Source organism: Motacilla alba, chromosome 1A (genome assembly GCF_015832195.1).
Source record: "Motacilla alba alba isolate MOTALB_02 chromosome 1A, Motacilla_alba_V1.0_pri, whole genome shotgun sequence".
In the NCBI taxonomy this organism is placed as follows: domain Eukaryota; kingdom Metazoa; phylum Chordata; class Aves; order Passeriformes; family Motacillidae; genus Motacilla; species Motacilla alba.
The window spans coordinates 27562855-27625801 of NC_052031.1; the positions used below are offsets into that span (position 1 = coordinate 27562855).

Genomic DNA, 62947 nt, shown 5'->3' on the forward strand with positions numbered 1-62947 from the left:
AAAGCAAACCAGAGATGTCATATTTTGATTTTCTTTTTCCTACTACAACATGATTTTCAGCAAATTCGGCTACCTGATATACCTAGAGCGAGTGAATTCTGCTGACAGTTCAGCATATTCAGGAGGAGCAGAGTGTCACTCAAAACTGCCTACACAAACCTTAGAGGAGGATCCTGATTACAAACAGTATTAACAAAGTTTTGCTGGCTGGTTGGTTTTGTTGCTGCTTGGTGTTTTACATCAGAAAAGACAAGCTTGGGCCATCCAACCTATCCTCTATACTCTAAACTTCTCCCTGCATCATTCTCACCAACACCTTGTTCCCCAGACTGCTCAGCAGCGCTGCAGGCCCCAGCTATCTATCCCCTGACTTCATCTGTCGGGAGGTTTTGCCTGGGATGACTCCCAAGGCATTAGAAATCATTTTCTCCCAGCCCCCAGAGCAAAGAAGAAGCTGAGACTCTTCTGTTCTGGTTCTCAAGGTTGTTTATTTTCTGTTATTTAATACATTCTTTCTCTGACCTGCTGAGGTCTGTCTGGCAGGTCAGTTTGTGGCGCACTGACCGCCCTTGGGGCAGTGTTAGTTTTTTATGCTAAGAACGGCATACACTTTATTTACAATAATTTTCCAATACCTATCACCTATGTTAGACAGTCTGTCTCTACTCTAAACCAATCCAAGAGTCACCATCACAGCAGAAGATGGAGGACCAGAAGGACAAGGAGGACAGGACACACACAGATTTCTCCATCTTGCCTCTTGAACCCCCATTCTAAATAACCCCAAAATTCTACTTTTTCACCTTATGACAAATTAACTATCATTCTACTCAAACTCTTGTGGCTTGTAAATCCTCACACAAAGCTGGTAACTTTTCCCATGAGTTAAAATCAAAGACACAGGCGTCTTTGACTCTGTGTCAAGGTCTCCGAGTCCCCTGCCAGGGTCTCGAGCCATCCAGGGCAGTCAGAGGAATGTCCTGGGTTCTGACATTCATCCTCAAGCCCAGCTTCTGTGGTGCTCTCCACGCCACAGCACAGTGGCTGCAGTGTGTCCCTCGCCATACCCGTGAGCCCATAAGCCCCAAGCAGTGCCATAGTCAAAATTAAATAAGACAGATCTCTGGCACTGGACTCATGCCCTAGGAGGCAAAGCACAGTCCCTTGTGTCTTTCACCCTCCACCCACACGTGCTTGCTCCATATTCTCACCAGCTGAGCAGGGCATCTGCCAATTCCCAGCCAATCTAAGCATTTCTCCATTGGCTAGCTTTAGATCTCAGAGGAGTAAACATGCCACCCCAGCAGCGAGGTTCAGTGGTCACATGGCAATACTGGAACATAACACTACCAAAAACACAGTTTCCCCCACTCTCAATACAACTTGCAGCACTTGTTTTCAAGTGATTTATATAAATACAGGGAAATCATTAAAACATTTTTAGAGATATTTTAAATATCTCTCATGTGTTATTTTGCTCTTGTTCATTTTCTAAAGGTAATATCATTGTGTTAGTAAAAGCTAGGGAAGAAAAGATGCAGAGAAGAATGCTTCACATTTTTTAAAACAAAATGAATGCTTACCTTGCTTATAAATAAACTTTATTGGTCCTCCCGTACAATGAAATTTCAATTTGGTAGTAGTTAACAATTTATCTCTAATACAAAGCAGACGCGAAAGATACCCCCAGGGGATGTCTAGTGCATGTCAAGGCAAGGTAACCACACTCAGAGTTCCTAACTCATGTTTGCAGAGAAAGTTTGCAGTACCCAATATCCTCTTAGTTCAGATGACCACTGATTAACAAGGCTAATTAGAGGTATTTTACCCTGATGTGCATCCAGAAACACCCTTCTTAACTTTTAAAAACCACATTTCTTCTTCATACTTACATGCATGGCGACCATTCATTCCTGTTTCATTTGCACATTTGGGAAGTGTTATCATGTTGCCATCTCTTCTCTGCCTTCTCTGCTCTTCCCTCACAGGCCACATTTTGTGCTGTTATAGCCCTCTCCTAGTCTTGTTACATTTATCCACATCAAGTCATAAATTAGGTATTTTTCAATGTATCCTCTTGCCAGTTATTCTCAATTCTAAACACTGACCACCCTATTTCTTCTAACTGCTTCCATTTTACCATCCCCAGATGAAATAAATAAGCTCTTTCATAACATCTTTGATGCAAGGAGTGATGACTGACGCTGAAAAATGTATTTAGAACATAATTTGAAATACTTTCTCACTTTGACCAGGAACTTTTGGATGCATTTTATGAGAACAGCTCCCCAGTCCCTTTTTTCATGACACAGTAATTCCATCAAGGTAGTTTTGCCTAGGGTTTTTTAGGAAAACAAAATATGACAGAGAGCAAACCAGCTTACTAAAGTCAGTTGGGTTTTTTCTCTATCTGAAAAGCCTGCTATTATTCATAAAAAGAAATTCAGTTGATATGATTTTTTTTTTCCAAATATATTCTGGCTATTATTTGTCATTTAGCTATTTTCCAAGCTTTTTGATTATTTCTTCTGGGAACATTATAGACTCAGAGCTGACTGGTCTGTAATTTCCTCTCCTTTTTTTTTAGTATGCCTAAAGACAGGTAATACATTTGCCCTTTCTGGAATGCCATCGTTTCTGAACAAGTTTACAGTTAATGGCACTGACATTTTTTCTGTTTGTTCTGGAAAAACTTCTGAAGAAGTTTCAAGGCCATTCAGTGTATAGACACTAAACTATCCAAATAATCAAACATATTCTTTCACCAGTCTATTGTTCTGGACTTTCTGTCACTGGTGCCAATGGCATGAACCATCTGATCAATGAACACTCAGTGTGATGGCCAGTACAGGGCTGAATATCAATTTTCTTCCACCTTTTTAGTATTATCTGCAATTAGCTGTTTGGGGCAGGCAGTTAATCATTGCTTGGTCTGCTCCTTACTATCAGTGTACCTATAAAATGTATTCCTGTTTCAGTTCAGACCCCTTTCCTTGTGTCTCAGTTCTTGCACTCCTGGTGCTGTGCACACAAGTTTTCTCATCTCCCATACCAGACTGTCAGTTCAACATTTTGCTCAGGCCTGGCAAGTATTCATGCTTAGTGAAGTTTTTTCTTATCCTCGCTTTGCACAGATATTGCACACATTTCTTTCTTTTCTATGGCTGCTAACCCTCCTAAAATCTTTTCTCTCAACCTTCCTTCTGCAGAAAGATTATGACCTGGCTTTTTAAAGTATGTCTATTGTCTTTATTTTTTAATCCTTTCTCCTTTCTTTTCAACTAATCATGCCTTTCACCTTTAAATTTCCATTTCATTTTTTGTCTGTTATTCATAATCAAGAATAACTAGTTTTCATTACTTTCTTTCAAGTTCAGTGCACTGTCAAGAAATTGCTTTCAGCATGCTGCGGGAGATTTTCAAATGGTTTGGTTCAGGTCTGCAGACTGATGGTTGCTGATGCTCCCGCACCATTTGATCTCGGGGGTCAGCCAGGAATGCCTTTTCAGCTGCTGTTTGGCAGTGCTCCTTGTACCCGGGATAGCTCTCTGCTCATATACACCACCTGATAGCATTGCAAGAACATGCACGGGGCAAGTTCCTGTGTCTGAAAAGAAGGAAAAAAGATACTCCAAGTTTACCAATGTAGAAGCATGTGGTGCACCATCTCAAAGCTCTGCAATTCAAAATAAAGTTGGGCTCTCACCCTTTCTGGAAGGCTTTCCTGCCTAGCAGAGCAGAAACAACTTGCATATCAAGCCTTCTTCATCAAGAGATGTGCAACCTTTACTTTTTGGAGAAAATAAGGTTTTAGAAAAGACCGAACCAGCTGCTTTACCTCTTTAAAATTATCATCACAGATGACCCTTGCAAAGGCTGTTGTTCAATTCTCTGCTCATTCCATTGTTAGCAGACTTTCACTGGTGTTTGTCTATGTCTCTGTCTCCTCTGTCTATAAGTTCTTAATTATAAAGCAATATATATTCCTCCTTTTATCAACCCAGACTTCTTGAGCCAGCTCAACCCTGGTATATCAATATTGCAGTCATGTGAGTTATTCCCTAAAATCTCTGCTATACCCATCAGGTAATAATTTTAATTATGTGCTGAGATTTCTATGCCTGCTCTTCCTAGAGATGTAGTATTCAGCACGTGCATCAATAAAGCCTTCTGTTTAGTTTTTCAATATTTTATCTTCTCCATTTTTATTAAATTTTTGCACTGCCCTTGCCTGGATATCATTGTACTCTATGTAGCCATTGGTCTCTTTTAGTCCTCTAAATGTCCCCGAATGAGAAAACTTCACTGTAAATTCACAAAAAAAAATTACATTTAAAATTGAAGGTGGCAGTTATTATACATTTTAAACATGTCAACCTGATAGGCTTTTTATTACTTATTATAAAGAAAAGAGACCCAGAAAATACAGAGAATTTTGCCTATGCAAAATGAGTGAGTGATGTCCACCTTAACACAACAATCCCACAGACCGTTAAATTCAGTTTCCCGAACAGAAAGCCACACTGTTGAAACACTTGGGGGGAGAGGGAGGGGATGATGTTCATGGTGTTTATTCTCAGGTTGTCGTGGTTTGAGAGGAAGTGAGTTTTTGGGAGGTGGTAGTGGTCAAACCAATAGGTGCCCAGATGTGGATATTGGCACCTGGTTTGACCATTGAGGATATGGATCCGCCTCTGAGAACACAGGGGTTAAAAGCGAGGAGCTCCCAGGGGAACTCTCTCTTGGTTCCGGTCGGTGGAGAGGTCAGACCTCCCCTGCCCGGCTGCGGGCTGGGCGGGGGAGGAGAGGCCACGAGGCCGAGGGAGGTGGGCCGGAGCCTTGGGCAGAGGACGGGAGGCGATGGTTTGGATAAAAGTGAGTTCCCCACAGAGACGGAAGGGTGGAAGAACTCAGAGAGGCAGCGAGCAGCCCCCCTTCCTCAGGAGAGAGAGAGAGAGAGAGAGAGGTGCCAGTGCTATCTTGAACTTGATAAGCACCGGCCTGGCCGAGGAAGAGAAAGGGGGGGCCGACAAGGGAAGAGTGCGGAGCCAGTGTGGGAGTTCGAGATGAGCAGAGACTGTGATTTTAACCCTTCTGTGGGACGGTGGAAACCTGGCAAATGCTGATCCTCCGGGAGTCGAAGGAGGAGAGAGAGGGATAAGAGGAAATATGGAAGTGTGATGAAAGCTGTGCAAGTGAAGAACGACTGAGAGAAGTTGAGAAAAATCCTAGGTGGAGGAGATGATGGAGTGGCTTTTGGCTGGACTTTTCTTGTATAGCCATGGACAGAACCTTTCCTATAATACAGAGACTGCATTTTAGGGGGAGGCGGATGGCTTGGTGCCAAAGGAGTGATGTGAGCGGAGACGACAGGTGATGGTGAGACCCCTCGGCCCCAGGGGGTGAAATATTGGGGGGGACTAGTGTCCCGAAAATGGTGAGAGACTGTCGTTTCCTCCTGGAACTGGGCGAAGCATCCTTGAAAGGGGAAACCCTAAAAGCAGCTCTGGTCCATGTGCAGTGGTGAGAGCACTGAACATGGAAGGAAGAAGTCACGACATGTAGTGCTGAGTGACGGGGAAACACAGCTGGATTCGGCCGTGTTTTCCAGGGGAAGCCTGTGGTAGCACAAGAGGGGCTCGTCTCTCCTTGATGAAATGAGAGGTGATTGTCGGAAGGGTGGAGATGGACTGTGTTGATTATTTGAAGAGTGATGGACTGGATAAAGAACTAAGGTTTTGTGTTATTCTGTGGGAAATTGAGTGGGGGGAGGAGAAATGTTTGAGAGGTTTCCATTCTGCTCTGTGTGTTAATTTTATAATTGTAAGATAATAAAGTTTTTTTTCTTTCTTGTTTACAAGTGGAGGCCTGCTTTGCTCTGTCTCTGATCACATCTCACAGCAGACACCAGGGAGAATAGGTTTTCATGGGGGCACTGGCATTGGGCCAGTGCCAAACCATGACACAGGTTTTTATAGTTCTAACTGAATTTCACAGTGCTAAATTAATTTATACCAGTTCACATTCTCTAAGTCACTATTGTGTTCTTTGTATTCCATGTCCAAGTAGTCAAACAAAAGCACCTTAAGACGTGTTCTTTAGCCTGCAATCTCTTTAGTGTCCACTAGTGACTGAGTAAAAGATGATGTTGCAGGATAAAACACTGACATAATTCCAATTGACTTCTTTTTGTTTAATTTTTGACAAGCAATGGTTCCTAATAAAGCATCCTCTCTGCACATTTTCTCTGTAGATTTTAGTGGCAAGATTTTCACTTTTCTCTTGATGTAAACCAGTATTACACCAAGGTAAATTCTGTAAGCAGTAGTTACAAATGAAACACAGCAACGAAATGCCTGGAGACAGATTCTGCTATCAGTCCTCTTCAGTGAGGCTGGAGCAGTAGGCAGAAAAACCCCAAGATTTACAGCCTAATGGCATGTAGCAAGAAAATAGAGTTATGTTAAATTGAAAAAGCTAATCAAAAAGCTGAATGGTTTGATATTTTTGAAATGATATCTAAATTACTATTGAAGCCATTGGACTTGCTACTAAGAGAAGTGCAAGTCAGTAGTAATTAATACAGTAGGATTACATAGGCTGCATTGCTTATTCTAATTGCACAAAAAATGCACATTCAAGCTACTTTTTCTTCCATGTCCTTCACACTGATTCCAAACATATTTAAGAAGAGATCTCCTGTGATTCAACCTAGCAGCTTTATACTGCTCTTCTAGTTATTTGTCTTAAGACACTGTGCAAATTGTAATAACCCAGATTTTCATACAGCAAAATAATCTTAGTTGATTCTCCACAGGGTTTGTTTATCTAGCCTTCTTTCCTAGGTCTTAAAATAACATAGATAGTAACCTCTTTTTCCACTTCCCTTCCACTGAAAAAGGTATTCTTTTCAAGAGACACTGAGTGCTGATCACAGAAAAATCCTTCTAAAAAATGCTTATTGTTTATTCAATTTTCAGATTCAGCATAAACACATAAGGTATTCAAATTGTGCTTTTTAATACTGATCAGTCACTTTTAGAAGATTCTCTAATCTGTACAGTTATTAAGTATAATGGGATTTATTTCAATAAAGTTTAACACTAGGAATGAAAGTACATGTGGTAAATCCTATTATATCTAAAGAGATGGGTTTCATTTCCCTGTTTACTTTCTAATCCTCCTTTGTCAGGAACAACACATTTTCATTTGAGAGTGTTTGAGGGTTCTTTTCCTTGACGATCAATTTTAACATTTGAAAGCAGAGTGAAGGCTGAACATCTCCCTTTGAAGTGAGCAAACAGGATTCCCATGAAGTTCAACAAAGGGAAGTTCAAAATCCTGTACCTGGGAGTAAAAAAAAAAAGCCCAGGCAACATTACAGACTGAAGACCAACCAGCTGAAAAGCAGCTTTACAGAAAAGGACCTGGAAATCCTGGCAGGCACAAAACTGAACATCAGCCAGGACTGCACCCTTGCAGCAGAAGAGGGCTAACAGCATCTGAGGCTGCATTAGAAGAAGCATTGCCAGCAGACTGAAGGCAGTCACCCCTCCCCTTTACTGGGAATTGCTGAGACACACCCAGAGAGATGGATCCAGTTCTGGGCTACCCACTGCCAGACAGACATGGAGCTGCTGCAGTGAGCCTAGCCAAGGGCCAAGGAGATGACAAAGGATTTACAGCAGGTGACAGATATGAGAGGCTGACAGAGCTGGGACCACCGTTCATCCTGGAGAAGGCACAGGGAGATCCTCTCCCTGTGTATAAATACCTGATGGGGGCAGCAAAGAAGATGGAACCTGGGACCTCAACCGTGGTTCCCAGTGACTGGATGAGAGACAATGGACACAAAAGGAAATAGAGGAAATTTCATATAAATATCAAAAATACTTCTACTGGGAGGGGAGAAGAAAGAAAGAAAGAAAGAAAGAAAGAAAGAAAGAAAGAAAGAAAGAAAGAAAGAAAGAAAGAAAGAAAGAAAGAAAGAAAGAAAGAAAGAAAGAAAGAAAGAAAGAAAGAAAGAAAGAAAGAAAGAAAGAAGAAAGAAAGAAAGAAAGAAAGAAAGAAAGAAAGAAAGAAAGAAAGAAAGAAAGAAAGAAAGAAAGAAAGAAAGGAAAGAAAGAAAGAAAGAAAGAAAGAAAGAAAGAAAGAAAGAAAGAAAGAAAGAAAGAAAGAAAGAAAGAAAGAAAGAAAGAAAAAGAAAGAAAGAAAGAAGCATCACTTGAAAAATAATTACAAACTTGGGCCACAAATCAATGTTTGATGTTTACAAAGAGGCATCGCAAATGTTGTTCAATAAAGTGTAAAGTAACATTAAAAAAGGAAAAAAAACTAAATCCCAAGGTGTTCCAAAGTTCTAGTTATGTTCACCAGTGGCAATTTTCCTTTTTAATGTTGGATCACTTATTCAGCCAATAGAGAGCTGATGAACAAAAATGCTGTCTCCTGGAATGTTGAGAAAATAACTTCTCCTTGGTGTCCTTTCAAAGGCAGGAAATTCAAAACCTGACTTCAATAGAAAGTGACACTTAATTAGGCAGCTTGTGTTCTTAGACACCAAAGAGAATAAAAGGTAATGTGAGATGTAAAGCTGAAAGTGAATCATGATGGAATTCATGTTTTTTTACACACCAGGAGGGATGCAGGTCTTCAGCAGTGAATGCAATTTGCAATTTGTAGTTCCACAGTCTTCTTCAAATAAAGTCTTCTGTCTCAATTCTTACTTTTAGGCAAATGTGTCTGGGAACCCCGTTACATGGTTTCAGATATGTAAAAAAGACCAAATACATCAAAATCTACAGATATGCAACCACAACCCCTGCAGTCTAGTTTTGAAAGGATACAGATGGGAGCAGTTGTCTTACTGCAGATGATGTTCAGTGTATACCATTTGTCTACTGATCTATATTTCACAGACTGACAATTCTAAGTCCAACAATACACCTAAAATCAAAATTAAATTGCCATAAGTTCAGAATAAGGACAATTGTATATTTCCTGACAGCAGCACTTCCACAGCATCAATCCCTTCTAATTACATACCATATTTTATAGATGCAATAATATCAGTAAGGTTATGTCCTCCTATTCATCAGATTTTGATCTGTGTAATTCTTGTTTCAGTGCTTGGAGCACAGGAGTTGGCTCATGTAGGATTCAATCTGTATAATTTCAAACATTGTTAACAGTGGTTTTTAAACTTGTCAAAAGTAGTCTCTATTCATGGTGTGCTATCTATCTGTCTATAATGGTAATTATCAAACAAATTAGCTTGCCTTTGGCTAAGTTTATAATACAAGATATAATATGGCTTTTATATGGGCATCTTGAAACCTTCAAAAATTTTCCCTATGTAAATATTAAATTAGTCAGGACATTGTTCCATGATTATACTCGATAACACTGGCTTCTCAAACAATTTTTTAGAAGAAATTAAAGGAAAATATCAATGCATACATGAATAATGGATACAAATTACTTGAGAAGTAACTCATTTTGCAAAGAAATCATTTGACTGTTAGAGTAGAAATTGATAATTGTACGCAATACCACAGAATCAGGAGAAAAAAAGGGGCTTTAGTTCCACTGGCCAGACAGAGACCAAATAATGCTTATTTGCTCCTTCATGTGATTTGCTTCTGTGCTGCTGTCAGCTTCTCTCAAGTCCCTGGGAGCTGAGAGGCCTCAGACAAGCTGGGCTCTTTCTTCTGTTTTTAGCAGATGCTCCTGTTGAGCTGCATCTGGGAACTTTCTCCCTGGAAGGCACAAGGCACAGTCTCTGTCTCGTAGCACAGCCCACTAAAGCTCTCCCTTTGCCTTCTGAAAACATCACCTTGTCCCAACCAGGCTCTTTTGGCAGATTTCAAATTCTGCATGGCAAATATCATGCACACTGGAGAACTGTGCTGATGGAAACTGTTTCTGTAGCCTACAGTAGGGGTGGCAATTCTTCCCTTGAGGTCTCACTTCACCTTTTCAGGATGAGATGTGCAATTGAATGACTTCAGCTGCCCCTTGAGACAGGCTTACTCTAAAGCCAACATTTCTGTGGTGCTGATTGTGTCACCTTGGCAAAAATAAAATAGACATAATTAGTATGAATAAAAGAAGTAAACTGTGCTGAACTGTGACTTCCTCTCCAGACTAGTCTTTCAATCTGCATTATTAGATCCTGCACAAAAATGATAAAAGCAAACATTCCTGCAGGATTTTCACATGGGAAACCATCCTGATATGTTCTAAGGCATCAGGTTAAGAGTATACACATTCTGCACTAAGGAATGTAACCTCCTGTTGCAAAAGGAAAGAACTGTAATTGTTTCTTCCAAGCCTGATTATTACATTCTGTGTGTCTGTGACTCATTAAAGGAATCTGAGAATAAGCAGCTACATATGCAAGACAAAATGTGTATACACACACATATATATGTGCATTGTTCAAACACATTTATAAAGACATACAGTATATATGGAACAGGAACACAATACTGCCAATAGGAAAACTAGTGTTTTGCAGATTTTTTTAATTTGCCTTTTAAATTGAAATCAGAGAGACCACAGGTACCACTTACATTGCAATCCTCAATGAGGTAGCTATTAAAATTAAAATAATGACTAAAATTAAAATTAGCAATAACATATACAATGTGGAATCTTAATTACTGCTCCATAAATGAAAGTCACTGAATTAAAGTGAGTGTTACTGCCATTATTTAGGAATTATTTTCACATGATAACATGTGGAAAACAGTGCAAAAGAGAGCAGGATGAGATAAGAAGCAGCAGCATTCCCTACATCACTATTCTGTTCTACTTCGGTTTTCTGTATGGCACATCAGGAAGTTTTCCCTGTATTTGTATGCTCTGTATGTAGCTCCCTCAGAATACCTACCTGGCTTTGGCTAATTGGAACATGAGCAGAGTGGAGTGCTTGACTTTGTGAATGGCAGCTGAAAATTGCTCAAAGGTAGTTTTTAACCAGTGACTCATTTCTGAATGGGCTTCAGGAGCTTGACCATCAAAGGAGGTCTTTATGTCTCATTTTATCCTCCCGAGACTCTTTGAATACAAAGAGTTTTGCCTGTGCAAAGGCAGAATGAGTGGTGAGATTGATGGTTTAATTTCTGTTCCTGCACCACACATACGGGTTGCTAGCACACCAGGAGTTTTTCTCCTTTGCAATGATACCGGCATAATTTTGAGTGACAAGTAGAAACCATAATACTGCTACAAATCTCTCTGGGTTATTGAAGAGCACTAATCAGAAAATAACATTCCACAGCTGTTGCATTCCTGAAGTACTCTTCCCTGCTTACCCTGAGAACAGCTGTCATTATCTCCCGTTAGCAGAAACCCTACACAAAGAGGGTCTTTAAGGCAGAAAACATGCCCAGCCTGATCTCTCCTTGTGGCAGCCACAGAGCTTCCTGTGTGTGCCAAGAACACCTTACTCCTTTTGCCTCTTCCCACAGGATTCTAAGGAACACCCATCTTCACTGGAGAGAAATACTTCTTAGTAGATCAGTATGAGCAAAATGCAAAACACTTCCCAACCCCACTGTGGATGGGGCTGCTGCCACACACCTGACACACATGCTGATGGTTTTTTGTGTTGTCTGCACAACAGCAGGAGGCAATGACAACCAGTGAAATGGAACAACATAAAGCAAGCAAACAGGATATGAGTACAAATCCGACATCACAGAAGACAGCGGCATAGTTTTAGATAAAGCAGAGAAAATCCCCTACGGGTTCAACATTTTATATATGAGTAGAGGCATATTTAACTAATGAAATATTTAATAGGTTCATAAAATCGTGGGGATTCGCTCTGAGCAAGACTGAAACACTTTACTATATTTTTCATGGTTCTTTTTATACATGCTGTTCTCTAGGTACAGTTCAAGATTTATCTTCACTTTCACTTTAAATCCTTTATTTTAAAGGGAGGCCACTGACTACCCTAGGGGAAAACAAAAGAAAATCTCACCTGTTGCTTTGAGCTATATGCTTTTGACACTGCCACTTGCTTCCTTACAAAAAAAAAAATCCAGAATTTGCTATCAACCTATTTAAGATGAACTTTTCACACAAAATTTCAAAATTATTGTATGATATTTTCTTGCAAATCTTCCAAGTCAGAGAAAAAGGAGGTTCAGGAAAAACACTTTGGCAGTTCAAGACTCTCCAATATCTAGGGCAAATTCAAAAGACAATTGCCTTGGAGGTTCTAGGTCAACCCAAAACTTGTATGTAAGTTTCAGGATTTGTTTAAAACTAGAATCAAAACTAGATTGCTGATTCAAATTGAAACAAAACCACATACTCACTCCTTTGTGTATTAAACTGGATTCTCAAGGACATTCACATACCTCCCTTACCCTTTGGGCTTTCAGATTCAGCATTGCTGGGCCATGAAGGTTCTCAAGAATCTTGTCCTGCTTTTAGCATGTCACACAGGACAACTGACATGGCAAGGTTTATGTTCTGATCATTCATCACTGCTGATGCAATTCAGTTAATAAACAAAGCCCCAGTGCAAGACAAAGCCAGAAGGCATTTATTTATTTGTATAAAATCCCTGGATGTCATCAGTGGGAACTACCCTATTGTTTGGCAGTGCTTCAAGCAGTAAGTTATTAAGTATTACTGAGTGTTCCTGGTGTTCCTGTCTCCCTTTCCATGACTGAGAGAGAACTGAGCTAGGTCCCATAGAGGATATGAACAGAAAAGGTCTTGGTATAACAGATCTGGCAGTCATATGATACAGTACTGCCTGCAAACACAGGATATTTTAGCTGTTCATAAATGTGAATGCATCCTAGGCTCTCAGAAAACCTGTGGTTACCTTTCTGTGTGAAAATGTGTTGGTTTGTTTGTCAGGTTTTTTTCCCCAGCACCAAATAGCAATGATTTTCCTATTTGCCATAGCAAGCCTCTTAATCAATCTGGCATGCTGCCTGGTTGAGATGGTCTTGAAGTTATGGGACTGGCATATCTCTTTATGGCTGTGACCCGAGTGATTAATCATGTGGAGTGGCCATTTGCTGAGAGTGGGAAACTTTTCATGATTGATGGAAACAGGCCAGGCTGCAAGAAGAAGCTGAGAAGGAACCAGGTATTGATTTGAAATCCCACTCATCCTGTATGAGTTAGAAATGCTGATAACAAATTCCTCCTTCTCCTCAAGAAGTAACTTGCATTTCTACAGCAGGAGAAAGACCAGTGAATGGCAAAATTAATATGATCTAATGGACACAGCCTCTGAAGTTTCCTTATGAGACACAAACTTCCTGAAACCTTCCTGTGGTGCTTGTACCAGTGCTAGAGAACAGAGATCTGCCAGCAAAGAATTCATTCCTGTATGTAGGTACAAGCTCTTCTGTGCATGGATTAGTTACCCACAAGTAATACTTGGCTCTGGGCAGTTGCAGAGTCAGTTGCCAGAGGGAAGGTTGAGGTTCTTGCCTGGCATGAAGGGAATCCAGCAGCAGACAACTCAGAGCACATTCAGCTCTGCCTTTGGCACTTGGGGAGTGGTGGAGCGCTTCACAGAGAGATGCTAGGACATTGTTCCCACGGTCACCTGGAAGGCTGAAGAGCAAACCCAGCATATCTGACCACACTGTGGCACCCTATGAGGTGCCCATGGAACTGCAAGTTGCTGCTTGAAGCAGAGAAAGAAAGGCTGGATTAGTCAGGTCACACACACCCATCAATCAGTCCCACAGGAAGCAGGGAGAGGGATCAGGAACATAGCAAATCTTGAACTCTCAGATCCATTCTAATGATCACGGACAATCACCCACAAGGACCTGTGTTATTTAGCAGGTCGTGTCTCGCCATCACAAGGAGCTGAGTTTTGCTGCTCTTCACTGCTTAGAGCCCTGGCTTTGGGCTCTAATTTTTCTAATTTTTCTAATTTTTACTTTTCTAATTTCTAATTTTTCTAATTTTTCACAATTTTTCTAATGTTTCTTCAGCACATCCAAGCTCATCATCACTATAAGCATGGCTCCTAGTGTTCCTGGCCTGCCTCTTTCTCTGTTTCTCATCTCTTAATCTATTCTCTTAATTCCATCCAGTCAGTACATTTTCCTGCTCCTACATCAAGCACCTAGAGCAGAGTTAGTTTTTTGACATATTTCTTTCCTTAGAGGGCTTCTCCTCTGAAATTGTTTGTTATCACTGACCAAAGTCACAGTCCATAATTTCACACTGACTGGCCATATAACAGCATATCCCCTTCTTGACCAGCTCCTACATCAGTTTTTTCCTCAAAAACAGTAAAAAGTGGACAGGAAAACTGACATTGGCTCCCTCTAGACCAAGTCTCCTTCAAGTCAGAGAGCTCCCACAACATAGAGAAGGAAAGGTGGTTCTCAAGGCTTTCTGTATTCCCCACTTTCTGCAAACAGCAGCATACCAGCTGAATAACAGATGAGATGGGTACCTATCAATAGCTGAGCACACGAATCAGTAAATAACAAGGCACATGCTTGCAAACCTCTGTCTGTCACTGCAAACATATCCTGCCTGCAGAAGGTCACCTCCCCCTCATGCCTAAACACTGTGCATTTCTCTGTAGTGATTTAGAACTCTCCTCATCATACTGATGAGGTTTCTTGTCTCAGCACCAGATATCTCCCTAGACCTCCTGGATGGTGAAGTTGGCAGAGATTTTCACTCAGGAAGAGGAAACCTAAATACCTTCAAGAATCTATTCTTGAAGAATTTACATCAGACTTGGCTGTGAGCAAAGGAATTACACTTGAAATCTTGATTTCAGAAAAAAAAGAAAATGAAGACATTTTCATGTAGACCCGCATATAATTGATCCAACAGATATTGTATTTGGGGAACAAAAGTGACAGGCATACATTAGGACCTGTCACACCCTTTTATGTTCAGCTTCCCTTTTTCATGCCCCTTCCCTCTAGAGCTTCACCCCACTAATCAGTATGCAATGCCACAGCTGTCTGGAAAAAACATCGCCTGAATATAACAAGCAGACACATGAAAAATCAGTCTCAGTGGATGTTATTTGCTTTTGTGCTGCTTTTATTTGTGAAAATTCTCAGCTTTTAAACTCTGTACAGACTCTGTGACCTGGAGGCAGAGGAGAAATGGTAATGGAATAGGTCAGCTTTTCTGCTGCTTTTAAGGAAAAGTTCTAGTGCTTATTGAACTGATGAAGTCTGGTTGCCTATGGTTATTCTTGTCTTGTGGTTGATTGCAAGTTCTGATTAAAGCTTCTCCCAGGAAAGGGGCACTCTAAACAGCTCTCTCCAGAGTGGACTCTCTACTATATGAGTTCACTCTTCAGCCTTTAGTCTAGGTACTTCAAGAGTCTCCAACCTATCTGGCTGGCTAATTTCAGAAAATTTATAAGAATTTAATTATCTTTTAATTAATTTGTCTTTAAATTATAAAAAAAAAATTCAAAAGTTATAGTTAACAACAGAGAAGCCCTGTATGATTAAATAAGAGGCTGGGCTAAAATCCACCACAGAGCTTTCCCCCTTCCCTCTCTCATGCACATGAACTTCTTGCACATACATACATACACAAAGTAGGAATAAAATGTGTGTTAATGCCTTCACATACTTGATGAGAGAAACTAACCCTGATAGGGCAGGCTGTCCCCCATCTCTGCTATCACCCCTGAACTGTAGTGATCTCTGAAAATTTTCCTACCAACCTTCCAGATGGTGGGAATTCCTTTTGTCGCATCTTCCCCTCCAGCGACCTCCCCTCTGCAACTTTCAAGCAAGGGAAGGCTCTCCACTGCAAACATGACATCCAATACAAGCCCTGCTGGAGAGACCCCAGCTGCTACCTGCAGCACCAAGCCCTCAAGACCAGACCCACAAAGCTGAAGGATCCTCCTGTCAGGAAAAATACAATATGACCTGGGGAAAGATGAAAAGGATTCTAAAAAGCTTTGCTTTATCTTCCTGTGTTTTTTGCTAGTCTGTGTCATTGATGCTTTATGTGGAGGGAGAAGTAGAATTATTTTTTTCAGCTAAATCTTGTCTTTTCTCACCATAAAAATAGGTCAAGCTCAAATGTGGGGGATGTGCCTTCAATACATTTTCTGCCGTAAGTCAGAATGTGGTGTTCCACTGTTTGTAGTTGCAGTCCACTAATTATTCAACCTCCTAAACGCACGGCATTTCATTACAGTGCCAGGAGTAATTACTCACAAGAGCTGGAGTGCTGTCTCCATCCAGTGGCGAAATGTTAAAATGCTGCTTTCCAGGAGCTTCAGTTTCCCAGACTTTTTGCAAAGCATGAAACACATGATGTCTTGATTCTAAATTGCCCAGCTAGAAACTGGAAAACTTAATTGAAAGACCCTCTATGACACCTAAAAATGCACATCCCATATATAAAAAAAAAACCTTCGTATTTTTACCATAAAAATCTCGTCAGCAAATGCTGTGGATTTTAATTTTTATCCCCCTTGAGATTTCAGCTTTGTCTTTGAATGCTGATGTTCTTCTGCCATTGTAACTGTTTCTGGAGACAAGAATGCAGAGCTTCACCCACCTCCCTTGCGCCTTCCACCTCCAGTTTAATACAGCCACATCAATAACCTCCTCTTTGCTAATGTAAAAATAGGCTTCTGGCAGTTCACATTTTTCATGTGTCACAGCAGGAGAGCACCACTAAAGAGAGTGCAGGGTTAGAAGAATTAATGTGGCTTTGCCAGCAGAGACTCTGTAATTAGTTAAGCTCCCGGTTCTTTGCCTTTCTTATACCACATTGATTTTAGCTGCCATGGACAGAAAAGAACAAAATGCAGGCAGAGTTGGCTAGCAGCACCCAAAGGAATGCCAGGTTTATTCCTCACTGTAGCAGCTTGAGCTTTAAGTCTTTCAAAGATAGGATGCCCCAGCCTGACTCTTACCTTGGCCTCCAGGAACACATTCTTGTTTTCCTTCTCTTTGTTTTTGGCCTGGCCCCAGGAAACATTCAGTCTCAGATTCTTCTCACAAAGAAGAGAAAAAATGTTGTTGTCTCAGCAGCACAACACCAACTTTATCAAAAAATGGTGTGAAAGGTTAATTCAGACAATAAATGGCCCGTGCCAAGCTCTCGGCAATATTACATTGACCTGCTCTTTGTTTTGTTTTGTTTTCCCTAATTGCTTTCAAGTATGCCAAGGCCTGGCTGTTCTCCAGAAACCTGGAGCTGAAAAACTGTGCAAATCCATTTCTAACCCATCTCCTTGGACTACCCTCAAGGCAGGGCTGGCGCAGTTCAGACTGTGGTTCTTTGTATTCTAAGGACACTACTGAAGCCTGTGCAGGTTCACTCTGTGTGCTGTTTGTCTACAAAGCTGCAGTATGGGACTGGGAAGAAATCAATGTTGCCTTTCAGCATTTTAAAGCCATGTATGGCCTATTTTCTTTTGAAGGTATGATAGCTCTGAAGTTGATAAAAAGAGTTGTCAGTAAAGCTGTGCCTGAGATATTTGGAGAGCCACTGCTGAATGCTCATTTGTTATTCCCTTCAGCTGTCAAGTAAACCCCTGATTCCAGAAAGTTTTGAAACAAGTTTTGCCAGAAAGTTCAGGAGTGTTTGGACCACCTCCTTGTTTTGGATCAGTTCCTAGATAACAGCATTCATTCGGATGGTCCTTCTAAACTGAACAGGACTGGTAAGGTACTATTAGCGCACCAAGTTATGTATGAAAATATGCTGAAAATTTAGTTTTAGTTTCTTACTAGGTCAAAGTGCAAATCTGGAAGTACTGAGGATAATTTTCCTTTCATTATTGAAGTGCTAAGGAAAGATATTTATTTTTACAGAAGGAAATCTATCTCACTCAGGAAAGTCATTAGTTTATTATAAAGCTAAGGGTTAAACATTCTCCCTTTTTATTCCACATGGATTTCTTTAAAATAGATTATGAAATTCTTTGAAAAGATGTGACCTTTTGAAAAAATGTTCTCCAAGTCCTTGGGATTCTTCTACATCTCTTCCTGGCCAAGAGACACCCCCACATACCAGCTTCCATCCTCAGGCTACATTGTCAAGGAAAGTATTCAGACTGGACTTGGATGGTTCCCCTGGTCCTTTGAAGAAGACACTGAAGGACATCTGCATTGCTTAAACAGCCAGATAAGACAACCTGAGAGTTGTCTCCTCTGCTTAGGAGCAGTTCTGCAAGTCTGGCAACAATGCTAATGGAGCCAACTGGCCCACGCACGGGGGCTCCTGCCCCTGCTGCTGTTAAGGTGAATCCCACATGAACTGCATGGCCTAAAAAAGATGCCTATTGCAAAACAATCAGACAAAGTTATTATCCTTGTCATTCAAGGATTAAAGTATGGTGCCAAGGAGGTGGTTTAATGAGAGCTATCAGCAAGTGCACATAGAGCACAGACTGCATACTGAACAGTGCATATTCAGTGGGGCTGTGAAGCGGGCTCTAGCCCCTCTCACCACATTTCATTTTGCACACTCACCTTCATTTTTCACCTTCTTTAGCAGATGCATTCTCCTAAAAACTTGTTGTAAGAGATACTTGTAATCAGCTACCTGCATTTCTAGACAATGGGATTGCTCATAAATGTTGGACACTTGCTGATGAGACAGAGGCTGTCTATGACATTCAGCCAATTTCTCAGTTCCCAGCCTTGTATACTGTGACTCACAAATCCCCTGGTCCCATTAGCCTGCAATGACCTGAGAGTTCTCCACCATACTTTACTTGGAAGTAACTCTGGCCAATTTACAATGCCCCAGGGAAAAGGCCCTGAACTGCCCAAACTCTCATACAGGTCACTCACTGTATTTAAATCCTCTAGTCCATGGGATTATTCATGCACCCTTTGTCCAAGGAAAGAAAAATTAGGTAATAGAAGTATTTTCATGGAAAGCTTCCTCTATCTGTTAAACTAAAACAAGTCATTTCTTCATTCTGATTGAAGAGTTTCCTGACTCCCAGACTCACACAGTTACTTAAAAGTGCAGGGCTGTGCTTAAATCATACCAGCCTTGTTCTGAGTAACTGGAAGAATTGGCAGTGACCACAAATCACTGGATCCTTGCCTAGTTTTTTTTTCTCAGATATGTCTCTTGCCCATCCCTGCAAATACCTCCAGGCTCAAGGTTAAGTGGAGTTGAAGCTCTCCCTGCTTACCCCCAGCACAGACTGCTGTGCTGACTGCCACTCCAGGGACTCAGAAAGCTTTCTAACCCCTGCTAGAGCACCCCTCCAGAGGGATTTCTGCCCTCCCCTAGTCCAGATGACACCTTTGAGGTAAATAGGTGGTAAAGAGCAAGCAATGGCAACCCTGAATGAACTTCCAAAGAATCCTCCCCCTGGACCTGTCTGCACACCTAAGGCAAAGTTTGCTGCCTGTCTTCTAGGTGCCTGCTGTAGTCACTGTGCTGTTCTGTCCTAAGCAAAAATATGCTGAGCCTTTCCAGTACATCATTAGCTACAGGGTTGGTAAACATTGACTTTGCTCCTATGCCTGGAGGATTAACGATTTACAATTGCAGCTTGTGATAAATAAACGAAACTTGAGGAGAAAAACAATGTGTTATCAGAAATCCTTGCTGTCGGGGCATTATTGTGCTGGGAGCTGGGATTTCTCCACCCCTGTTCCAGCATTTCCAGACTAGGATAGATCTGTGTCTCTGGGAACTCAGTTCAGCATTGCTCTGCTGCTCTTTCAGAACAATCACTAATTCCAGATGGCTGGGGGACAGGACACCCTTTGGTCTGACAGCACTCCCATATCTCACAGCTGTGCATGGCTGTATCTGTGCTTACAGTTCTGCATCAGAGACAGCAACTCAGAGCACAGTGGTGCACAGTGCCTGGGGGCCTGACAGCCACCAGGCAGCAGCACAAGGCACTCTGTGCCTGTGTTTGTGTGTGTCTGTCCATATTTTCCATACTTCTGAGTATACGTGTTTCTAGCAGACTGCAAAAAACCACCATAAGTAATGAAAATAGAACTCAAATTCCTCTACTGCTCATTCAAATATATTTGCCTTTCTTTTAACCCAATCCGATTCCTAATTTTTCTCTTTAATCATAATCTACAGAATTCAGATTGTGCAACTTGCAGCTATCCATTGATTTTACAATCTAGCTGTCACAAGACCAGGCACAGTATCTTAGGTCATAAGAAATTGCCAATACAGGTGAAAAAAAAGAGAACAAGACTAAAGTTCTTTCTTCTACTAAATAACATTAATGAATAACTCTGTGTAGTCAGAATTTGTTCTGAAAAACCAGAGCACTAAAAGAGAATTAAGAGTGACAGAAGACAGACAGCTGTATCTGCCAGAGGACATCACATCAAGCTCAGCATGAATGCATCTGTAAAATTACACTTGCTATAAAGCAGCTTACTAACAATCTGGAAGGTGAGTACAAAAAACCCCCAACAAAATTATTAATAAATGTTAAAATAGTATGGAATTTTAAGTCTTAAAACATTGGAATGGCTGCACTAGCTCAAACCAAGGGTTTTTCAAGTCTAATAGTCTTTCCTCAACTGTTCCATTAGCAAACCCCTTGGACAGTTAGCACAGGGTAAGCACATTTGCTGGTGTTCCCTTAAACTCCCCTTAGCTCCAAATATTTTCTGCTTGGGAAATTCCTGAGCTTGAAGAGATATATATGTTTATTAAACACCAACAGAAAACTCTTCCAAGATTTGCCCAGTTTCAATTTGAACTTCTCTCATAGTTATGTCATCACCCTATATTTTGCAAATTCTATAAGTCTACTACCTCTTGTATTAAGAACTGCCTACTTTCTTTATTTTCCTGGGACTGACTGGTCCCTGTTGCCCAAAAGTCTGTGAACAGTCGATCCCTATGCATGACCTCATTAGCACTGATGAGGCCTGTGCATTACCCCATGGCCACTTCTCAAGGCTGAAGAAAGACAATATACTCAGTCAAATCTCACATGCAAATTCTTTCCTCTAATTATTCCTGTGGCCATTTTCCAAATGTCCTCCAGTTTTAACAGTGTCTTGAAGATCAGGGGATCAGAACTGGCCAGAGTCAAGGGTTCAGTAAACCATGGATTTATATGGTGGCATAACTATGTTCTCTTCATTACTTACTCCTTCCTAAAACATGGTTTGCTTTGTTCATTTCTCCTAGACCCAGATGTTTTCCTGGACCTGTGCCCTACAACTCCAAGGTCTTGCTAACAGTGATCATCAAATCTAGGCTATTAATTTTTATTTTACCCCATGAACATCACCTTACATCCATCTACTTCACTTCTACTTACATTCACTACTTCATCTTCTCCACTTGCCACTTCATTGTTTAATCATCCAAGCCTCACTGGAAGTAACAATAATCACTGATATTGCTAATTTACTTATACAATAAATAAGTGTGAATAGATCACCCTTACAGTTGTTCTTTCATGTTTTTAATCCAACAAAATTTCAGAGGTGACTTTCTTCCCCTCTTACAGCAGCTCTTTATAACAGTTTCAGGAAGAAGAAAAACAGTCTCTACAGAAAGATCAGATTGTCAAAGAATTTGGTGTTTTTTTGTTTTTTTTTAATGAACAAAACAAGCAAAAAATCGACAATTTTTTTGTCAGAATCACCTCGCACGTACATATTGGCTTAAAATGGAGTAAAACCTTTAGGCATGTACACAGAAACAAGCCTGTATTTCTAGTCTGTGATAAGTGACTAAAATATTTTCTGAGACTAATTTGTGTATTTGTTTGCCTGGAAAAGAATTGCCTGACTTTTAAAAAAATGCACTAAAGATGGCTTGTTGCTTATTTCACAGAGGAGTACTGCTGTGCCATGTAGCATTTCTGTGTTTCTTAGGCTTCATGGACAGCAAGTAAACAGATTTATGATATTGTTGGAATAGACTGTGGGTCTCATGAGGTGTGACAGCTGTTATTTCACAGTACTTAAATCAGTGTGAAGTGACAGTCAGCCACCTACTGGAAATGCTACATACAGGCATAAATAATGTGTATCCACAGGAGTCCTGCAGCACATAAATGCAATAATGCAGTCATATACCCTCTTTTAAATGCACTCTCCTTGGAAAATCAAGACCACTTATTGGGCAGCTGTGATGCTCTGTGACAAACTGCCCATTCTCCATGCTTACCCATTCTTTATGGCACAATCCACCGTTTTCAAAGATAGTCTTTTTTGAGCTTGCAATTTATTCCATCCACATTCTTTTTAGTACACAGACCAATTAAATTACTGTAAATCCACAGATATGAAAATAACTACCTATGCCTTCTTCAATAAAGATCCACACATCAAAAAGCACATTATTTTCAACATAAAATAGGGGTAGTTCCTGATCCACCTTCATCACAACGGAATAAAAAAGTTTTAATGGAAGCACCTCATACACAGGACATGTTTTGTAACACAGCCAAAAACATTACCTGAAGCAGTCTGTTGATTTGACACTGGGTCAGGAGGCAGGACCTGATTGAATAGAGTCAGAACAGCTTCATGGTAAGACTACAATGCCAGGAGACAAGAAATCCAGCCTCTCCTCATGGCTGTATATCAGATTATTTATGTAGCTATGAGCAACTCAGGTCAGGGCTCAAACGCGTGACTGAATTATGAGCGTGCAATAAGCTACTGTGGGTCTAAGCAGCAATAACTCATGATAACTCCTTGCATTCTCATAGCCAGTGAAGGATACATAAGCTGATGCAAGTACTTTGAATCTGGGCAGATGCAAAACAGTACTTAGAAAGTGTAAATAATACTCAGTTGTCAAGGGGATCACTTCATAGAATGCCCTATACTGATTTCACTAGATGCCTGTAAGTTGAAATAAATATTTTTATTTTAGGAATCATAAATCTACCTGTGGAGATATAAGTGCTCCAGCAACTTCCTTCCATTATCTCTTACAGATATTTATTTATCATTTGTAAAAAGTCTGTTTCCCTCAACACAGAAGAGATTTTGTAAAATATTTACCCTGCTCAGGTTAACCTTCACACTCACCAAGGTACTGGTTTTGGGTTTGGTTGGGTGGGGTTTCAGGTTTGTTTCATCTTTAAGCTTCAAGCTTATCATGCTAAGTGCTGATGAGACCAACTTTTTCTGCCAGGGATATTTTTTCCCAAAAAGTTTTAGATTAAATTTATATCAGCAGATTTTATATAAGATACAATCTGTCAGCACCTGTCTCACTTTATGCCAAATTAGGTATCATTTGTCCTCCCACAGACAGAATAAAGCAGAAAACCAGTACAAAACCTCACGCTGTACATGTAGCTAACTCAAAAGGATATGGGAAAGGCAGGAGGAAATGAAATGGTTTGCACTATTAAAAAAAACCTAAACCCATTTAAATTGGATTTGCAAAATAGGTTTTGTATGTATGGACTAAAGTCAATTGATAGAAATTTGCAAAGCAAGTAGAAACATAACTAGTATAGCCACTGCCAAATGGGGAAAATACAGCAACTAGAGCAGAGTCATCAGTCATCAAAAGCAGAAAAAACCAGAGGGGAGTACCGGTGTAAGAAGAGGTGAAGACAGTATGTATTGTTGATAGTAATAACATTTCTACCAACAAGCCACAAGCTCTGCATTCAGCTCCCAGGAGAAGCAAGCTATATTTATGCTCCAACTGCACAGGTAATTATTTAATTTATTTGTACACAAGTGATAATATCTGCACTCTGCTCCCAGCAACAGTCTGAGCCCTTCCTCTGCCCTGCCTCCCCACCTGTCTCCAAGTTTGAGCTACCAAGATGTGGCAGAACCACCCACCCAAACAGGCATTGGCTGCCTGACAGACCAAAGATCCATATTATTTTAAAACAACTTTCAATGCAAAAAAATTACATATTTTTAAATCAGAAAAACTGAATCAAATTCATTGCTGGGATTCGCTAGGGCAGAGAGCAATTTGGGCAGAGAGCACCTTCTCCCTCAGCTGGAGCTCTGCATGCTCAGCATTAAGGATCATGGTGCTGCAACGGATTCCCCTGCTTCAGCCAAGTGGAGTCTGGCAAACCCTGCTACCACACAGGCAGTTCAGCTCCGCTTTGTAATGAGAGTTCCCTGAAGTGCCTATTGCTGCACAGTAGAAAAGACAGGTATGGTACTACTGCCATGTGGGCATAACGCACTACTTGTCATTGAGGTCACCACCTAAAATCTTGCATATTGAAGGCTAAAAATCTTGCAAGTTCCAAGTCCTACACTGAAACGGGTTAAACTCTATTGCAACCTCCAGACAGCTCACTTCATCTTTTCTATGTCAGTGGGAGATGAACAGATTATGGCAATAACATCCAACAAGTAACCACTTACACTTCATTTTCTTTCTCGTATCTAGATAACATTTTATTAACAAGTGGTGCTTAACAAGAGCATTCAATGTGGAATTAGAAAAATCTTCATAAGACAGCAACACAGGAATAGCTTCAGAGTTCCTTGGTGTGTATTACTCAATATTCTGTACTTCTGTTTCCTCTAAATCCAGCCTAACTATCTGGAGTAACAATAACATCTCTGCTTTTGCTTCTGGGTACCCATATGTACATGGGCCAGAATTCTTCAGCTTAATCTATGAGATGTTACAGCCCACCTTAGACAGGTTCATGATTCAAGCTATTAACAGAGCCAGACACCAACACCACTGATCAACAGCGGTCAACAGTTCCACCACACCAGCGCCACTGAGCCAGCTGTCAGCACCCATTCCCAGCTGTCCACGGCTGGAGATCAGGAGTCAGGCTCAGTAAAGGTGTGTCAGACACCTCTCTCCCCTCAGGGATGCCTTGGAGAGGAGCATCAGTTTTTGCCAGCCTAGAGAAACACACAACTCATGTTCTCAACAGACCAGCAACACAAGTCAACACAACCCCAGCACAACCCCCTCCATTTTTGTGCAAACACACAAAAAAGATGTATTAATACCAGGGTCACATTTATTCCTTGGTGGACTGTCCCAGAAGAGCGGCTTGGACAAGACAGTCTGCTATCTCCAGCTAATGTCTCAGTGGCAGAATCCTGAAGCCATCCTTAGGGACCTGAGCATCTCCACACCATCTTTTGGTGCACCAGCAACCTCAGCAGGAACAGCACAAGCAGTAATGTTCATTTCAGTGCCACTGTAGTTGGTAAAACAGGTGCTGTTGTATCACACGCCACTGCATATCAGGTAACATGCCTCAAATTAAGCTTTGGAGTACATCACTTCAAAGCAGATTTGTTGGGCTTTGGTAATGTTCTATTATTGTTGATTTTTTTGTTTCATTTTGGAAAAGCTTTTTGTTTTGAAAAACTTTTCAAAAAAAAAGAACTGGAATCAAGGATGAAGCACAGCCACAGCCTAGAATTGATTCAGACCTGTAGCAGGAGTGACTGACAGTCAATGGATATCACAACTGCTAAGTGGCCTCTACAGAGCTGGTCTCTGCCCATTCCTGAAGGAACAGGTGCCCACAGGACCGAAGCCAGCAGCACGGCTGTGAGAATCACTCACTATCCGAGGGCAGCCCAGCCAGGCTTAACCACAACAGCTGCCAGAGCCAAACAACCCTCTGAACAGCATTTTATCCTGAAAGGAGCCCCATGCATGGCACAGCTGATAAACTCCACACATGGCTTATAGTCCAACCAACACTTCTAATGAGTTTTCAACTTACAAATAATTTTTTAAAACCCCTACACTCCTCACCATAAAAATATAATGCAGATCATACTTTGTTTCCAACACATTCAGTCCTCAAAATCTAGGCTTGCATTATTAAGGCGACAGTTTGCTTGGGTTCCAAGGAGGATGAATCTAATGAGAAATGGCCAGATGAGACAAACCAAATCCCAAAATTTTCACATCCTCCACCTTTTAAAGATTAGACCCAGAAAACAAGAACTTTCAAGCAGCCTTGTGAATTAGCACAACAGCACCTGACCTGTGATTCCCTGTGGCACTTCAAGCCTCTAGCACTGGCCACACTGCCCTCACACACCTCAGCAGGGCAGAGCTCCGGGCAGAAGCTCTCAGCTCTTACATCCCCTGCTTCTCAGAAAAAAAAAGTCCTTTTGCACAAGCTTATTTGCCTCCTTTGTTTAAAGGCATAATACCTTAACTCCAAGCCATTCCAAACATCTCCAAAAAAATACAAACCATGTAAAACTAACCGAATTTTTTTCAGCCCCACTCTCTTCTCTTCTCCCTGCCAACTCCATCATCTCATTCAGGGAAAATGCAGTGGTCAAAATGTTCCATAAAACACAAGCATCACATAAACCACTTCAATTTGGTTTCCCATCTACATCTTGAAGCAAAAAAAAAAAAAAAAAAGAAAAGAAAAAAAGACACATCACACCATTAATTTTCACGTGTTTAATGTAATGGCACTCTAATTAACTTTACAGTACTTTTATCTCCACTAGATACTGTGTTTCCAAAGTATAATGGGAAGAAAACAAACATTAAAAACCCCTTTGATGGTAGTTTTAAAAACTAAATCATTTGGAGTTACATATGCATAAATTACTTTCAAAAAATTGTTCAGGATTTTATTTTTCACCCTTATCTAACAAAAACTGATTTTGTTTCGTTGGGTATTTTCATAAAATTTAAAGAGAGCTCAAAGATGGCACTTAAGAAACTCTGAAGTCAGGGGTGTCATAAGGTTATACCAGGACTTCCGCTGGAGCCTGCCATGAAGCAAACACTATAAATAGGGAAAGAATGTGCAAGAGCTCCGAATAAGTGAGAAGCACAACATGTTTTGCAAGCTTGTGTTCTGAGGGCCATGAAAGTGAAGACTCTTGGCTGAGGAAAGCCTGCCTGAATTTCCCCAGCTGAGGCCTATTCAAAGCAAACCCATCATAGAAAACCACATGGACAGCCATATACTGGTTTCTGCGAAATTGACCTTGGATCAACAACAAAAACAACCAGAAGGTGACTTGGAGAAGCCACAGAAATAATGGAAAGCACTTGTTGATTTTCCCATGACAAGCACTTAAGAAAAATTATATGAAATCAAGTTAAAAAAGACTAGGCAGGAGTTTTTTTAAGGTGGATCAGCTATAAAAATAGCAACACTATTGGTTTTCTTATCAGTTTCATACTTACTTACACTTGAAAGAGATCAGGAGAACAAGTACACTTTGTACTAAGTTTGGAGCATTCTTAGAGGGGAACTAGTCTAGAAGCAGCCAGGACCCTTACTTTCACCTTAAGTTTAGCCTGAAAGATTGTGGACTTATAGTTACTTAAAGGACTTGAGTTTTTGGGGTAAAATGTGTTTCCTGCAATTGATAGTGTTCATTTTAGCTTTCATTCCCTTTAATTCAGAGTTCAGGAAGGGACCTAAATGAATTCCTCATTCTACTATTTCTGGTTTGGTTTTTTTTTTAATTAAGAAAATATTCACTCAACTAAGAAAGGCATTAATATTTCACCTGTGCATCCCACTTCTAGAATTGCCTCCCACCAAAGGACATTCACAAATACTCTCATGTTTAATACTTAATCTTTGCGAGAGGAAGTAATTCATAACTTCAGGTTAATAATTTGTTCACTTGGATGCCCATGTAATATGAATTGGGCAAATAGTTTGATTCATGCACAGGACTAATGGAGTATGTTAAAGAAAATAAATGCAGAAATCTACAGAAAAGTACAACTTTTGCTTGAATCATATATTATTTATACAGAAGAAACAAAAAATCTCTACTTACACAGAAAAGGGTGAAAAAAACAAACACACTCAATCCAGCACTGTTCTTACTGTAAGAATATTGCACATTCCGATAATGTTGCACAAATTACTGGCTTTTAATAAAGACCATATATGAGGTATTAGTCTATTAATAAATAAAGAAGAACATGGAAAAGGAAAAGCACTTAATATAGCGCAACAATCCATTGCAAGGATTAGGCAATGAAAACAAGCGATAGCACACACTCTTGAGGGGAAGGCTGAAGATCCTTAACAAATAGGCAGCTTTCAATACCCATCCGAGAAGCAAAGGGTTAAACCTCTTCATAAAGATTTTAAGAACTCAAAGCCTATTTAGAACACTGCTAGTTAAAATGCTTATTTTGCTCATGCAATCAACCTGAAAGGTAAATTCTTACTTCCCATTTCTAAAGGGACAGCCAATTTAACACACTGAGCCTGTAAGACTAGTTAAACAGAAGATACTAGTTAAACTAGGCTACGACAGATCTTCTTGATTGACATCAGCTAAAGTATTCGGGGGTTTTGTTGTGCAGCATTTTCTGGTGTTTTTTTCTTCCTTTTTATTTTTAAGTAGTTTACAACGGTTGTGAGTTTCCATGGTGCTAAAATCAATACCCATTAATGCTGTCCTTATTAGCAGTTTCCAGCCCCATAAGGCATTGGATGAACACAAGGATTGTAATTTTCAGTTTTACTCTGTGGTTAAGCTAAGAATTTACCTCTCAAATCACAACACTGAAAAATTCCTGCTGACAGGTAATAAATCTGTCAATCTAAATGCTGTAGCTTTTCCTAAGGCCCTTTCAGGAACACCACGAATCTGTAGACAAGCTTATCTTATTGAAGTTCCTAAGATCTCAGAGGGACATTTCAGTTCAATAAAGTGAGTTACAAAAAGTACATTGCACACATGGTAATACAGTAAGTATAAAACAAGAGTGCTTTGGGTGTGCCCTTCCAAATCTTGTCAGAGAGATATTTGTACTGTGGAAGGAGGGGAAGAAAAAACCAAAACAAAAACTTTGTGTGCACACAAACGTACATACATGAATATCCCAATGTCCCCCCTAAAGAAGTCAAGGGCTATTCAAATTATAAAATCCTTTCAGGCCAATTCAAAAATTAAACTAATTCCTACATCACTCACAGCCTTCACATATTCCCTTGCTATTTTCCAACTTCAAAAAGTTAAGGGTTTTACTAATACTTTTGCAATGCTAGAGAGAGTAACAAAGACTCAGGGAAGTTACACTTCTGCTGCTATTTTGTGTAAATTACGTAATTTGCACAGTAAATCTCTATCAGGTAAAAACTGCAAGTGCAAACTTGGAAAGAAATGATTAAAAAAAAAGCAGCACACCAAAATTAAAGTATCTCCTCTGCTTCAATCCACACACCAGTAATTCAATCAGTCCTGAACTGGCTTACATGAGAAAAATTATATTACATTTCTGAAATGAAAAATATATATCTTGTGTTCAAATTTAAGGAAAGTGTTTACTAAACTGAAATATATATATTTTTTTCTGTCACACGAGATTATTTCTCTCCCATTCTAAGTAGTTGTTGACACATTTACTTCCCAACAGCATGTTGTTTCTATTCTGAAGATTAATTTCGTCTACAACTTCTTTATAGTAGTTTAAGTGTTTTTTAGAAAATACAGTTCAGAGAATTTCTTCCATGTTAGCACAAAACCAAGAAAGATTATGAAGATGTTGAGTAAAGAAGAAAAGTTTAGAAGAAAGGAAACATTATTGTCCAGAACAGTCGGTGTATGTGGTAACCATGTTTCCTCGTCTCTGAGTGACAGTCCTGCAGTGCTTGCTGGATCCATGAAACCTGGCATCAGTTCGCACCGCGTGTCTGTGTGCATTTTCAAAGTCACTGAACGAAAACATCTTTTCCATATTTTCAAACACATCATCAAACAGTCCACCTCCAAAAGAAAACTCTTGGAAAGAGCGTCTTTGCCGGTTATGAGCCTCCCGATGACTTCGGAAGTGATTTTCAAAGTGCTTTTTTGACCGCGAGTTTTGACTAAACAGGTCAAAGTCTTTGAAGAGATCGTCAAAGTTGAAATTGAATGACTGATGGAATGGACTTCCATTACTTCCTCTTCCTCCGTGACGGCCAAGCTGATCATATTCTCTTCGTTTATTCTCATCTGACAATGTTTCATATGCTATTTATGTTTAAAAAAAAAAAGTTACAGTTCATTTCCATTCAAAAAACCAGAAAAAAAAGAAAACCAAACACAAAGAACAGCAGCTTTCTCTCCCACTCTTCCTGAACTGAAGAAATTTCAAACAAGACTTTCAATGTTCAATCCCAATCAAGAGCTACATCTACATTTATCTACCTTTCTCCAAACCAAAATAAACTGCATCAAAACAGTTACTTCCAATAACAAACACAGCTATATTAGGAGGACAGGTTACACATAATACAACACAGTTTAACTACCAACAAATATTAGCATGAAGATTTGAAACAAAATAACAATGAGAGCTGGTGATCAGAAAGCCTGAAGGAAGAAGGATGAGTTAGGAGCTCTAAGCATCTGCTGCACTCCTATCACACAAACACAGGGCAACATCTGCAAAGCTACTTGTCACCCAGCAAGTTCTAGCTACACGGGTTACAAGCAACAACATAAACACTGAGGAGATAAGGAAAACTAATTTCAGCTTGTGCCAATTCTCCATTTTTCACAAGTTCAGCAATAAACCTAGATTTTGTGACTGGATGTACTCAAAATGAAATTAGATTTCCCTCCAACCTTTGGTTTAGAACTACAGCTACTGGTATTCCAAGGCAGAAACTCTGATAGAAAATACACCCATTCTGATAACTAAATATTTTAAAAACTCATTTTCTTGCCTGTCAAAGACTTGCAATTATTCTATATAATTCAACATTTAAGAGTTCCTACTTCCTCCTGTAGTAGGTGGCTAACAACTGCAGTAAGTATCTACAGAGGCTGTCACTCCCTTTCCATTATGTTACTAACTACTTTCTTTCAAAATAACTCTTCTGCAGACAAGAAGGCAAAAGCCAGAAATCCCTTTTAGCTTAGTTAAGAGAACTACACAAATAGATGGATGTTATACCTGAGTCTACAGGGAATAGAAGTGGGTATACCTTATTTTTCAGAAAGTCTTTCTGTTCTTGATTATCCACTTTTATCACACAATATTTATAATTGTTGTATTTGTAGGATCACAGATAGCTCAAGTTAGACATGACCTCAGTCTCTGCTCTAACCTGCTCAAAGTAGGATCAGTTATGAGATCAGACTAGGTTAGTCAGCACTTCACCCAGTCATTCCTGAAACGTGTCTAAGGTTGCAGACTGCACAACCTCTCTAGGTAATCTGTTCTAACACTGGCCTGTAGAACGGAATCACAGAATTGTTAAGACTGGAAAAGAACTCTGAGATCCTCAAATCCAACCATTATTCTCAAGGTGAAAAAGTTTTTTCCTATAACCATTTGAACCTCTTGCACCTGCTGTCTACTGTATTTCCACCATGACCCACTGAAGCACCCTGCTGTGTGCTGTCTAATAATCTCCCCATAGTTACTGCAAGGTTGCTGTTAGGCCCTCCTGAAGCCCTGGTAGTAATCCTGAGCCAGATCTTATGAAACAGATCAAAAAGCAAAAATGAACCTCCTAGGGCTAAAGCTGTCCTTCTACCAAGTATTTTTTGCGAGAAGAAGAAGAATACGCCAAAAGCCTAATAAGCAGAAACACATGAACTGTATAAAAGGCCTTCCCATGTGCAAGAACACAGAAACAACTCAGATTTTGATGCTTGATATCTGACAGCACTTCAGTGGAATTCAGAAAAGAAACCCCTTTATACCTCTTATTCAGTAAAAACAAAATGCACTTAGGTTACAGATGTAAGACATGTATCAAATTACGACCACAGATAGTGTATATTACCTTCAGCAATTTCTCTAAATTTTGCTTCTGCTCCAGGACTCTTATTTTTGTCTGGGTGGTATTTCATAGCCAGCTTGTGAAATGCCTTCTTAATCTGGCGGTCAGATGCATTTTTTGGAACTCCTAAGATATCATAATAACTCTCTGTAGCCAGTATTAATTCCGTTATCATTAAAATGCAGAGAGCAAATGTGAAGACAGATTGCGTAGTGGCCATTTCTCCAGTTCCTAAAAAAAAAGGAAATATACTTGAAGAACAAGTTGTTTTATATTCCACAACAAGTTAGTTACAGCTGTAGGCTGGCAGAGGAAGAGCAGCATGTTACAGGAGTCAATGACAGACTTGTAAGCACACTGTTACACTGTTTTACACCTGTCAAACTCCATTACGCCGTTTTCATATTCACAGAATACCTGAGTGAAAATACTGCAAAGTGACATTTCATATGCATAAACACCACTTTACTGTTTTTCTTTGTTTTACACTTAATTGATCATTGCATTATGAAGTTACAGAAGTAAATACACAGCACATTTCATTGCATCTAACATTTCACACTGCCATACCTGAACTAGCTTTACATTAATCTTGAGTTCTAGGACCCCAAACAGAGTTGCTCTAAATTCAGCACAGGCTGCAAAAACTGACCCTACTAGAAGAAGACCAAGTCACTGATTAGCTGCTGCAACAACAGGAGCATGAAAACACAACTGGCCTAGAGATGACTGTGAGGTGCAGGAAGACAAGACTATTAGACACTCATGCTCAGCTTCAGTTTGTTCAACCCACCTAAGGTGAACATGATAAAGAGCAGATCATTCACTGCCAGAGCTCAGCCAAGTAAAGCACACTTTCCTCTATTTAACAATAGGCTTAGCCTATCTGCATATCAAATTGCTTTATAAAGGAAAACACATGCCATATCTTTGATATCAAAGAATTCATCTGATAAATACTACTGCATAGAAAGGTTTACATATGAAACCCTCAGTGTCAGAACTGAAGGCAAAAAAATATCTTTTATACAAGACAAGTAGTTTCAACAATAATTAAAAGCTGTAATTTTTTTTCAACAACCCTTCTGTCAAAAAATGTATTTCAAAACAAATATATGAGAACTTAGGGGGAAATTGTGGCATATATAATTACTTAAAGAAACAGTTCTACATAGCCACGTGATGTCCCATGATTTTCATGAAGGACAGAGTGAGGTGTTCCTACTAGAAGGTGAGAAACAGATAATATGCCTGCGCATATTATATTTAAAACACAGAGTGCAGAAAGGCAAATGTTCAAAGACAGAATGCTGGCTGACACCTGACCAGAAGAATGTACGAGACAACCCTGAACATTCCAAATGTAACATGTCCCCCCCCAGAGATTACACTGATTAAATGTAATATAAGAACAACTCAGAGACAATTGGTGTTACTTTCCTGAAAGCTGAATAAACAAACTTACAGTCTGAGCACCATTTAAGTCAGAACACTTTCGCTAGCCAGCATGGGACCCAATATTTGTCACGCAGAATTCAAAACCTTTGAATACCAGACACATAGGAAAATTAAACATTTACCGGAAAGTCAATTCCCTGTAAACAAAATTAAAAAGCAAGAACCAAAAATGGAAAAAAGAATACCATTTCTAATAAGCAAGTCAGGGGCTAAAATGAATGCTGTGAGACAAGAGCAAGAGGCCTGCAAGATTAATCTACCCATGCCCTCCTAAGCATTCATTTGGCCAGCAGCCTGCATGATATCAAGTGTTAAGGGGCAGCAGTTGAAACAAATTGTATTTTGATCAGTGTACTTAGATACCAAATGGACAGTTCTTTCCAGTATTCTCCATGCACAATTATCAGACATATTTTTAGTACCAAGTTTTCCCACATATCTTCTCTCACCACTTCACTAACGTGAAATATTACGACTTGGGCACTAAGAACTACACACTTGTACATCCTTCCATGCTTTTGGGCCTTTCTTCCTGTTTGTGCTTTATAGCTGCAGACTTATGCATTCATCTCACATATGGGATCGTTTTAATTGACTTCATTAACCCACAGCTGCATCACGCTTGCACAATCACCTGCTGCACTCTTGGAAGGCCAACCATCCTGCTTCTACTGCTGAACACCGAGAAGAGCGAGAAGAGCTAAAAGGAACATTCATATCCTCCATCAAGAGCAAACCCCTCTTCCATAACTCATGACAGCTGGAGATCATCAGGTTAGTCCTTCAGGTTTTCTGCTCTGGCCAACCAACTCAACTTGTATTATTTCTGATAAAAAAGTACACCTGAACTTTTCTTTTTCTACAGTTCTTTACATTAGGAGCTCTGTAATGAAGTTCTTTGCTATGTTTGATTTCTAAAGCATAGTAAAAAGGGGACTTAAGTTTCACAATTTTTTAAACTACCAAACACAGATTTAATGCTGCCCTTGAACAACTCAACCAAACTCAAATTTAAGAATAAGATGTAAATAAAAACCAAATACAAATAAAACTCCAGTATAAGCAGCATTTTAAACTTCACAGGGTTATCAGAGAGAGCAAGTCTTACATTTAGATACTGTCAATTATTCAATTTACTTTTTAGAAAACACCTATTTCATATGCTGTCAGTATCTTAAGTGTTGCTACTGCCAGCTACTTCAGCCCTGCCATTCTAAACTGTTTTTACAATCCTTTTCAAAATAAGGTCTCCTAAATACTTTTTTTGCTTATGTCTCTTCACCCTCTTTCTCAATCAGAAAGGGACATGTAAGTTGCACTTTCCAGGTCATACACTGCAGCTACTTAAACACATTCCAGAATTCAATAAATTCTGTACACATTAGGTCATGCAACAATGAGCTCTTCTAATAATTATCTATGTACTTAATTTAGGTACATCTGTCGATGAAGTAAGAGACCTTTTGCCACACAATAGCTGTTTAATTCTGTTGGGTGAGCAGGTACAGATCTCAACTACTATTCACCTTTGAATAAGAAGTGCACAGTCTAATGTTTATCCAAAGTACTGCAGAGGTAATAACAATCAGTTCTTCATTAGTTTATCAACATTTATCAACAGCTGCACAATGAAGCAATGTTTGAGGATGATGTACCTAGAATAAAATCTGTCAGATTTAGAAGAGAGGAAACTACTTCATCTTGCAACACAAATACCCTATTCCATCCTTCTTTGAAAGTAATTGAGACAAACCCTCGATAAATGCCTATATGCAAAGTCTCACGTACTCAGAGAACACAGAGCATCACTAGTGTTCTGCTACTGCTTGCATTACAGAATTGCTATACACTAACCTGTGGAATGCTCACGTCCTGTAATTATTTCTGCAAGCAATTTACTAATAGTAATAAAGTTCCCGAGGTCTTCTACTACCACGACTAATCTGATGAGTAAGCAAGTCTTCCAGTTCTCAAGCAGCTACAGGCAAGTCTGTCAAACGGGGGGGCTTGTACTTGTCTTGGCCTCTACTATACTAACTCGAAAGCAAATACAGAAGAAGGTTCCTGAATCTTGCCCTGGAGCACAGGGAAACGAAGGAATCAACCTGGCACCACCCTGCCTACCCAGACCCCTGAAGACCCGGCTGGAGCCGGACCGCACCATCGGGCGGGGCCAGGCCGGAGCTGGGCAGCCGCTAACAGCCACATCCAGCGACGCTGTCCCACCTCCAATGCAGCCAGGCTGGCAAACACCACCGCAGCGCGGCCCAGAGACGCCCAAATCCCAGATAAACGCTCCGGGCCGAGCCTCGGTGCCTCCTCTCTCCGCTCCCCCGCCTAGCTTCCCACGCTGCCCCAAGCTTCCCAGCGCCCCCCTCCCGACCCCTCCGCGTTCGCCTTCACTCCCCCCACTTCAGCAACCTTCCACTTTCTCGGAGCCCTCACCCAGCAGCCGCGACCCTTCTCCACCGTCCTCACCTCCCCTCAGCGCCAGCCCCGCTCGCCCGCCGCCCCTCAGCGCCGCCGCCGCCGTTCCCGCCCGCCCGCGCCCGGCGCTCGCGCAGTCCGGCCCCCCGCCGTTCCTACACGAAGCGCTGCGCCATTGGTCGCCCGGGCGCACGTGACGCGGTGCACGCGGGCCGTCGCAACCTCGGCGCCGCCGCCACCCGCCGCTGGGGGCGCTGTGAGGAGGCGGGGCCGCCCCTGGCCCGGCCCGGCCGGCCCAGCTCAGCTCAGCTCAGCCCAGCCCAGCCAAGCCCGGCTCGGCCAAGCCCAGCCGGGCCGCGGTGGCCGCCATGCCGCGGTACTGCGCTGCCACCCGCTGCAAGAACCGCGGCGGCCGCAGCGCCAAGGACCAGCGCAAGCTCAGCTTCTACCCGTGAGTGGCCGCGGAGCGGGGCAGGGTCTGGGCGAGCGGTGGCCCTGCGGGTAGTAGTGAGCCCCTCCGCGGAATGGCCGAAAGACTCAGCGCCACGGGTGCACCACCTTGCTGGTGGCCGCCTTGGAACCCCGCCTGCTCCCGGGAGGTTGCAGGGAAACGAAAGGAAAGTGTGGGGAATAAAGAGCGGACAGCTAAGGTTTAATAGCACACACCGTCCCTCGCATGGGACGGACGGAACTTTTGGGAGGGGGCGATGACACGGCGGCGGCTAAGGACTCTGGAATAGGTGCAGAGGGTCCCTGAAGTGAAGAACAAGGAGATTCGACTAAAAAATAAAATTCGACTAACAAAATAAAATAAAATTACTTCTGACTCTGTTTTGCTGCTGCCTCTGTGGAAGCAATGTTCCAGCAGGGCTGGCAGTAGGGGAGGGTTTGGTTTAATAGTGAAATATCCTGTGTGATGGTTTACATGCCAGAGGAAGGGCCCGGAAGGGTAAGCAAGTAAACTTAAAATGATTCCTTAAAATTAAACTTTGCCACTAGCATTATTACCTTACCTGCGCTGTGAACAGAGGCATTGCTGGTTGTTTGGGAGCAGCTGAGTTAGCTGGAACTTCTCCTACAGTTAGAAGTAACTCAGTTCCAGCTGAGTTAGCTGGAACTGGGCTGCTTGGTTCCAAACAGCAGTTTGTGGTGGCTGCACGGTGCTGTCCGGACTCTGCTGGACCAGTCCCCATTCCAGGCCTGCAGTCACCTCTGCCCTGCTGTGGTTACGTGTCTGTTGCTTCCAGGATGGTGAGTTAGAAACAGTATTTCACAATCCTGAGAGAAGCACAGTGCAGGTAGCTAAATATGGATGTATTTGTGTAGAATAAAAGTATGAAACCGTTTGTCAACAGAAGCAACTTAAGAATAATTTGAAAAATAAATTTCACAATTAGCCTCAAAATCTGTTTTGGTAAAATTTATACCTCAAATTAGGTTTCCTTTCCATTTCTGATTAGTCATAGTTATTCCAAGATCAGGAAGGCTGTGTAAGAAGACCTACAGGAAGACTATTTTGAAAGAAATTTTATTTTAGATTGAAGGAAAGCTTATTTCCCTGGCACATTTCTAACATGGAATGCATCATAAAACAATAAGGAAAATAATTTCTTTTCTCTTATGTTTAGAGAGTGTGAGTTTCATATGGATAATCAAAACAAGTTTGAGCACTGAGACATGTCTATATTCAAATCTATGGTATCAGTATGGAGATGATTGCCAGAACTTAGCTGGTTTATCTAGCCTTTGAGTTGTGCTCCATTCTGAGTTTCATGTTCTGTAGAAGGGGTGCTGAGATTTGATTTATAGATTTCTCTTGCCTTCTATTAGTGACTACACCTGACATGAATTGCAAGTTTTATTCCCTTGCCTCTTACCACCACCGAAGAAGTCCTCTGCTGCTCTGTGCTTGGGGTCTGAGCCTCTTCCAAACCTTTTGTCACCTAATTTCAACTTGCCTAACTACTCTTCCTTGCTTTATTTCTTCACTTCTTTGACTTGTGTAGTGATGGCAGCTGCTAAATAAATTCTGTCCACTTCCTTTTTCCATTTCCCTTTTTCTTTGTGTCTTGTTTATGCTAGAGAACAGATTCTGTTGATTAGTGAGGAGTTGTTGAAGCATGAGCAGGTTAGCAAAGTTGCCTTTAAGCTAAAATAATAACTTTCACTATCAAACCCTTCTCTTGCTACAGATTATTTTGTTTTCCATCTGAAGCTGGTTGAGTCTGGGTAGAGCAGTGGGTCCTGTGTTGTGAGGGTAACAGCAGTGGGAGCAAGTGTTCTGGAGGTCTTCTTGGAGAGGGTGTGAGTCGTGACACGACCTTCAATGAAAGGAAGCCATCGTCTTCCTGAGAGACTCTTTTGGCCCTCTGTAGTAACTTAGCCAGGCTAAGCTGTGTCACCAAGGAGCATGCTTTGTCACACATGCAATGCTGCCACTGGGTGTACGTGATCCAAGCAGACAGGACTTGAAAAGCCTGAACCTCTGACTTGTCCTTCAGAGGTTACTGTGTTCTTGTTCTTTGCATTATTCCTTGCATTATTCCTTGCATTATTCCTTGCATTCCTGCAGATACACAGAGCTGGATGCATCAAACGCCTGCTCTGTTTCCTTGGTAATTTGAAGACTTACATGGCAACAAATTCGAAAGATTGGGGAAGGGGTAAAGACATGCACCTTTATGTGGTGAATTTCAGCACTCTTTCTCTCAAAATCACCTGAGTCTGCAGTTTTGGAACACAGGGCCTGTGTAAGAGTCTGCTGCTGTGTGTGGCTTTTGGAGGAAACCTGCAGCTTCAGGGATTTGAGGGTGGGACCACAAAAGCAGAGATTTTTCCTTTGTAATTATTGTTGCTTGTGAATCTCAGGAATATTGTCTTCAGAGCAGTAGTCACTGAACAGTGCTCAGAATTCAGCTTATGGTTTATGTGTTATATGTGGTTATATGCTAGAGTTAAAGTAAAATGGATATGCACCAGGGAAACGTAGAAGTACTTTTCAAATACCCTGATACCTGACTGAGAAGAGGTGACAGACAAGAGTGGTCTGAATGTTCATGTTCCTGTTACCATCACTTCTTGACTATGCATGCATCATAGTAAGCCTTTGATTTCCCTTTCATTTGTGTGTTGCCTGCCATTAAGTAAATTACATATCGTCACACACTTTTTTTCATTTAGTTCTCTTTCTCATGTCTGACCATTTGCATGTATTCTTAAAGTTTTATTTTTTTCTATGAGGGTGTATACTCATCATTTGCCTTTTCAGGTAGGTTAGATGATTGAAAAGTTAATTCTAAATTACAAAATATGACATGGCCTCCTATCGCTGTGAGAAAGTTTAATTGCTGAAACACAAAATATAGAAATGCTTTGCATCTGCATGCATTTACTTTTTGAACAAAATTTAAAACCTAAAACATTGCCAAATTATCTGATAATCCAAAGAGGGGCATGTATTAGGAGGTACTATGTTAAACAGAAAATACTAGTTGTGTCTAGAAAGACAAATAAGCCCGAGAAATACTATTAATAAAATGAGGACCAGTCTTAACTTTCTTTAAATTATGTCTCAGTATTTCATCTCAGAACTGCTTTCTGAGCAAGTGTTGTAGGATCAAACTTTCAAAACATCTTGGCCATGGATTCTGAAACTCTTGGCTAGTAGAAATCAGAAATTCTGCTTCTGAACTCCAGAGCAAATAAAACTAGAAATAATGTATATAGTGATTGGATTAACGTGTACATGGCATCCAGATTAGCATTTAATAGTTAAATTTTTTGAAAAAATGTTATTTTAATATTTTGTAAAGGAAAGCTACCTTCTAAGTAACAATGAGATGTTCTTATTTAAGACAAAGAAAGACAACAATAATGGGGGGTTTTGTATATTTTCTTGTTTGCCTTTTCAACTGCTCTAAAAAGATTCCCACTCCATGATAAAGAGAGGCTTGAGAAGTGGTTGCAGAACATGAAGCGAAGCTCATGGACTCCAAGCAAGCACCAGCTGCTCTGCAGTGATCATTTCACCCCCGATTCCCTGGACGTGCGCTGGGGGATCCGCTACCTGAAAAACACCGCTGTGCCAACTATTTTCTCTTCCCCAGATGATGAGGTAATCTATTGCTAGCCTTTTTTTGTTTTGTAGTATGAAGCTAACCAACTGTTGATGTCATACAGATTTTCTAATCTGTCCAATAATCATATTTTATTTAAAAAATAGAATTCCTGTCCATTTGTCAGCAGGACTGACACAAAACAGGTATGTGATTCCGTAATGTAAAGGAAGAACAACTTCCCCTAGTTTAATTGGAGGCTCAATATCTTTTTTAAACTGCAGATTACAGAAGCATTTACTATAGAGAATGTTAAATTTCTTATGAGAATAATTGCTGTATCTTGTGTAAAGCAGTCCAAATTCCCTAGAGTTTGAAAAAAAACCCATAATAAATCAAATTAAAAAACCCAAACCATAGTAAGAAAAAAAGCAAAAACCAAACTAAAATCCTAATCACTATTATCGCCTTTGGAGCTTTAAAGTAGTATTTTTAAGTGTAGGACCTGAAGTAAAGTTGTGGAAGATGCTTACGTGAATTCTTGGGCCTCTGATGTAATTTTTAAACAGTGCTCATCTAAGTTAGTCCTTTTGCAATACCATGCTATGAAATGAGATCTGCCTAATTTTTTAATGCTGAGTGATTTTCTTCTTACAAGGTGGTGATTTTCTTTTTTTTTCTTTTTTTTCCTCCAGGAAAAAGATTCTTCACAGAACAGTTCACAGCAGGTACAGAAAAAAGATCAGGAAGAAACACATGTTGTGTCAGAGAAAGTGTCTCTACCACTTGAAGCTTGTACACCAAAGAAAAGTTCTGTAATTGCACATAATGTAGAGGAAAAGGCAGAAGTGGTTTGCTCAGGTGCACTGAGTGAACCTTTACAAATTCAAAACCTGCAGCTTCCACATGAAGGTGGCTTTCAGGCAGACAGTGTCACTCTTGATGGTTCATCTGGGCAGCACGTACATCAGCATAATCCTGTTCTAATGACAGCAGCAGTCCAGAGCATGGAGGCTACCCATGTTCATACTCCTGTAGAGGATTCAGGAGGTTGTACAGCTACAGTCCTGCAATTTACAGACCCTGACTATCTGAATTCATCTCTGAAACTGAACAGTGCTTTAGGGTCGGTTACTGGCTATGCAGTTGAAAATTCTGTCCCTCACGTGGTCTGTCCTGGTGAAGTGCAGACGAGTGAAGATGCAGTTTTACTGAGTACAGTCACACAAACTATTGAACAGTTCAGTGGAAGTGAAGAGTCTGTCATTGCTATTATTATGCCAGCTAAGAGTCCAGAAGAGCCTGAAAGAGTAAATACTTCTTTTCTGCCTGTTAAGGAAGAGTTTATTGACACAGAGGAGACAGAAGTGATTGAATATGATGGAAATGAAATACTGCAGACTGAGCATTCATACTGCAGACAAGACATAGACAGAGATCACCTTTGGCAAAAAATTTCAAAACTCCACTCTAAGATAACTTTACTTGAAATGCAAGAGGTAAAAACTTTGGGGAGACTCAGGTCCTTGGAAGCTCTTATTAGACAATTGAAGCAAGAAAACCTGCTTTCTGAAGAAAAGGTTAAGTTGGTAGAAAACTACTTTACAACACTTGAAGTGACTATGATACAGTAAAGGCTTTCAGCTGATGGTTGTCAAATATCTTTTTAACCTCTTTGACTGTACTTTTGGACAAATTAACTTTTTTTCCAGTTGTGGTGTTTTAAACATCTAATGAAAATCATGTGAATAGCATTCTTTAAAATGTAACATCAAACAAAGTTAAGTGGTAGAATGTTGTCTGTAAAACATGACTGGCCAGTAAAATTTTAAAAAACCCTGAACTGGGTGAAGTTTTCTTAAATGTGTGAATCAAGTCAGTAAAAGATAATTTAACCCTTTCTTAGCTGCAGGCTTCTCTGAAACATGCAATGCCTGCATTGGGGACAGCAGTAGAATGCACAGAATAAGCATATGGGATGAACAATTATAAATGTACATGTATGCATTGTCCAGTGAGGTCAAAATTGCTCTTTAGTTTTCTGTTCATCTAACATTTGTTCTGCTAGTTTTTTGTACGCTTTGATCTTATTAAAATTGTTTCTGCATGAAGGTTGTTTTCTTTCATGTGTTTCTAGAAACAGCAGTTCTCATAAGAATATGGTTCCAGTGGACAGGCCCATCTCCTTTTTAATTTCTTTTGTTATGATTCAGCTCAAGTGGAAAGCAATCTTAATCACAGATGTATTTGCTAGTTAGTAAAAGGGAAAGCTCTATTTAGTGAATGCTGTCTACATTGATCCTGTTACAGCCTACAGCTGGATAATGCGTATACCCTTAATAATGCACTGAATGAAACAATGTTCTGCAGAGCAGCTTGCTCGTGAAAGTGGCAGAATTTTACTTTGCAAGAAACAGAATTACAAAACAAGAAATTTACTCCCTTTTCCTGATTTCATTAACTTTTTCTAGTGCATGGCTTATCACTATAGTAGACAGATACTATAATTCATTTCAAGGAAAATTAATTTGCTTAAACACTTTCTGCTTATTCTGTCAGTGTGCCTTGCCGTATGCTCTGGTACAGTGCAGAAGTCCTAGATTATCTGGTTCCTGACTTGGCATCATAGTTACGCTAGGTGATCCCTGTTACAGCCCTTCCAGCTGAAATCTAGTGTATTATATTCTACAACCATTAGATTGCTTGAGGATGTGGTTTTCTTTATTCAAAATGGTGTCATCTCCACCACCACAAATTCAGTCTAGGATTGAAGCAAATGGGTTCCTTTTCAATATTATTTGTGTTGTCTTTTACACACTTTCTAAACTGTTCTGGTAATCTTTTCATAAGGAATTGAGAATCAGTTCACACTAGCTACAAAGCTGGCCTCCAACTAGATAATAAGTTCCAATTTCAAAATTTTCAAGACTTGGAATATCTTGAAGTGCAGAAGTTGGGCTGCTAAATCACAATGCTGTAGGAGGTTAGTCTGCATTGAAAACCACTGGATTAGGCTTGCTTTGTCCTGCAACTCAGCTTCTTTCAGACCTGAAGCACAGGCTGTGCTTGGTAAAATTGCTGAAGGACAGAGGTCACTTACAATGTGGTGAGTTATTTACCACGTCTCTGACTCACTCATTTTGCCCTCCCTGGAACAAGAGAACATTCCTGTTCTGCCTTTTGTGCTATGAAATCACAAGGGGTGTTCTGTATACTGTAGAAACATTGCTGCCATATCTGATCCCTTCTTGGGAACATTGTCCAGGTGGCCTCTCTGAACTGCACGTTTTGTAATGTTTTACAAAGTAAGAGATCTTTCTAAGTGATTTTCAAAATGCTATATGAAGTTGCTAAATGATTTGGCAATTGTAGAAGTCTCATGAATGTACTACAAACCCTTTGCTAATGCTGTATATTTTAACCCATTTCAAAAGTTTACTGTAGTCATTGAATGGCAGTGAGAACTCAGACATGGCAAAAGAGTTGCAACACCATAAGCTGTTGTCTCAGCAAAGCTCTGTTCTCCCCAAAATTTGTGGGGTTTAACATGGGATTTGCATTGCTGATATATTTTTGCTTTTACTAAGAGCTTACAGTATTAAAAATGAGAATATTGTTCGTGGCATGGATTTCTTTAAACATGAGGAAAAACCCAAAGTGCTCAGGTTCCCTTTCTCTTATGGAGTTTCTTGGGTTGACTGGCTGGATGCCAGGTACCCACCAAGCTCTTCTATCTCCTTCCAGCTAGGCAGGGGAGAGAAAACAAGATGGAAAACAACTCATAGGTTGAGATAAGGCAGTTTGCTAAAGCAAAAGCAAAAGTTGACAGACACACAAGCAAAGAGAGAGAAAAAGAAGGGTTAATTCTCTACCTCACATTGGCAATGACATTCAGCCACTTCCCTGGAAGCAGCACTGCAGCACGCATAGGGGCTGCTGCAAAAGGCAAATACTGTAAATAACCAATTCCCCCCTTCCTCTTCCTTCCCTTAGCTTTTATCTGTGAGCTGACACCATCTGGTATGGAATATCCCTTTGGACTACTTGGGTCAGCTGTTCTGGTTGTGTCCCATCCTGGGATCCTGCCCGCCCCTGGCCAGGAAGCTGGGGAGACTGTGCTGATGCTGTGCCAGCTCTGCGCAGCTGCAGCCAAACACTGATGTGTTACTGGCACCTTTCCAGCTACCAGTGCACAGCACAGCACCATGAGGGCTGCTCTGGAGAAACAAACTTTGTCTCAGTCCTAGATTATAGCAGAAAAACTCAGTAGCTCAACAAGCCTTTTGCCAGGTCTACAGATTCCTCTTCAGAGTGTGTTTTGGACCAATGGGCCCAGGGTGGATATATTAATTTAAGAACATTCATTACAGTTGGCTGTTGCTGCTGACAGGAAGGTATGTCTGGGTCCTCTGCTTCAGTTATACACTAACCCTGAATTATTTGGGCTAATTATTACAAGTAAGGAGAAATAGCATGTTGAGAATCAAGAAAGCCCTCTGAATTAGATGCTGTGTGTGCAGTGCAATTTCAGTGTTTCCTAATCATAAAGTGCAGCCCTGCACACACACCATTTTATTTCACTAAGCTTTATGGGCACTTGTGCTATATAATACTCCTTAAGATCCAGTGGAAACTGCTTCTGGACAGTTGCAGCCCTGCATCCAAGTAGTGCACTGAGTCACCATCACTCCTTTTGTAATGCGTCAGGCTTATCTTGATCCAAGTCAAATGTGCACATTTATCTTTTCAAAAAATTTTCTTTTACATCAAATTTTTAAAAAATCTTTTGAACTTTCCACTTCCACTGAAGTAACTAGTTACTTCAACAGATGCAATCTGTTTTCTTAAGTCACTTGTTAAATTGTTCAGCTCTATTTCTTCTCCACTGTCCACTGGCTACTGTAGGAATTTGGCATTTGCTTTCTCCTGGGTCTTTATTTAAATTCCACCAGTTTTATTTAATTTGCCTACAAAAAGTGGCATTCTGTCTGGAATAAACTGGTGCCCAATTACTGTGATTTTCCATCTTCTGAATTTATCACTCTCATTCTGTGAAATTTATCTCTCATTCTGAATGCAGGGACAGCTACAGGGGATTTTTTATTCCTCTCAGACTGAGAGCTGTCCAGAGTTTCTCTTATGTGCTTTCTTGCATCAGAGGTGTAAATATTGACTGCGCTCTTGCATGCATCACAAGCATTCCTTAGAAGTCTGTCTAGATGTCTCATTCAATGCCTTTGATATTTTTTCACCTTTTACCATAGTGAATTTGTAATTATTCCACTTAAGCCACTTGCCACTTAAACCCTCTCTGCCTGCCTATGAGAACTGGTGAATTAATTCCTTTTTTTTATGTGCTTGCATGTATAGCTTTTGCTTTCCCTGTTAAACTGTCACAAATTCCCTCCCTTTTATTCTTCTGATTCTCTCTCCCCATCCCACCAGGAAGAGTGTGCAAGTGGCAGCATGAGGCTTGCTTAGTGTCTGACTGAGGTTTAACAGTGACACACACTTTGTTCCTGATTGCTTTATGCACGACTCAATGCCTCCAGGAGACACTGTGACAGCAGAATGAGTTTTTTAACCACTCAGGCAGAACTGGACAAGTTCCACATCCCACCCTGAGGAAAGACATAAGACATAGGTGAATGGCTTGGTTCCTTTCCATAAATCCCACAAGCAGGAAGCCTCTTGCTGTGTTGTTTCTGGAGCAGAAACAGCACCTGCTCACTGGGGCCTTGTGAGACACTCAGGGAAATGGGAGGAAGGAGTGGGCTTTGGCATTGGCACTGGCAAAGGGGCTCTTCTGTGGGACATCTCTGCACCACTGCAGTTGTGGGTGCTGTCCCCTCATTGCCTTCCCAATGCCGGGCACAGCTCAAAGCTGCAGAGAAAACCAAGTCATGCACTGGATGTCATGATCTACCCGCACCAAGGCAAGAGGGGAGGGAAAAAGAGAAAGGGAAAAGGGCAGATTATATGCTCGTGAATTACTTTAAAATTAGCTTAGGTTTGGGTAAAAAATATTTTATCCTTTGTTCATTTATGAAACAATTTTGTGACTTACTAACACTAAATTCCTGAAACCTCAAATGGAGTTCCGTAAATGCTTGAGAATTTTATTCCCACTTACAAAAAAATCACTGCTCTATTTTCTCTTTTACTGGAACCAGTGTAATGGATTTCTAATTTACCAGACCATTTAGTGCTGCCAAGATATGAGTTTCAGCCAAAATATTTTCCACAAAGAAAACAGTGAGAGTAAAGCATCCAAACAGACGTTTTCCAGTAAACATATCTCTTGGCATTGTTAAATGTTTTGGGGTACACTGCAAAAAGTCCATCACTGTTTAAATACCTGCCTTTCCTGGAAAGGATTGACATTTCTGATGGCACAAAAACAATTTAGAAGCCTTTTTCATAGCCATTCAAAAGGTTGAACCGTAGAGATGCCTAGGGAATGTATGTACATTTCGATATAAAAATAGGATACATTGAATTTAACTAAAGCAGCAGTGCTCCCTGTAAGCAGCAGGTGGTGCTACTGGATCACGCTGTAGACGTGAAACCAAAGACAAGTATTTTATTTTTATTCTGTTGTTGATTAAACATCTGCAAACAGATTAACTATGCGGGGTTTGGGGTTTTTTCCCTTGTTTCAGATGCATCTTTTAATTTCAAATGTATCTTTAATAAGGAAGGGTAGTGTATGAACAAAACAGTGTGACATTCTCTTCAATCTTACAGAAATGAGCCTTCAGACAAGAGGAAACTAATTTATATTCTGAACATAAAACATTAAATTCGAGAGCCTTCTGCTCAAATGAATGGCAAAAAGAAATGTATTCGCTGTCCTTAGGTGGACCATGATTGCATTCCTCATTTGTTGAAGTGGGTCAGTGATTACTGTTTGAATCCCACAAACAGTTTAGTGTTGCTTATTTGCATATAAATCAGGATAATAGTGTGAGTGTTTAATCACACCCTACATCAGGGGTGTCTGGTTTGCTGCTCAAGCACTGCAGCCATGCTTTTGAGACTGGGAAGATATGTTCACAACAGTTTATGTGTGGCTTAATCCCCTCTACATTTTGCTGAGAATATACAACTTGAGATGATCAGAACAGGGAGTGTTGGTCCTACACGTTCAAGTAAGTTCGTCCATTTTTCATTGTTACATTCAGAATGTTAACAGATATTTGGGCATCACAGTAAAGGTTAGAAGTACACATGTGATTTTCTGAATGAAAGGAATGGGGCAGCAGCAGTGGCACTGCAAAACCAGAGAGTGAAGGGATAGGTATCATGGCAACCACTGCCTTCAAAAGTATAAATCACCCTCAAGGCTGGTGGGACCACGTTGGAGTTTCTCTGAGTTTCTCCACGTTGGAGTTTCTCTGAGACCTCAGCCAGTGGTGGTCAGCTCCTCCACCACAGCTCCTGAAAGAAATCTTCTCACCTGACTCTGCATGTCTCCAGCATGAGGTGCACCACAATTAAGAGATATTTGATATGAAGAAGAAGAAATTAACTAAGTAAATGTCTGTTCATCTACTGAATGTAGCTGGTGGATGTTCTACACAGATATTTCAGATTTAGATATATATATATATCTTATAAATGCCTAATATATTATAAATACCTAAGTTCCCTACTGTAGATCTCACCTGTTTCCAAATGTAAATCACTTTTAGTTCTCAGACAGGGATTAGTTGAAAAGACTAAAGTCTAACATGAAGAAGTTGGGCACAACAGTCCTTCAAAATTGTTCCTCAAGTTTCTTGTACAGCCAGTGACAAGATGAAGATCTTTGAAAATTGTAGGAGGGATTTTGCTCAGATACTTCATTTGTACAGATACTATCTTTTTTTTTTTTTCTTAAGATTTTAAAAGATGCCTCTATCTCTGTAAGAAATTTGTAGGAAAGTAGGAAAACTGATTCACCAGGGGTTGCCTTAGTCAAAGTACGTCAAAGGCACAAGTCTTGGTGCTGCAAAACATCCTCACAAGGTGCACAACAGTTATAAAAGCTCTGCTCTCCTCCATTAATGGTACAAACTGGCTGCAGCCAGACACATTTGACCTCTGACAGCCGCTCGGGCCTGAAAACAAACTTGTTGCTGCTATAGCTCCTCCCTGGAGTGGCAGCAAACACCACAAGGGGTCCTTCTCAGCCATGCCTGCTTGGGTGAGCGCATTATAGACCACAAATACCAGCAGTATTATAGATCTATAATGATACCAGCAGTATTATAGATCTATAATGAGTACACTAGATCACAAACACCAGCAGTATTATAGATCTATAATGAGCACACTATAGATCACAAACACCAGCAGTATTATAGATCTATAATGAACACCTTATAGATCACAAATACCAGCAGTATTATAGATCTATAATGAGACCAGCAGCAATATAGATCTATAATGAGCACATTATAGATCACAAATACCAGCAGTATTATAGATCTATAATGAGACCAGCAGCAATATAGATCTATAATGAGCACATTATAGATCACAAACACCAGCAGCCTGACCCTTGTTCCAAGCCAATAGACTGTGAAGCCACTAGGCTTTGGGAGCTCTCAATGACAAGAATAGCTACTGCTTGGAGATCATAAAGACATGAGAGGGATAATTTCACAGCAAACAAAATATATAAAGCCCTTTAGATCCTATACTTAGCAGCAGCTGTTATTAATCTTACTTCAAATTTCTTTATTCAGTGTTTTATATGGTGAGAAGACCTGTACCATGTAAAGCTGACTCTAGCTGGAGGGTAGTTACAGACCACCTCCTTTTTAATACGTCCTCCTTTTGTTTTGGCTGGACTAGAGTTAATTTTTCCTCTCAGTAGTTGGTACAGTGCTGCCATTTTTTGGATTCATCATGAGAATAATGTTGAGAACTCAGTGATGTTTTAATTGTGAAGCAGTGCTTACCCTGAGTCAAGGAGTTTCCAGTTTCCCCATGCTCTGCTAGGGAGGAACTGTACAAGAAGCTGGAAAATTTGAAATATTTCAACTGTTCTTATCTCAACCCACAGGTTTTACCTTTTCTTTTTTTTCTTTTGTTATCTCTCCCATCCCACAGGGAGCTGAGGGAGTGAGCAAGCACCTCCCTGGTCCTTAGCTGCTGGCTGGGGTTAAGCCATGGCATGGAGTGACAGCCCCAGATTGCCTCAGTGCCCACTGACAGGCTATGAATACTCTCACAGCACTGAATTAACCTCCCCAGGGCTGGCTCCGGCAGACTGACAGGCTGTTTGCAGGGAACGGTGAATGTTCTGCTGCTGACAGATAAGGATGAGCACAACCCATGGCTCTTTCCAAGCCAGAGCCCCAGCCAACATCTGTAGAAAGGCATCCCCACTTCACCAGCAGTGCAGCAGCCCCTCTCTGAGCTTCAGTCACCTGTGAAGCTCCTTAACAAGGGGGGGACTCTCTCCCAAAGAGCTCAGCTTCCCACCTGGTACAGGAACCCTGCCTTTTCCCACCGTGAGGAAAGCACATGTTCAGGGTTTGGCCGGCTCAGAGGACATCTGCTTTGACCTGAATCACAGCTCAGACCTCCAGCAGGGACTTGACAAAGAAGCAAAACCTGGACTGATGCTGGCTCATATTCTTTTACTTCCTCCCCCTTACTGAAGTGAAAGAGGAACCAACAGTCTGAGGCTCTGAGACTGACTGGGGTAGGAAATCCTGCCAGGAAAAAAAATACAGATAACGAGAACAAAACTACAATTTATTTATGAACATTATTAGCATCAGTAAAAAATCCCAATTCGATTTTTACTTAAAAATATATTAGACTCTGACACTTATCCAAGACTTGCTACAGAAACATGAGCTCAGCCACAGTTGCATTTGAAATTACTAATTTCACATCTTTTAAACATAAATCACCATAATGATATCATAGTCATAAATCCAAATGAAATTGTATTTTACATCTTTCATAATAAAACCATAAATTTGCTTCTTCAAGCATCCATTTTGTGAGATTTCAATAAATTTTATTCTGTATTTAACATCTGAAATGAATTTACAGCTTTTATCGATGGGGTTTGGTGTGTACTGAAGGATTGCAGACATTCTTTGTTTACCTTTATTTGTTGTTTTTGTTCACCTTTTACACCAATCTCATTTCAGGACTCCAAGAACACAACATCCTATTGCAAAATCCCTCCCCAGGCTGCCAGGAGCCTGCTGCTTCTAACAGGCACTGCTTACAGCCTATATCTCTTTGTCTTACCACAAGCTCACAGGTTAAATTTGTGGGGTGTAGATATGCCCATGACTTATTGCACTGAAATCCTCAGCTTCCTAAGGTCAATTATCTTCCACCAGCTAATGTAAATATGTTAGGTGTTGTCTTTTTCAATGAGTCGCTTTTTAACCTACTTTACTCAAAATTAACTCTCCATTATGTCTGAAAGGATTTTGCTTATAATAATCTGTCACTGTGGGGGTCTGCAGCTTCAGCTCCCTCATTGTTGAGAGCAGATAATATATGGAAATGGAAGAAAAAAGGCAAAGAATAAAAACACAGCTATGGATCTTTTCTAGTTATTTGATCTGTTTCTTCAATAAATACAGAATTTTAAAATTTGCCTTCAACAGCTGCATAGATAATATAATAGTGGAAATCATTGATCTAATCCCCAGCATAAGAGACATAAAAGATGGAAAGCTTTTGGGAGTCTCTGTGACAACTGCCTGTTCTAAACACCTGAAGGTTTTTTAAATTTTGTAGTTACTCACCACAGGAAAAAATAATCTGACAGTTAAAGAAATATTATAAGTTTCTCAAATGATGTTTTAGCCAGAAATGAAAGTTTTGCTTTGGGTTTTACATAAGTATGCTTAAAAACAATTTAAAGTATGAGTATTTAACATAAGTTTAATTGGAGGTGAAGTGGTGCTGTGAGTGTCATGCAGTGGTATGAACACAATGCTGAAGTGGTGGCAACTGGTACAGAGGCAGAAGACTTCTACTCTGTCATACACACATGCACACCCCAAAAACTCTCAAGATACTGTATTCACTTTAAAAAGTAAAAAGATATTTTAATAATGTTGCCAAAACTAGCCCCAGACACACTACTATTTTCTCCCTGTAAGCATGAAAACCAACACATTCTTGTTTCTCAATGTTTGTTGTAAAAAGGCAGTTTATTGTTTATACAACAAGTTTTTAACAATAGAACATGGAGCAGTAATGAAATATTATTTTACAGAATAATATGTCCTGCATTTTTATTCAGGACTGTCTCTAAAACTGCAGTATTTGTCATCAGTATTTTACATGTGACAGGATCAATAACCTTCTGGGAAATCCCCCTTTACTGCTTTCTAATGAGCAAATGGATAGATTTTCAAACATAAAGTTTATCTGTTATCAAGTTATCTTCCTGAAAAGCTGTAAATGGGAATGAACGATTTTAAATGAATGCTGACACCTGCACAACAGCCATGTTTCAGCAGTTCTCAGGAGAAAATGCAGAAGCAAATAACACTTCAGAGCTGCAGGGATATTAAAAGCATTAAGTGACTGTTCATTTTGATTTTCTTCCCAAAAGGTTTATGATTTTCAAGGGATATGAATAAGACCATAAACAAAAGTAGAGTCATGAATTTTAAAAATTTAAATCAACCCTGATATTCTTTGTTCTCCACACAGACCATTTCCTGTCCTTTACAGCAAAAGCCAAATTCTGTTATGAAGGAAACTCCCTGCGCCAGGCTCAGGCAGGCAGCCCTGTGTGAGATCCCACTAGCAATGTGAAAGCTCACCAGAGACCTAGTCAGATGTGAGACACTTACCACTGAAGTTCCTAAATGCATGGCCCTCCAATATGCCCTTTATGCAAAACAAAGATTACAAACTTCCACTGCACTTTCCCCCAGCCCCCTTTCTCAGGGCAAGATTTAGGTAATTCCAAACATAGCTTTTCATGTTGCTGCACTTTCCTCAAGTGTTTCTATTCCTTAAGAAGAAGCTAAAGGCTAAAGGTTGCATTTTAAAGGTACGTAGGTGTTACACATTAGGCTGCCTTAATAAATCATGCCACTGATCTTTTTTATTCTCTGCTGATCCAAGATGCTTGGCCAGAGGCAGGAAGTGGTGTGCCACAGCTGACAGTCTGTGCCAGTGTCCCGGGGCCACAGCACACACCCCAGGCACACCTCTTCCTCACAACCAGCCCCTCGAAGGGACAGCAGCAGCTGCTAGGAGGAGGTGACACAACTTATACAGACTCAGCTCTGGGAAGATGCTGCAAATGCTGAAAGAGAGGGCTGATACCAGTGTCACCTTTGTAATAACAAAGCACTCAGGCACTGTACTCATGAAATGTATGCCAACCTGAAATAACAAAAGAACTGCCTCAACCTGCTCAGTGCTTCCTCTGAGAAATGTTACTCCTTCTCCCTCAAATGTATCAGAGCCTGCACCAAATGAAATTCCAGTGAAGTCAGGATGCCCCAGAACTGCCTCCCAGCCAGCTGTGATCCCTTCTCGTTGCAAAGGGCTTCAGGGTGACCCCAGTAAAGGACAAATATTTGCTCTCTGTCGAGTCTATTGTCACATCTGATGTTGAAAAAAGTCACTGTAAGGTAGCTCCCAAAGGAAGAAATGCAAACCTTCCCTTCCAGAGGGAAAACATTCAAAATACAAAACCAGTAACCTTCTAAAAATATCATTAAAAAATGCAGCTCTATAAGAACAGGAATCCTGGCAAAGATGACCCACATGCCTTATACCATTTGCAAGCTACATTATTTCTTTATTACCAACTGCTTGCTTTTAGAGCAGCTTCACCAAATCACACGTGCGACATGCCTTTGGCATCACACTTTGTCTTTATTCAAAACTCCTAAGTGGTCAATATTGTTCTTCTAAATGTAAACATCGTAATAAATATTCAGTTTATTTAATTTCATGAATATCTTGTTTCTGTTTTAATATTTGATGCAAAGGGAAACAACGCTCTTAAAACTGATTGAAAGCTTTGTAACTAAAAACACTGGCTTTTGATTTGAGCCAAAACATAAATCTAATATGAAAAACAGAAGAGGAACTAACTCATGATCCTGAAGGGACTATGAAACATACTATAAAAATACTTTTAAAGGGTTTGAGAGAGTGAGGGCCAAACTAACACAAAATGTCAAACTTTGACCCACATTCCATCTCCCATGACCCGTCACAACTGCAATATGACTGCCCACTGGCCAAATTTCCATCACTATTATGAAGAGAACATGGCTCAGGGGTGGTGGACCCTGCAAACAAAGACAGTTCTGAATGTAATAGAAGAATCAACTAAAAAGTAAAAGAAAGATGATTTTATCACCCCTATTGTGTAGCTCTAGAACCAGACAGGAATGTGAATGGCCTTGGGAAAGCTGAGAAAAGACTCTACATCTTCCAAGCGCTAGACCTAGTTAAGTATCCACACACAAATTACAAACCCACAAAATCCCAGAAATGTGGATTCTAGCAGGGCTCTGGAGGTCACTTACTGTGGCTCCCTCTCCCAGCAGCCCTTCCCCTCCCAGTACTGAAGCCCTGATGGGATTGTCCAAGCTGGGCAGCTCCCTGCCAGGAGCAGGGGAGGGAGGACGAGGGTCCTGGTACTGGCATGACCAACCACCACTCTGAAGCACTCTCTCTTCTGCCAACAAACACTGCCTGAAACAAAAGGCAAGTGTTCCCTGTTATAATTTCTGAATATAATACTGGCTCAAAGATGTGCTTGTGTTCACACAGGAATATACAGAATCTACATACAGACATTATTCTATGGTGGAAGCCTTTTAAATTACTTTTGTAATAGTAGTAGGAGGAGTAAAAGTAGTAGTTTTTCCTTTGGTTTTACTAATGATGAAAATTTGTCATCAATCGAAAAACAAAAAGATGGAACAAGAATGACAATGGTTCCCACCCATGTCCCATCTGTACTCTGAGGTGCAAAAATGCCATTTTGATTTTAAGATTGCATGTGGAGCTCTGATTCTGCTGAATGGGAAGTGAATAATCATGATGCAAAACATCAGAATTAATGGAGACAATGCACTGTACTATACCTCCTCCAGTTAGGGGAAAAAGCAAAGAGAAAATGTACTCTATTCTTTGACACAGCTTCTCAGAATTACAGAAAATACTTTGGTGCTAATAGTTTATTTTCGCTAGCACATAGATACTTTATAATATTTCTGCAATTCTTTTATCATCCTTCCCATTGCAGTATTTGCCAAGAAACAGTAGGTGAAAGGCTGGAAAACAAGGGGGAAGCAGAGCCAAGTTACAATGGCATTGGTATTATATCGCTGGTATATACCTGGTATTATAATTACATAACTCATATTATTATTATATACCTTGTATTGTTATTATAAAGCTCCTATTATCATTATATAGCTCCTATTATTATTTTAAAGCAGAAGTTATTGCTATATAACTCCTATTAATATTATTTAGCTCCTATTATTATTATATATCTCCTATTATTACTAGATAGCTGGTATTATAATTATATAGCTTGTATTATGGTTATAGAGCTGGTATTATTATTATATAGCTGGTATTATTATTATATAGGTTCTATTATTATTATATCCCTGGTATTGTTATTATATAATTCCTATTATTACTATATAGCTGCTATTATTATTAAATGGCTGGTGTTATTATATAGCTGGCATTATTATTATATACCTGGTATTATTATTATATAGCTGGTGTTATTGTTATATAGCTCCTATTATTATTTTATAGCTCCTATTATTATTATATAACTGGTATTATCATTACATAGCTGGTGTTATTATTATATAGCTGGTATTATTATAATAGAGCTGGTATTATTATTATGTAGCTTGTAATATTATTACATAACTGATGTTATTACATAGCTGGTGATATTAATATATAGCTCCTATATTTATTATTATATAGCTGGTATTATTATTATATAGCTCCTATTATTATTATATAGCTGGCATTGTTAATATACATGTTGTATTTTTATTATATAGCTCCTCTTCTTATTTTATTGCTGGCATTATTATTGTATAGCTCTAATTATTTTTATATCTCTCGTATTATTTTTTATAGCTCCTATTATTATTATATAGCCGCATTATTATTATATAGCTCCTATAGCTCCTGGCTATAGCCCAGAATGATTAAGGGAAATCCAGGAACACCCATTTGAATCAGTGGCAGTGGAACAGCATAATCCTTCCACACTAAGCCCTGCTTTGTTTTCAGATTGCTGCTGATCCTGATGAGAAACATCAATGGGAGAGTAAAAAAGGGCCTGTGTATCAGTTTATATTCTTTGGAATAAACATGCCATTCCTACTTCTGATAGCATCCCCCAGGGCTGCCAATTGCCTCTAAACTCTGCCTTTATTGGCCAGTATCTGAAATCAATCTCAGAAGTCAATCACCAAAATTGTCACTAATCATTTATAGCTGTATATATCTATATATACATATTTCTGTACAGGTTTAAGTTTGTTTCCTTACAGGTAAAAACACCAAGGAATATAAAACCAGAAAGCCAACCTGTGGGTGCCATTTTACAGGCTTTATTATGGATTTTGACACACTGCTGTGGTTCGAGGCAGTCTCAGCATATTCTGATTAAAAGTGCAAAAACATGTTCTCAGGGAAGAAAAGTGTCAGATCCTTTCCCCAGGGAAGTTGAACTAATTGGCACACTGTTTGCCCAGGAATGACAGAAATGCAACAGAGAACTTAAATGATAAATAAATATCTTGTAATTGATAAATCCTGTTTTTTCCCATATGCCATTCTAGTTATTTCACTGGGTCACACACTCACAACTATTAATAACTTTGAACACTTCATTCTAAAGCAAACCTGTGCTTTTAGCAGCATGGCAATTACAATATGCAAACTGTCTTGTTTGACAGCCTGAGCTGCCCTTACACAGTCTGCTAGGCTGCAGACAGACACTATTTTCCACACAAAGAGCCTTTCTGCTTGAGCAGCTCCCATCAGACATCACCACCAGCAGCACACCACGATATCCAAGTGAGCAGCTGCCACTCTCATCAACACAGCAGGGTAATACTCAAGCATAAGGAGCGGAGAGGAGCTTACAACCTCCAGCAGGCTAAGGGGTCTGTACCAGGTTGATGTGGCATGGGTTTAGCTTTTGACAATTTGCAAACCCCTGGGAAATGGTTTTTCAGTGGGCACTAATTATATGATCTCTTTTGGTTGAATTTTCACTGAGAACAAAGTGCCTTCCAGACATCTTGGCCCATTGTGTAAAATTTCATTTATTTTCTAGTGTTTTCCTCTACTCTTTGCCATTGCCATTTAAGTGTAAATAAAGTTTATACCATGAGGAAAGGTACATAGGGAGTGCCCTGTTTTTTTCTCCCTCATCTCAAAATGCTTTCCAGGATCAATTAGGAGTTGCTGACTTGCTAAGACTTACAACTACTACATTTTCAGCTAATCTTCTTACTTGGTTTCCCCAGCTGTCATCATACTGAATGGGATTTAATTTTTGTAGCAACTTGCTTATCTTTGAAGTCAGTGTTATCCCTTCATAAAATCCTTTGTGTGCCAAAGATTAGAAGAGCCATTCTTTATCATGCTCAGCTTTTGCAGCTCCTGTAGGCAACCTAGAGAGTCCTGTAAAACCACTGTATCTAGAAACATGTTAATTCTGATTTGAGAATCAAACATGCTGTTCAGAAGCCCAGCTTAGCCAAAAAAGAAATCAAAACAGTTTTGGACACCGCTGAAAGTAAGCAATATTTTTTAGAACTGAGGGGAAATGAAGACCACTTTTGACTACCTGAACCAACGTTATTCTGATGTCATTCTGCAGTTTTAACTAATTTGTTTGTCTCATTGTTCCAAAAAGCCCCACTACATTCAAGTAGCATTTTTCTACATTTTGGGGTCTTACCCTTGTTTTAGTCTCACAGACAAGCGGGAAGACTAAAATATAAACAAGAGTTTTTGGAATGTATTTCCATTCTAACATCTAAAGGCAGATTTGTTATTGAAGGAGTTACTTTATTTATCAACCTGGCTTGCAACCAACCAGTTTCATGGCTGCTAATCAGACTACAGCAGCTGCCACCTTCAGAAGAACATGTGTGTGCCAAGATGTCTGCTGACTGCTTTGTAATTTCCCATTACAGCTCCACAGGCTGCTGAGTCCTTCCTCCTGCATCTGAATCTCATGATCAAAGAATAACAACTTTCTGAAATGAGAGTTTGTAGATCTAAGGTGCTATCCACATTTAAAAAATGGTGTTTTATAGCATTTTATTAGATTTTGTAATAATTCCAGCACCCACCCAGCATCCACCCACCCCTGAAAAGCCCCAGCATTTGCTGGCAGCAGAATATGCCCAGCAGAGGCCAGAGAGGGATCCATCTGTGCATGGGAAGGAGAAGACCACTCATGGAGACCTGCTCCAGGTGGTGTAATAGGCCATATGGGTTTTTTCCACACGAGTCAAGCTTTGCTCTTGTGTTTAACCTGGGCCATTTGTTATTTTGAAAAGTATATAACCTGCTCAGATTTTATGTTGGCCATGGAGCTACATATTGCATTGGTTGAAAACTCTGCAGTGTCTGACAGGTTATCTTACAGGTATTGCACCATCCAGACATCAGTAACAACAAAACACATAGAGGAAAAGATTTAGTGACATTTTCCCATTAAATTTTCTGTAGAGCAGGCATTCCTCTCCATAACTTACAAATGTTTGAACTAATTAGATACAGTGCATCGTGCAACGAGGTAGAACTTTTTCAGAACAGGGAGTTTCATGAGACTTGGCCAGAGGACACTGTGGGTACAAGTAGTCAGCTTGGCTCAGGAGGAGTTGGATGATAAGGAGGAAAGGCACCATCTGGGCACCTTCTACTGCTTGGACTCACTCAGTAAGCAAAATCCATCCAGAAAGGTAGAGAGTGTCATCTACATTTACCACGGTCTTGTGCTTTTGCCCCTTGTTGAGACAAAATGGCAGGCTAAGTGGACCTCTGGCCTGAGCTGCTACAATCACCAGGTCTTCTGACATTGATTTATGGTAATTATTGTAGTAACCTATAAGTTATTATTCAAATGTAGGGAACCTAAAAGACCTTTGCATACATTGAAGTTAATAATTATTAATAATGCATCGTGAAATGCATTTATGGATTACTTCAATAGGACTATCCATGACAATGCATGCAACCTTAAAAAGAATATTTGTAGGACAAAACTTGGGGGCATGTCTTCCATGCTTTTTAATGAGAAAAAAGTCACTTGCTTAATCTGTGAGTATGACAGCAATGATTCTGAAGATGCTTTGTTAAGGAGCCATAAAACACAGCTTTATTTTTCACAAGAATAAAAATTTTGTCTTGATCTTGCATGCTTTAGAATATGGGAAAAGAAGTATTGTGTGCACAGCATTAAACCCATTGTATTGTCATAAAGTCTTCAAACTGGCAAAACAATCATCATTCAAAACTTGAATCAAAAACAGGCAGAGGAAAAAACTGGTGCCATGGAACTGAACAGTAATAAACTCATAACTACTAGTACTACTGTAGTCTGCTTCAGCACTTTCCATGGAAGTTTAACACACAACCATTAGGATTAAGGTTTTCTGTCTCTCACAGGATACACCCTTGTCAATTTTCCATGTGTATTTTACTTCAAGGAAGCAAACTTAGTGAAGTGAAGTAGCATCTGAAGTTTGCTACAGCCACTTGTAAATTCCAAGTTGTGTTTTCACTTCCTTTTGCTGATGCAGCCTATCATGAGATAGGAAGATATGAAAGATTACTAGCTAAACAAAATATTTTCTATGAAAACATTCAATTCCTGAGGACAAAAGCTTCTCTTTTCTTCCTAAATGTAAAACAGGGCTAATACAGACCATAAATGAGTCACTGTCGGGGAAGAATGTAGCCCCTAAAATCTGATTTAGCAAAAAACTGACAATAGTCTTGAAGATCAATTGAAGCTGTAAAGAAAATGAAATAATTCTCATAAAATTGGGCATACTGCCTTCTTTTACCTTCCAACCCCAATCCACAAAACCAACCAGAAAAGTTTGCACCACTAGGCATCATTTGATCATCAACTCCCACCACAGCCAGCTATGCTGGGCATTAAGGCAAGTGGCAGAGTGACAGATTCCCTCCAGACCCTTCCCTGTTCCTGAGCAGCTTCATCATCCCACTACAACCTTCAGCATCTTTCAGCAGCAAATGCCCCTGCTCCCTCATGCCTGGGGGTCTCTCCATGGATCCATCACCTGCAGGATGGGGTCCCACAAGGCAGTGTAGCTCCAGGTTTCACAGTGCACAGGCAGCAGATCCTCTGAGCCACCTGCCTTTTAACTCTCAGCATCCCTCAGCTGCTGTTTGTGTCTCTCTCATACTCTGTTATACTTCTTTTGTTCATTCTTTACTTTAAATATTGCATTTTAAAGGGTCTTACAAATTTGGAACAACATGAATAAAATCAATGGTTTTTTTCCACTCATCAGCAGCTTTTACCACTTGAAGGAAAGGACTGTGCTTTTACTTTGCATCTTAATATCTCATCTTTAAATTTTTAGTCATTGGTTTATACAACATTAAATGAACTTTGAGATTCTTTTTGAATAGTTTACTCTGGCCATAACATATATTCTTTTTAAAAAATATCCTGTGTTCTCACGTTTAGAAATACAGAAAAGTATTTTTCAGCTTTGAGGTGAGTCTTCATTTCAAGCTGTGGAAACCATATCTTACCTAAAAGAGATATGGCCAAAGGTTGCAGTTTCAAGGAACACTGTCTTTGATGCTCTGAAGTGATGACAGGTGCTAAGCAGGTGCTGCCTTTGATGTATCATTTTTGAAAGCAGACACTTCCTTAACTTCGAATTAAAATAAGAAAGTTATTCTTTGCTCAGTAATTAAACAGGAGCAGTTACCACCCAAGTGATTGACCAACTAGAAGGTAAGGTGAGCAGGAAAAACTGCTTTACAGGCTCAATTGCAAAAAAACACCACCAGAAAAAACTGCTTTCTGCGATTTGTTCCATATGCATTAGGGGACATACACTGTTGATTGTATTTCTGGAGACAGAGAGGGTTGTGCTGAACATATACTTGAATCTTTCCAGGATTTATATTCCATAGAAAACCTTTCTAACAAGGTCCTGAATGTTTTGTGCCAAGTAGCAGCTCTTTCATCAGTCAAGCAAAACTGACTGCATTTTGCAAGAAGGGAGACATCCCACCATCTGGGACCTCCCCCATTAACAAGGACTGATGAAAAATGATGGAAAGTGGTTTGGCGAGCTCTTCCACCAGCTCCCTCAGTACCCTCGGGTACCCTGTCTGGCCCCATAGACCTGTGAGTGTCTAAGTAGCAGAGCAGGCTGGCACTTCCTTCTGACTTGCAGGGGGCCTATTCTGCTCTCTGACCACCAGTTCAGGCGGCTGGTTTCCCTGAGGAAATTCATTCTTTCTGTTAAAGACAGAGGCAAAGAAGACATTAAGTACCTCAACATTTTCTTTACCCTTCGTGGCAATGTTCCCTTTCCCATCCAATAAAAGATGGAGATTTTCCTTAGCTCTCCTTTTAATAAAAACACTTTCTATTATCTTTCAGAGCAGCAGCCAGATTGCTGAGCTTTTGCCTTTCTGATTTTCTATCTACGTAATCTAGCTACATCCTCGTATTCTTCCTGAGTTGCCTGACCCTTCTTCCAAAGGTCATAAACCCATTTTTTAACCTGAATTCCAGCAAAAAATTCCCTGTTCAGCCAGGCTGGTCTTCTGCCCCAATGGTTCATCTTTCAGCACATAGGGATGGCCTGCTCCTGCACATTTAAGATTTCCCTCTGAAAGTATGTCCAGGTTTCCTGGACTCCTTTGCTGTTAAGGACTGTTTCTCAAGGGATTCTCTGCAGCAGTCCCCTGAACAGGCCAAAGTCCTCCCTCTGAAAGCCCAAGGCAGAAGTTTTTTGACCCCTTTCCTTACTTCACCAAGAGTAGAAACTCAATCTTTTCATGGTTTCTACATCCAAGAAGGCCTCTGAGCACCACATCTCCCAACACCCCTTCTCTGTTTATAAACAGCAGGTCTAGTGGGGCTCAGTTACCAGATATGTCAGAAGTTCTCTTCCGCACACTCCAGGAACCTCCTAGGCTGCCTCCTCTCTGCTGTGTTGAGCTTCAGATCTGTGAAATATCAGCCAGCAGCTTATAAAACACTTCATCTACTGCTTTATCATGGTTGGGTGATCTATAGGAGACAGCATGATGTCTGCCTTGTTAGTCTTCCCCCAGTCCTTACCTAAAACAATTGCCTTTCTTCTTTCTGAACAGCCCCAGTTACAACGTGTGGAGGTGACTGACTCTGGGCAAACCCCTGGATGACCTTCACTGCCATTTCCCCAACCCTCTGTGGGAATCTATAAAATCAGAGGGTTTTGGGAAAGCTGCAAAAGACAGGCCTCAAAGACAGCAGAGCTGTGATTAAAGCTAAGCAGTAGCCATGAGATAGGTCAGCAGAAAAATTATGTAAGAAGTAGAAAAGTAAGGACAAATAGAACAATGGTCTGTGTATTAACGCTCGGCTAGAATACCTCTTTAAGCTGCAGAAAAGTCTATCTAGAGAGATATTAGGAAGTTCTAAGGTTAATAATGGAGCTCTGTGCATTGTATCTTAAGGCTTACAGGCTGGTATTGTATTCTAAATAAGCAAGCATTGTTTTAACCAAAGATACCTGTGCTTATAGTGATTGGATAGAACCACTGTCAATATGCTTTTGCTTTGTGTGATTGGTCACAAAACTTTTAAAGTAAGGTGTAACAGTAAGGTCTGTGTCTGCTGCCTGAGATGCGAGCTGATGGCATCTTCCCATTGTCATAACCATGTAATGAGACTGATGGCAGAAAATAAAACAGCTCAAGGCACGTTCCTGGCAGTCCTGTCCTGTTGGTGATTTGTACACAGCCCCCAGCCAGTGATATATGGTGCCCCATGCGAACATTGAATTTATGACCTTTAGATTATGAGATTGAGCTTTATGAGTTCCAGAGCTTCATACCTATTCCCATACCTGGGGTGGTGAGAGAAGCTGAGATGGCATAATTATGGCAGAAGTGATTTGGTAGTGACTATCTGAATCTTTTAGACCTAGAGGAGATATATAGCAGCAGACCAGAGCCAAAGGCAGCAGAAAGAAGCAGAGGGTAATTTTTACTTTATCTCATGCATTAGTTTGTTTGCTTCCCAGCTTTCTTGCTTGCAGTTTTTAAAAATGTTAAGTAGTGGTTTTAATATGGAAACTCGTGGTTGTTAGAAACTTCTAAATTACAAAAAAAAAAAAAAATATTCTTGATAGACTGCCATAAATTATCTTTAGCTAGGGTAGTGTGAAGAAGCATGGGAACCAGCTTGTTCTGCTCAGCCTGCCTGTGCTCTGTTTGGGAAGCTGCCAGGGAAAGGGAAACTGAGCAATGTTACAAATGACCAAAAGTAAGTTCCTCACCCAGGGGTTCCAGACTCTTAAAGTACACTCCAATATCCTTTCTTTGATGAAGCTCAAAAATATAAGAAATAAATCAATGGGGGACAATGCAACAGAAGATTTACAGCTGCCTTCATGTGAGTGGCTTTCCTGCTTCTTTTATTTTCCACCTTTTTTTTTATCTTTTAAGCTCAAAAAAAAGAAGACTATATCTTCTAGTTTAAGACCTTACATGTTACAGTTTGATAAAACTACTCATTCTGCCAGAAGGAGAGTGTGGGTGTAATCAGAGTGAGCAGCAAATCTCTGCAAAGGAGATTTCCTTGTTTCCCACCAGAGTCTTGTGTTTCTGGGACACAGTTCAGCAGCTGGACATGTGGGTGCAGCTTAGCATTCACCTTGGGAATTCCAATATTTGATTTGCATACATCTGTACACAGACTGATTTTGGCAAGGGAGACACACACATTAGAACAAGGAAGAAAGCTGGTTCAAAACATCTCCAGAGTATGATAATCTGGTTTGCAATTCTTTTGGTTGCTACTCACAGATTTTTAACATCCTTGTAATCAATTCCAACAGTTCTGCTTTTAAGACAGATACAGAATGCCTTTTATTACCTCGGTGTATTTGAATGGGTGGTTGTGGGTTTTTTATAGTCATTTTCTCCAATGTTTTACCTTGCAAAAGTAGCAGCAGCTGCTATTAAGTCATCTGATTAAATTAAATTCTGATCTTTGTACCCTCATGTCTCTAATGCTCCAGAGGCAAATGAGAACTAAGTGCAGAGTTCTCTC

The 62947-nt window shown here is 40.2% G+C and overlaps 2 protein-coding genes across 8 annotated transcripts; one reads left to right on the forward strand and one right to left on the reverse strand.

Moving 5' to 3' along the window:
* Positions 1–27384: 27384 nt before the first annotated feature.
* Positions 27385–36706, reverse strand: DNAJB9 (DnaJ heat shock protein family (Hsp40) member B9). 5 transcript variants are annotated; one of them, XM_038154546.1, is made up of 3 exons: positions 36571–36706; positions 31676–31903; positions 27385–29909 (listed from the first exon to the last, which is right to left on the reverse strand). In XM_038154546.1, exons 2-3 carry the CDS (start codon positions 31890–31892, stop codon positions 29479–29481), a joined length of 648 nt encoding a protein of 215 aa, XP_038010474.1. In that variant the 5' UTR covers positions 31893–31903; positions 36571–36706; the 3' UTR covers positions 27385–29478. The 5 variants fall into 5 exon arrangements, with proteins under 5 accessions (XP_038010474.1, XP_038010471.1, XP_038010470.1 ...); XM_038154543.1 differs by lacking the exon at positions 36571–36706 and adding an exon at positions 35576–35699; XM_038154542.1 differs by lacking the exon at positions 36571–36706 and adding an exon at positions 35609–35689.
* On the forward strand, positions 35845–41723 carry THAP5 (THAP domain containing 5). 3 transcript variants are annotated; one of them, XM_038154539.1, is made up of 3 exons: positions 35845–36008; positions 39482–39671; positions 40308–41723. In XM_038154539.1, exons 1-3 carry the CDS (start codon positions 35926–35928, stop codon positions 41244–41246), a joined length of 1212 nt encoding a protein of 403 aa, XP_038010467.1. In that variant the 5' UTR covers positions 35845–35925; the 3' UTR covers positions 41247–41723. The 3 variants fall into 3 exon arrangements, with proteins under 3 accessions (XP_038010467.1, XP_038010468.1, XP_038010469.1); XM_038154540.1 differs by having other exon boundaries at positions 35867–36174; XM_038154541.1 differs by lacking the exon at positions 35845–36008 and adding an exon at positions 36721–36855.
* The last annotated feature ends 21224 nt before the right edge of the window (positions 41724–62947 follow it).

Excerpts from the sequence above, each read along its gene's own strand:
- DNAJB9 (XM_038154546.1), bottom strand. The coding sequence starts at position 31,892 with ATGGCCACTACGCAATCTGTCTTCACATTTGCTCTCTGCATTTTAATG. Across the intron at positions 29,910-31,675 it reads ATTTAGAGAAATTGCTGAAG|CATATGAAACATTGTCAGAT; the intron begins GTAATATACACT and ends AAACATAAATAG.
- THAP5 (XM_038154539.1), top strand. The coding sequence starts at position 35,926 with ATGCCGCGGTACTGCGCTGCCACCCGCTGCAAGAACCGCGGCGGCCGC. Across the intron at positions 36,009-39,481 it reads CGCAAGCTCAGCTTCTACCC|ATTCCCACTCCATGATAAAG; the intron begins GTGAGTGGCCGC and ends TGCTCTAAAAAG. Across the intron at positions 39,672-40,307 it reads TCTCTTCCCCAGATGATGAG|GAAAAAGATTCTTCACAGAA; the intron begins GTAATCTATTGC and ends TTTTTCCTCCAG.